At 46.5% G+C, this 60,948-nt stretch overlaps 2 protein-coding genes across 2 annotated transcripts; both read right to left on the reverse strand.

Moving 5' to 3' along the window:
* Window positions 1–39,760: 39,760 nt before the first annotated feature.
* On the reverse strand, window positions 39,761–41,488 carry LOC135829231 (uncharacterized). Its single transcript, XM_065341635.1, has one exon. It carries the CDS (start codon window positions 41,486–41,488, stop codon window positions 39,761–39,763), a length of 1,728 nt encoding a protein of 575 aa, XP_065197707.1.
* Window positions 41,488–43,084, reverse strand: LOC135829232 (uncharacterized). Its single transcript, XM_065341637.1, has 2 exons — window positions 42,817–43,084; window positions 41,488–42,329 (listed from the first exon to the last, which is right to left on the reverse strand). Exons 1-2 carry the CDS (start codon window positions 43,082–43,084, stop codon window positions 41,488–41,490), a joined length of 1,110 nt encoding a protein of 369 aa, XP_065197709.1.
* Between the last annotated feature and the right edge of the window lie 17,864 nt (window positions 43,085–60,948).

Consider the following 60,948-nt stretch of genomic DNA (forward strand, 5'->3'; position numbering starts at 1 on the left):
TGCGGGTTGTACTCCCATCCGCTAAGGGCCCGTCATTCCCCACTCTCCGCGGCACACCCCAAGGTGACTCGTTGTCTCCTGTTCTTTTCATTGTGTACCTTGAGGGTGCGCTGCGTGATGTCCGGCCTCTTCTTCTACCACGTCCCCCTGCCGATATCTCCCTGGGGTTACCAACTGAAACTGCCTACGCCGACGATGTGGATTTCGTGACTACTGATGGTGAGAGGCTGAGGACCCTCCTTCCAACCATATCCAACAAGCTCCTCGAATGGGATTTGAAAGTGAATGAGATCAAAACAGAGCACACACACATCGAACGGCACACTGATCGCATCGAGGAGGAGTGGCGAACCACCAAGAAACTCGGGTCCCTATTAGGTGATGCCGAGGATATGCTACGGCGACAGCAACTGGCAACTGTTGCCTTTGGTAAACTCTGGACGCTGTGGATCCGTAGGTCGCTAGTTTCGGAGGATCTCCGCATCCGGCTCTATAATGCCTTTGTACTCCCTGTACTCTGCTACAATTGTGCAACATGGGCACCAACGAAACAGCAGCTGAGCCGTATTGAGGCCTTCCACCGAAAACAGCTGCGGGCGCTAATCGGCATTGTGTTCCCGAATCGGATTAGGAACGAGAGGCTCTATGAGCGTACCGGCGCGGTTCCTCTCGGCATTATCATCTTGAGAGCTAGGTGGAGGCTCTTTGGGCACGTCCTCCGGCTCCCGGCTGACTCCCCACCATCACTGGTCATGGGAGCGTACTTCGCAGAGCCTCGCCCAGCGGGCTGGAGGGGACGACCAAGACACACACTACCAACGCTACTACAAGATGATGCCAAGCGGATTGGACTTTCCTTGTCAAGCAAAGTCGATCTGGAGGCGTTCCGTGCCCTTGCTGCTGACCGAAGCGGTTGGGTGGGCATCTGTGCCCGAGTGGTGTCGGCACCCTAGTTTTTGTCTTCTTTTCGCATATTTCTTCTTTTTCTGAAACTGTTATGGTCTTTTGTATCTATTCGAAGTGGCTTATGCGAACATTTTTGGCTGGTTTGCATGATTTGCATGCCCATTAATGCAGCTGCAGGCCATGCTGATGTCTACGCGAACAAGCACATAATAATACTTGTATAATAATAATAATAATTAACCGGTATACAGTAGATCAGGGACTTGACTAACATTACTAAAACGTATACGAAATTGCGGTTCACAACCATAAACAATATGAAACGGCATGCGAACAAATGTGACCTGGGAAAAATAACAATCAGACAGTTACTTAGAACGTGTTAATGGGAACAATCCTACTTGAACAATGTTGTTTGTGTTGTATGTTTTTTGAAACTCCCCCGCGCGAGTTTTCAGGGGAGAGAGATGTCCATCATAATTATGGTTATTGATTTACATATTTCCAATTACTTTAGGAAGATGTCCGCGAAAGTATTTGACATTCGGAGTCAGACTCTTCAGAAGTATCCTCTTCATCTCCATCGAGATCTTCCACTCTTTGGTCTTCTGAATCTTGCGATTTGCTGGTGCCACGTTCACTGCCAAGTTGAGTTCGGGGTGCTCTTCCAATATTCTTCTTAGACCGTTCATAGATAAACCAATTCCGTATGGTTTTTGTCATTACGGCAAAACTGTTAGCCAACTCGGTTAACGTTTGTGTAGATGGCCAATAATCTTGAGCAAACTCATCCGTCAGAACAGCATACTGATCCTCTGAAAGTTGCTTGCAGGCTCGGCCACTTCGCCATTTGGTAGTACTTGTATATCGTGGGGCACTAGCGTTCCTGTCTACGTCATCTAGCCATGCTTTGAATATAGGGTACAACGAATTCATTGTAGCGTCACCATATGAACGACTTCTAAACCTTTTGATAGAGTGCTTAGTGTTTGAAAATTTGGCACCATAGGATATGCAGAGTATGGATGCGAGTCTTTTTTGTGAAATGTTTGCACGTTCTCTTGCTGTTTTGACCAATTCGCAGAACGCCTTATGATCATGACTCAATAAATGTGCCTTAGCCGCAGGAGAAGAGTGATCCATTGTACTTGGTAGTGGGAGATTTGGGGATGATCCGTAATCGCTTGTTGTCTGCCCATGGGAAGCGTTCTCGCTGTTTTGCTGGTGTGATGTACTCAAGGCTAAAGAAGAAGCAATCCCAGGTAAACTAGAAGGTGAATCTCTTTGTGTTGTCAATAATCTTCTATAGGCTGGTGGGGGATATGCAGATGCTGCATGGCACCTTGTGCTCTCCGTGTGAGAAACATGCTCACGGTTTTGCTGTTGCGAGTTACTGACGGCCGAAGAAGAAGCATATCCCTGTGAAGCAGATGGTGTATCGTGCTGCGCTGAACTGCGGGCATTTGATCTACTTCTATGGTCTTGGGAGCCAGATGCGGATGCTGTGTTATGCCTTGTTCTCGGAACAACGGAAACGTTCTCTGGGTAATGCTGCGCCTGGTGATGCTCCTGCTGTGGATTGAGAGAGGAATTATACGAGATGCCTTCTAGTCGCTCTTTTGCTCCATGATGCTGAGTAGGAGTGCTAGAAGCAACAGCAGGCTGTGCAAGGTAAGAGCCACTGCAAGAACTGGCATATGTCACTCGCTGCGAGCCAGACGAACGCGATACTGATATGGACCCACTTGCAGATGATAACTCTGAACCAATAGTTACATCGGGTTCGACGGGTCTGGAAGTGAAGCACTTTGTTTCCGTGTGAGTTCGCCGGGGTCCATTCAGCAAACCGGCAATTTGTAGATCGTCGTTTACAACTCGCTTCCAATCCTCTGCGATTTCTTCAGCAACATCTAGCCCTTTGTCTGTGGAGTATTGTCGTGTGTCGATCCTTTCCAGCACGGGCGTAATGTCATTTCGCAGGGCATACGAGTCCACGGGACGTAGATCATAGTTAGGATCCAGCTCTTGGCTAAGCCTTCGTGCACTATTCGATGACGTTGGTATCGCCATAGATGTGCTTGATGGATGATTGAAGTGTGATGGGGCATTGGTTACGATCTCACTGCTGGCCGACGATGTCCTGCTCTTTGCTGTTGCAGTTGAAGACTTGATGCAAGGAGAGACACCAGTCTCAGTTCGTGGTGGTTGGTCAGCTATATGAACGTCCTGAAAGATATCCGTTATTTGTTCTCTGCACCCGCAACACAATACAAATAGATGGCAAATTGTGCAGTGGGAGAAAAATTTAGAATTTGGTTTTCGAAGAGAACCAACGACAACGGATTGAAAGACAGTTGATAAACTAAGGGCTTGGAAGTTTTCTGCGGGCATTGAAGACTGCATCCTGGACTAACGCGTTTTGAGCTACCTCAGGAGGGAATATTTCACAACTTCTGTCGCCAAAGTTAGGGCTGAAAAAACGAGAGAGCTTGGAAGCTCAGGGCCCTACGCTATGCTTTTATGCTTTTTTTGCCTAGCTCATCGTACATGTTATAAGAACTGAGGCAAAAGTATTTGCAGAATTTATTGCGGATTGTTATTTTCTCTAATAATCATCTACTTTTGGTTTGCTCCTTCTTTTCTTTTTATCTCCTTATACTGTAAATCAACAAATTTTGGCCGATGAGAAATAGAAACCTCTAAACCTCTCTATTAGAGAGGTTAATATGCACGTTATTTCCGACGTGACGCACAATTTCACGTCAAATTTGAAATCGATCGGTATTTTTGCTCTCACATGCATCCATTGCTCAATCATGCATCATTTGCCTATATGACAAACTTTGGCCTGCGATTTACTTTTGCCGGTTGGCACCAAGCGGCGAAATCAGCGAAATTAAATCGCCAGCGAAAATTAGTTGATTTTAATACAGTAATCGGATTCTCTGGCCTTTTTGTAGTAAAACATGTACATTGACCTGTTGAGGCAATGACGACGCCGAATGCATGGTTGCCTGTGGAGCACATTACATAACTTAGCAGTCTCCTAAAATACGTATCCTGTCCGACGGCAAAAGAGTCTGCAGATTTAGTTTTTCTGCGCGTCGACTGGATGTCTGCGACGCGAAAGTTCAGCTCGCGTTATTTGGCTCGCACGTCGAAAAATCAACGTGAGTGACCTGCTGCTCACGTGGAAATTTGGACATTACATAACTTTACAGTCTCCTATAATACGAATCCTGTCCGACGGCAAAAGAGGCTGCAGATTTAGTTAATATGCACGTTATTTCCGACGTGACGCACAATTTCACGTCAAATTTGAAATCGATCGGTATTTTTGCTCTCACATGCATCCATTGCTCAATCATGCATCATTTGCCTATATGACAAACTTTGGCCTGCGATTTACTTTTGCCGGTTGGCACCAAGCGGCGAAATCAGCGAAATTAAATCGCCAGCGAAAATTAGTTGATTTTAATACAGTAATCGGATTTTCTGGCCTTTTTGTAGTAAAAACTGTACATTGACCTGTTGAGGCAATGACGACGCCGAATGCATGGTTGCCTGTGGAGCACATTACATAACTTAGCAGTCTCCTAAAATACGTATCCTGTCCGACGGCAAAAGAGTCTGCAGATTTAGTTTTTCTGCGCGTCGACTGGATGTCTGCGACGCGAAAGTTCAGCTCGCGTTATTTGGCTCGAACGTCGAAAAATCAACGTGAGTGACCTGCTGCTAACGTGGAAATTTGGACATTACATAACTTTACAGTCTCCTATAATACGAATCCTGTCCGACGGCAAAAGAGGCTGCAGATTTAGTTTTTCTGCGCGTCGACGGGATGTCTGTCCTGACGTTCACTGGGACCGGCTTAGACTCTGCCGATCACGCTTGGACTCTGCCGATCACGGGCGTTCTGGACTCGACGGTATGTCTGTCCTGACGTTTCCTGGGACCGGCTTAGACTCTGCCGATCACGGGCGTTCTGGACTCAACGGGATGTCTGTCCTGACGTTGCCTGGGACCAGCGGACTCTGCCGATCACGGGGGTTCTGGAGTCGACGGGTTCTCTCTTCCGACGTTTCCTGTGACCGGCGCTGAATCGCTCGTTCACGCTTATTTTGGAGACGACGGGATCTGTCTTCCAAAGTACATGTATGTTTATGCTGACGCATCCTATCACCTATTTGGCGCCTATTCTAATTTAATTTCCTCCTCGTCTCCCTATTTCTTTCCAAATCTCCCTCTACATCAGGGAGTCGTATACATAATACGACATATATTGGTACGGTACGGGACAGATACAGGAGCCCGCAAATATTGTGGACAGCTGTTATGTACAATCCTGTAGAGCCTTTGTAGTCACAGATACGGGACATATACGGGACAGATACGGGAAAGCTCCAGCCGTGACACAAACAAACAAACAAACAAAAAAACACACAAACAACAAATTAAAGCTGTGTGGACCCTGGCTAGCGCCAGACGTTACTGAAGTAACTTCTTCTGCATAGCTACGGGAACGAGAGAGCTTGGAAGCTCAGGGCCCTACGCTATGCTTTTTTGCCTTGATGACCTAGACAAAAAAAAAGCATAGGGATGTTATAAATTCTTTAAAAAAAATCCTTTTTTTAAGACAACCTGGGATTCGAACCTGCACTATCGCGCGCCCTGCATGCATCCCCCGATACACTTCGCATACACACTAATTCTTCCAAGTTGTTTCACATTGTGATCTTGCATTTGAAAGCCCTATTTGAATATGCTGTATGTGGCCAGCCGTCCTTGATGGCACGGTACGGTAGGGGATAGGTACGGGACAGGTACGATCGAGGGTAATACGACACCGTCTCCCGTACCGTACCATCAAACACAGCTGGCCACATGCAGCCGCCCGCAATATTCAAATAGGGCTTTCAAACGCAAGATAATAACGTGAAGCAACTTGGAAGAATGGGTATGAATGCGAAGTGTATGGGGGAATGCATGTAGGGCGATAGTGCGGGTTCGAATCCCAGGATATTGTTTGTTTGTTTGTTTGTTTCTTTTATTTGAATTCGTTTAGAGCACAGGCAATTCTGCCTTCTCACCAGAGGAAAAACCTCCGGTTTCTGCTAAGAACGAATATAATATTATGAGAGAAGGAAATATTAAAAAGAATCATAACATGATAATTCCAAAGCACAAAGTTTGTATATAATTCAAATGGGTGTGTGTATGTGTAAGCATGCAGTGAAGAAAACACCGAGAAAACATGCAGTAATGTGTAGGGATGCCGAGCAAGGTGGTTACAAATTAATTCGGTTCAGAGCCAGTTTAAAGGCAACCGCCGCACTGTGGAGGCGAATATCGCTGGGAAGGGCATTCCAAAGAGTGCTTCCCACAAATGTCAATGACTGACGACCGGAAGGTCCAGGAAGGAAAGGCACTTGCAGTAGCCGCTGCTCCTGTCCTCGAGTAATTCGGCGATCATCCCGGGATGCTTGGCCTGTGTTAGCCATCAACTGAAAGTAGGTGCAGAAAAGAGGACTTGCAAGATCATGTAGGCAACGGAAAACAAAAAACAAAACCTTGTAGTTAAAAATGTGAGTTAGGGATCGAATAGATAAGCGCACGAGGAGGGGGGCTGTGGATGCACGGCTGGAGAGTCGGAAAATTGCACGAATTCCGGATTTGCTGGATTTGATTAAACGACTCTGCAGCTGCTGTGTCAGCGACGGGAAGAATGCATTGGATGCGTACGTTAGTCGTGCTTGCACAATGCCAATGTACCAAAGTCTGCGGGCTCTTATGGGCAGAGATCGCCCATTGCGCCATAGCTGGCTGATGGCGACTGACGCCTTCTGCACAACACTGGAGACATGTGGCTGCCAGGATAGCTGGTCATCAATGGTTACGCCAAGGTATTTGGCAGTGGAGGTAACAGTTAAGGCTTGATCCTTACATTTCACGACTGGTATGTCGCCAGTGAGTCCCCGAGGTTGAATTACCATGACTTGGGTTTTGCCGGTATTCAGCAGAAGCCCAATTTCGGAGAGCCAGTCAGACAGACGTGTCACAGCCGTAGTCAACGTCTTGCAAACAGTGTCTAGATCTGAATCAGAATAATCTAGGATGATGTCGTCCGCGAACTCCTGATGAACAACAATGCAAGGTATAACGTCGGAAATGTCACTCGTGTAAAGGACAAAGAGAAGCGGCCCAAGAACACTGCCTTGGGGCACACCTCTTGAGCATGGGACTGCATCAGAAAGAGCCTCACACACCTTGACACGCTGAGTACGACCAGACAGATAGCTAGCCAACCATAACAATACTCTGCCATTGACTCCCAGGGTGAATAGTTTATCAATCAGACGTTGATGTTGGACACGGTCAAACGCTTTTGACATGTCAACCATCACAATACCTGTGTATTTTCGCTCTTGTTTGGCCAACAGCCAACGGTTGGCGGCTAGAACTAATGCATCTTCGGTAGAGTGCATTTTCCTGTAGGCAAACTGACTGCTAGGTAATATGCTATGTTGCGTGAGGTATGCTGTGAGTTGCTTCTTTACAAAGAACTCCAAAACCCGGGACAGAATAGGGAGCAATGACACTGGTCTATAGTTAGTAGGGGATGTTGCATCGCCACTCTTGAACAGTGGACTAATGTGTGATGTTTTAAAACACACTGGCACAGTACCTAATGTCAAGGATGCATTGACTAGGGTGGTAAATGGAGGTGCCAGGACATCTGAACACTGCTGCAGTACAATTCCAGGAATGTTGTCACTCCCAGATGCTTTGTGAGGACTCACAGTTTGCAAGCATTGTGCAACATCAGACACGCTTACCGGCTGAAATGTTGAGAAGCTAGATGCAGAGGCTGGACCATGTGGTATATGCAGCTCAGGTGGCCGCATAGGGTCATGCACAATGTCTCCAAACAATTTACTGAGTGACTCAAGCGGCGCTTCAGGTTCTTTCCGTGTCTTCTGTCGGCCTGTGACATCGTTCATGACAGCCCAAAGTTGCCGTTGATCTGATGTATCACATCTCTTAGTGAAGTACAAGTTGCGCAGACTCCTGTCCAACTTCCGTGCTTTGGAGCGAGCTGATCGGTGTGCTTCTTGAAGGTTCTGATCGGTTTTGTCTCGGAGCCAGAGACGATGCGCCCGGTTCCGTTCACGAACACTTGCCACTAACTCATCTGTAATCCAGGGGCAAGGACGTCGAGATTTGCGGCGCCGTTCCCGAAGTGGAGCATGTTTGTCTAGAGTGGTCTGGATTCCCGCAGTGAGTGACGACGCAAGCACATCCACACAGACAGAGTCACAGGTAGTTAGCGTCTTCTCCAGGTCACATGTAAACATATTCCAATCCACTTTGTGCAAACAGCGAGTCTTGCGCAGATGCTGTCCCTTCAAGTGGTGACTTGCTGAAATTGGCAGCCTGGCAAGTATTGCAGAGTGGTCACTGATATCCAAATGTATGGTCTCGCAAACACCCTGGATCGGGGTGGTAGACAAGAATAGATCCAGTAGTGTGGCAGTACTGCTGGTTACTCGGGTAGGAGATGTGACGTGGTTGCGAAGGTTAAACTGGTTGAGTACATGATGCAAAGGAGTCACAGCATGGGCATCATTAAAGTTTACGTTGAAGTCTCCAACTAGCACAGTTGTGGTCTGCGGTCCACTGCAGGCAGTCTCTAGGTTTGACTCCAGCCCATCCCAGTAGCCCGCAGATTCACTAGGTGGTCGATAGCAGCAGCCCAGTAAGACCGTCTCATTGCCTGGTCGACCTGGGGCTAGAATCTCCAGCCACAGCATCTCCAGCTCACACTCGAGGTCACGTCTTCGACGGACTTGCAAGGACGTATGACAGTAGAAGGCAACACCGCCTCCTTGCCTGCCTTCCCGATCTTTGCGGAACACACTGAAATGAGGAATGTTTACTTCTCCGTCTGTTACATCGGCTGACAGCCAAGTTTCCGCAACGCCTAGGATGTGTACTCCACGGGTTGAGATAAAGTCTTCAATTTCTGCTACTTTTCTCCTAAGGCTACAGACATTTAAGAAAGCTACACTGGTCATGATCTAATAGGATATGGTGAGTTCGCCAACTGTCATATGCCGGTCGTTGCTCTCGTTGTTACCCATGACCATGTCCTCCTGTTCCATGTCGGAGTCGGTCAGTAGCTCATTTCCTGAAAAGTCAGCAAGTTTTTTTGGCACTCTGAAGGTTTTCCGTCCCTTGGCCACCATAAAGCCTCCCTTGTCATCTGGAGGGCAGTGAGCAGTTCCCAGCTCCTTGTTAAGCTGGTCTGGTTTGGCTGATTCCTGACTAGGTGAAGAAACTTGAGGTGTCCCAGTTTCAGGTGCTGAAGCTGTACTGCTTGCTGACTGGCTTGTACTCACTGTTGGTTCTGAATTTGCACCCACTGTGTCATCCAGTGTCCCCTGGGCCTGGCCCTGAGTACATGTACCCTTCAGCGCGCTGGCTGCTGCATCAGCGTACGGACTGGGCCTCCTGGCCTGGTGGGTGCAGAGTTTGGCGATATGAGTACTGGAGCCACACTTGTAGCACGTGGGAACTTGACCCCTGTGCCAAACGCGCAGTTTCTGACGGGACTCAGACAACATGATGGTGGAGGGTACGATAGCTGTGGGTACTAAGTTTACGAATGTAGTACCAGTTGTGAAGGTGCAGCCTTCCACAGCCTTTGTTTCCCGCTTCGGAACACCAATGACGGATCCAAATTTCTCCATCGCGGACGTAATGGCGGACAGTGGGGTGTCGTCCGCCACACCAAATATATGCACGGACACAACTGCTCCATCACCAACTACTAATACTAGTTGTTTTCCTTCAAATTCTAACCCTCTGGACAACACCTCGTCCCTAACGGCAGTGCAGGAAAACGAAACTCTACAGAATCCGCGCCTTCCACTCAGATCCACCTGCTTGATATCATCAGGTCTTACACCACCTGACAGAAGAAGTCTGATGAAAAAGGCATGATCCTTCGAGGACCACCCTTCATTCTGCTGAATGGAACAGATTCTAGACATCTTTATAACAATTCTACACGCACTCTAGCCAGTTTCTGCAGAAAAATATATCACTATCGGAGCTCAAAAGTTTGCTTCCACTCCCCACGCGTACGGGCAAAACAGGATATGCCTGAAAAAAAAAGGAGAATTCAAAAATTTACAACATCCTATGCTTTTTTGCCGTCAGATACGGATAGCGCCAGGCGTGACACAAACAAACACACAAACAAACACCAAACGAGAGAGCTTGGAAGCTCAGGGCCCTGCGCTATGCTTTGTTGCCTAGCTCATCGTGCATGTTGTTAGAACTGATGGAAATGCTTTTTCCTTTGATTAGCTACATCATTGTATTGCAAAAACGTTTCAATGAGATACTGAAGTACAAGTAACGCCTTCTGCATAGCTATGGGACCGGCGCTGACTCTGCCGATCACGGGCGTTCTGGAGTCAACGGGATGTCTGTCCTGACGTTTTTTGGGACCGGCGCTGACTCTGCCGATCACGGGCGTTCTTCTTCTTATTATTATTATACTGACGGCAACTAACATCCATTCTGATTGTATTTACTCGTCTCCCTACTTCGTATTTCTTTCCATACAGCAGGGAGTCGTTTACATAATAATTATGACTCCCTGCTATACATCTAATAATAATAATAATACCACAGCACGCGTAATAATATAATTATGTGGGTATAATTATACGTTCCGCTTCTGTCCTATCTCCTATGATCAAATTCCATTATCAAGGTAATTATTAACACGGCGCACTGATGACCTGTGACGCCAGATCATGGATTGTCGGCCAGATTTCTCCATGTAAGCTTGTCCAGAGCGATGGCCCTCACATTCCCCAGCTGACTGCTGCGCTTCAAGTCGATGTTCCTCCTCTGTAAGTCGCTTGTGATACGCGTCGCAATGGATGTCCTTGGACGTCCACGCCCAGCCTTGGCATCTCCCGCAAAATAGCCCGTCAGCGCGATCCATGGCGGCGCATCCCTGTCCATACGGAGAATATGGCCGGTTAGCTGCCATCTTCTCCTGTCCACGATGTCAGATAGTGGTTCCGTGTTGCACCTCTCATACAGCTCAGTATTTGACATCCTGGCTGGGTAGACTATGCCAATGAGCCGTCGGAGCTGCTTCCGGTGGAAAACGTTAAGCGATTCTGCTTGTGCTGCCGTGAGCCCCCATGCGCCGCAGTTATACAAAAGAACGGGCAGAACCAGGGCATTATACAGGCGGATGCGCCTCTGCTCACTGACCTTCCCACGCCTCAGCCAGAGGCAATACATCCTGCCGTATGCACTCGAAGCGAGGTCTTTCCTCCGCTCCAGGTCCTCACTGTCGCCAATGAGGGACCCTAGCTGCCTGCTGGACCGCCAGGAGTCTGAAGTTGATGTCAGATGCAAGAATTCGGTCTTGGTCTCGTTTACTGTAAGGGACCAATCCCCGAGTTCTGCGCTAATGATGGGGAGGCTTCGCTTCAGCCACTCCTCACTGGTTGAGTACAATGTCACATCATCGGCGTAACCTGTTTCTCCGGGTATGTGACGGTCGGCGAAAGGGCGTTCGGGAAGCTATACATCTACATGACTGTATATACGTTATAATTATTATGCTATCGGCCTACATGCGATTCCCGGGCTGGTCGACAGGCGGCCCAGCCAGCCTGCTAGTGGGATCTCGGCCTCGCACACAAATCCACACAAAATGTTACTGCACTGAATGCATTCCCCCGATACACTCCGCATATATACTCATTCTCTTGTTGGTACCGTACCCTTGATGGTCCGGGACAGGTACGGGATAGCGCCAGGCATTTCGATGGCACAAACAAACAAAAATATCGGGGCCAGCTGTCTTTGCTAGTACGGTACAGTACGGGACAGATACGGGATAGCACCAGGCGTGACACAAACAAACAAACAAACAAACAAACAAATAAACAAACAAACAAACAAACACCAAATTAAAGCTGTGTGGACCCTGGCTAGCGCCAGACGTTACTGAAGTAACGTCTTCTGCATAGCTACGGGAATTAAAGCTGTGTGGACCCTGGCTAGCGCCAGACGTTACTGAAGTAACGTCTTCTGCATAGCTACGGGAATAAATTACAAGTGAAAGATGTTCCCTGTTAGTAACACTTGGAATGAAAGAATCACAGCTACAATGTGATAAGATTTCTCACTGAATCACCTTGGCCTTGGAATTTCAGCTACTTGTGCATGCTGAAACGCGTCAGTACGTTCAAGTGATCGTTGTTCTCACATGTGCGTATCGCAAAATCATTTAATCGTCTCAAACTGTTCATATTTGCACCACTCAGCCTTCCCTTTGTAATTACAGCATTCGAATTCACACTTGTCCAGCTTGACACACCGTCAGCTTTCGTTACTTCTGTGTACTTTTTACCTACTATAGTCGATATACTTCATATATTATACGTTTTAGGTTTCTCAAGTCTGGCACCTTTATTCACTTCTATGTGTACGAGGTCACCAACTGCCCAAGCTGTTTCAGGCCGCATATCTGAGCGTTATTGGTATCACATTCATTTCCGAGGGCCCTCAAAGTCTTTTCTCACCTTCCAGGAGCAACGCTGACTCATTCTGCACTCTGGTGTTTCACGAGGGGTTTATTGCGCTGAAAACGAAGGAGAGGGAGTGTCACAATATAACAAAAATACCTAATGCTGCAGACTCAGAGGGTAAAGTGGAGAGACAAAGAGCAACGACGATAAAGACCCACGGCTAGAGCAGTGTCTTACGACCATGAGGCGGGCGGAGTGAATGCCCCACGGGCCTCCCAAGTGTCCGCAAGCGTGGCGGTAACGTGTTTGATTTCCAACACCATACCATAACAGTAGAATAAATATAACACGGAGACAACTGCAGTGGGACGTCCGGCCAGTTTGCTTGTGAGTGAGTTCACGGAGTGAATGCCCCCAGAGGCCTCTCGCTTGACTACTTGCAGTATTGTGTCGGAGGGCTAAGTCTGAACTGTCACCCTTTTTTCCAGTACATCGCCATGTATACTCCATACCTGAAAAAACTTCCGTTGTAGAAATGTATTATGCGAAGAGCATAATATGCGAAGTTTTTGAGCATATTTGTGTCCTCCCTAGTCGTAACAAATAAAATCCCCAAAGCTATAGGCTGATAAATTGGCCGAAAACGGGACGAATCAAAACATCGCTAAGCTTTTCGCCGATTATGGAGGGTTTCTTTGAGAATCGCCGAAAATTGACCAAATCTTGCCGTAGCTCACCTATTTCGAAGCCAATATGTCAACCATTCCTTTCGCCGATTATTCAACATACCTTTACTCTAATTTTGCAGCCGATTTTTGAACTGTCAGATGATTTTTCAGCCGAATCTGATGTATTTTTGAGCTCAGCGAAAAGCCGAAAAGCCGAATTTGGGGAAAGCCTTCGCCGTGGCCCGAGGTACCCGTACACAGAAAACCAGTGAATACCGCGTACTTGCTCGTCTAGAGCCCTTTCTCGAATAGTGCCCCAGTCTCAGAAACCCAGTGAAAATAAAGCCCATATCTTGAATAGTGCCCCCCCCCCGGCCCCCGAGACTTGTAATCAAGCGGATGTGCAAGTTTGGTGTTCTTTTGCTAATGTACTTGTCCATCTCAATCCACTGGTGATTACAGGATCAATATCACCGTTATTGAATTTGTTGCCGTTTCTGTAGAGTGATAGTTTACAGTACACAATAGGCGTGGTTTTACTTAGCCTTCTTTGTATTTATGCTGGATGACGTAAAGGTACCAGCGTTGAAAACAGACTGCCCTCTCTCTTAACAAGTCCTCTCTTCCTTGAATAGTGCCCCATCTGTGACGAACCTTGAAAATGTATTGCCCCAGGGGCAATATTCGGGCGACTACGGTAATCACTTGGTAAGATAATTTCCAGCACGGAAGGTGATGAAGGTTATGATTGTGGTGATGATAAGTGTAATGATGAAAAGAACGAAAGAAAAAAATTTCGCCCATACACCATAACTTTCCTTCTTTGCGAACGGGTTTACTCACAAAGCTAATCGAGTGAAAGCCGAAAGTAATACCCGTAGCAATATTTGTCTTTCTCGTGAGTACTGTTCTACCTACATGTACATGCAGTTGTTTCACATACTTGAAGACGGTTGAAGTACAAGTACTTTCATTTAAGGTGGCTCGCGCCTATTTCTAAACTCGTTTTCTGCGCAGGTTCTCGCGCATCCTACGTTCGAGAAAAGTGCATGCGGATTTGGCGTAGCGAGCTTGTAGCGCACTCCAGTTTCGAAGGGTCCAGCTCGAGCAGATGGCCTGAGTACGAAACTCTCGTACTCGAGTCTAGGGTGTGAGCTTTTTTCTTCTTTTTTTCACTCCTTCACTTGGCTACTTTTTTTTAGGTGCATTTTTTACTTGTGGAAATTGTCACCTGTCAGAGAAGTGTTGGGATGTCCCTTCCAGCAGGCACTGCCCATGACCATGGTCGGCTTCGGAAAAAGAGTAGAAGAAAAGCGTTGGAGTCTATGTGGATGTCTTAGAAGGAATGGGGGACGGCACAGACGGGTACGTGAATGTGTAAAACCTGAGTATTTTGTATTTTCGTTGAATTGGTTCAAGTGACTTGGCGAGTCCCTTCCACAGTAGAACACCATCCTTCGCAAAATTTGTCTGACTATTTTGTCAAGAATGGCCGTTCTATAATGATCAATCGTCTCTGAAGCCAGTGAATTGTGGAGGTCGCGCTTGAATATAAATTGAAATGGTCACGAATGTACGAAAGTATTTTTGATTCGAACATGTACTGGACAACGTGGTTGCATTGTGTCAGTAGAGGGTACTACTGTAGTGTCTCACCATTTCTTTATGGTGATCGCTGTCCACCAAGAACTCTACTATAGTTATTGCCACGGCTTGATCACAGCGGTACACTGATTTTTTGTTGAGAAATTCCTTCAATTTATGGTCTTATCACTCTGACTAGACTCAGTGCTTGAGCGTTTTATTTAGGATGCATTTTTTAGAGATTGATATTTACCAGTATGTGTTTAACATCACTCCTGACGAGAATAAGCATTTGAAAGCAACACTGGCTGACAGCAATCATGCTCCCCAGGCTCGTGTGTGTGTGTGTGTTACAAGGGTGTGCATGGCAATTTGGTAGAGTATGTGTGAACACAAAGTCCACTATTATATTCACAAACTCAAGTACATCGCAAAATTGTGCCTTCGTATCGTATATTGTGCCTTCATAATTTTGACTAGCCCTAACCTGCTGTCTGACAGGTGTGTCATTGGTGAATGTACATGTACACTGTCTCCCTTCATAACTACGTGCATGTAACACAATATTTACAGTGCACTTGCAGTGTATATAGCTAGATCAATGCACAGTAATCAGTAAATTGTGGCTGCCTCTGTCACATTGTCATATTCACGCGACGTACATTCTAAATCATCGAAAATGCCCAAACCTATTTCTACGTGTGCAGAAGAAGATTGAACACATTCTTTCCTTGCATCTGCGCCATGATCCTTGAAGGATGATGGCGTTCCTACGAATGCGGAAAACTCGGCCTCTAGCCGAGTCTGACACGAACCAGGAATTTTTTTCCTTGACATTGTTTGATGGCATCAGTCACATCTAAGAGTGACACTCTACCTCAAACATATTTACGCAAAGAAGTAGTAATCTTATCTTCATTGGAGCGATGGTCTGCAGGCGTGCGATCATGTGTGTGCCTTGTGTGTGTGTGTGTGTGTGTGTGTGTTTAGTCACTGTTTACACGCACGTTTGTGCGTGTGTAGTGTGTGTGTGTGTCTGGCCGGGTATGAGGTTGCTCAGGATAGGTCTGCCTGGCGGGTGGACTGTCTTATCTGCCATCGGTCATTTCGCCAGCCAGGTGACAAACAAGGCACAAATGTGGCGCAGAGCAAAGTCTCCCCATCCAGGATCAGGGTGGTGCTGTGCAGTGTGGTACATGCAGAAGGTGGTTTCACTCTCGTGGTGGCCTGCGTGTGCATCATTGTTTGCCCCTGGAACCATTGAAAGTGTCCGCGCCGGCATCATCTATTCCGCTCAGCGTCCATGCTTCTCTCTTGTGTTTGACATGCAATCGGCAATTCAAGTCAGTGCCTGGTTTCAAACGTCACATGTGCGACCGTGGCCATCGGGCAACCAAGTCTGACAGAGCGTCATATTGTGTCCGCTGTTCTCGCTGCAGCCGTCAGTTCCGTCGACATAGTGGCCTGAGTCGTCATCTCCGTTTCTGCTCCTGATAATGACTCCGGCTTCTTTCGGAATGGTGTGGCCCTTGGGCAACCATGCTACAGTAGCAGTAGTAGTAGTAGTAGTAGTAGTAGTGTGTGTGTGTGTGTGTGTGTGTGTGTGTGTGTGTGTGTGTGTGTGTGTGTGTGTGTGTGTGTGTGTGTGTGTGTGTGTGTGTTCTGCCTCGCCTAATAGCTATCATCGCCTTTGGCGATGGGCTTTCCAAAGGTCCAAAGGTGTGTGTGTGTGTGTGTGTGTGTGTGTGTGTGTGTGTGTGTGTGTGTGTGTGTGTGTGTGTGTGTGTGTGTGTGCGTGTGTGTCTGGAGCGCCACCGGGTGGCGTGCTCTTTCTCTCTCTCTGCTTCCCCTCCGGGGCCCACGTGACCTTAGTGGTAGTGGCTCGACAGGACAGGTGTGTGTATGTGTGTGTGTTTGCATGTATGCGTGTGTGTGTTTGCATGTATGCGTGTGTGTGTGTGTGTTTGTGTGTGTACACTTGTGTAAATGTGTATTGCAGGGTTGGGTGGGCTAGTAGAGAAGGGTAGATGTATATGGACATGTACATGGGATATGTAGGTGTGCATGTACATGCACCAAAGCAAACTTATCAAAAAGGCATTCTGCGCCTATATGGCGAAATTGAGCATTGAAGCATATGTTTTTTATTTTCTCATTGGCATGTACATAGTTAGTCCATTCAAAAACCAAAAAATGAGGAAGATTGTAAATCAGGTTCTTGATGAAATACCCGTCCGCTATACATCATAAATCCTGTACAAATTTGACAATTTAGTGAAATTGTCATCGCCTATATCTCAAAAGTTAGCATTGAGACCCCGTTTTTTTAACTCGCCATTTGCATACACTACCTAAGAGCAACCGCCCACCAAATTTTCAGAGCAATCGTTAATTTTTTTGAAATAGGCGTGAGCCACCTTAAACGAAGAAAAATGGACCAATCAACTACGAGTTAGGCTATAATGGTCGGCGTGTGCGCGAGGGATAGGAATATCCTCAAAACCTTGGCTTTCTCTTCTAGCGCGGCAAGTTTCTTCCAAGCACCGACACAACAACCGTCCATCTCGAGTGCGCTTGACCTGTCGGTACAAGTGGCCACCAAGGCTGAATACTTGTTTTCCACAAGTTGTGAAAGTATTGAATTTCATGATTCCAAGATTTGATTCCAAGATTCAGAGCTTCGAACTCACGATAACCTCTTGGTGTCTATGACAAGTATTTTATGCTTATTTCTACTTTCCGCTGAGTTATCCACCCCTAACCACAACTCGCGTTGAGATATGCAGCACTAACCGTTCTTAGCGCTGCATTGGCAAAGGCATATACTTTGCGGTGCTGGATAAAGATAAGCTGTCACAAAATAGGCGGAGAATCTCGGCGCAACAAACCCGTTCGCGCCTAACATATATGCTGATATAGTGGGTGCTGCGGCGAGTGTGCTATGATGCGGAGTGCGGTTTTGGGTGGCTGAAGCGTATGTTAAGCTAATTTCCACTAACACCACCAGTTACTTGACAGTCAGCTCATGCGATAAAATAATCATTTCACGAATGTAACCAGACACATCTAATTGTTAACTAAAACTAACAACACAAATTCACGGTTCGCGTCAGACTCGGCCAAAGGCGTATTTTTCCGCATCCACAGAAACGCCAACAACCTCTTGGATGGAGTCGCAGATGCAGCTCCTAAACGGTTGTAGGTGAGTAGATCAGACCCACCACAAAGTGGTCAAAGACCGAATATCCCATTCACTGCATCCATGTTTCTCTCGTGCCAGGCCACGAGTTCCAAAATAACTGTGGGTCGTAGCACGTCTGGAAAGATCTTTCCGTTCCTAAGCAGGACTTGAACCTGGTACCCTCTGTTTCCCAATCATGGTCTTAGGCAATACCACTATGCCTGCCTGCCTAAAACTAACAAGACACACACAAAGAAGGAAAAGTAAGAAAACAACAGGAAACCACAGGAAACAATGTAAAGATACATACGAGCACGTGCCAACAAAAAGAGTTTTAACTCTGAGTTTCACGCAATAAGTTGTGAGCTCAAGACATACCTTGCACATTGTAAACTGGCGTTGGACTTATGCGAGTGAGATAACTCGATGAGTGAAACTTGAAAATTGCTTGGTTGAATGAGAGCAGAGTGTGTAGTGAATATCAAATATAGCACCGGCAGATAACCAAGTGCGCAAAACAATGCAGGTCATATCATGCGCATTTACCAGTATACATTAGACCAGGGACTTGACCAACATGACTCAAACGTAGACGAAATTGCGGTTCACAACCATAAACAACATGAATAGGCATTTGAACAAATATGACCAGGGACAAATAACAATCAGACAGTTACTTAGAATGAGATTATGGGAACAATCCTACTTGAACAATGTTGTTTGTGTTGTATGTTTTTTTAAACTCCGCCCATGAGTTTTCAGGCGATAGAGATGTCCATAATGATAATTAGAGTTATTGAATTACTAATTTCCAATAACTTCAGGATAAGGTCTGCCCAAGTATTCGTTATTCGGCTTCAGACTGTTCTGAAGTATCCTCTTCATCTTTACGAGATATTCCACTCTTTGGTCTCATGAATCTTGCGATTTGCTCATGCTTTATTTACTGCCCGGTTGAGTTTGGGGTGCTTTTCTAATATTCTTCTTGGACCGTCCCCATGTTGAACCCTCTTGTACGATCGAAGATGTCGCCTCAGCCTTCCACAAGGTGGTTACTGATGACTGTCGACCGCAAACGTTGTCTGCTCCCCTCGGGCCTCCACCCCGCACTTCCCTCCCCAAGTTCTCACACGTCAGTATCGGTGCTGTTGAACGGCTACTCCAGCAAGTTAATCCCGCGAAGGCAACAGGCAGCGATGGCGTACCAGGGGCAGTCCTCAAACTCTGCTCTGACGTCTTGGCGCCGTCTGTCACTAGCCTGTTCAATGCCTCGCTGTCGTGCGGACATGTGCCCTCGGCGTTCAAGCTAGCTAATGTCATTCCACTGCATAAATCTGGTGATCCATCGCTGCCAACTAACTTCCGCCCTGTATCCCTTCTACCCATACTCTCCAAGCTGCTAGAGAAGTTGGTTCAGAAGGAGCTCATCACCTTCCTGGACATAACAGCATCGTTACCAACAACCCAGTTTGCGTTCAGCCGTGTCCACTCTACCGAAGACGCATTAGTCCTTATGTCAAACCGCATCCTGACAGCCAAGGATCAGGGCCTATTCACAGGTGTATGCCTGTTAGACATGTCCAAAGCCTTCGATAAAGTCCAACATGACAAGCTATTGCAGGATCTCCACAGTGTTGGGGTGTCCGGTACTGCCTTGGACTGGTTCGCCAGCTACCTATCCGGTCGCACTCAACGTGTCTGTCTGGGGTCGCGGACTAGCTCTATATCAGCTTGCACGAGTGGTGTCCCCCAAGGTTCGGTGCTGGGCCCCATTCTGTTCAGCCTTTACACCCGCGAGGTCCCCGCTGTAGTTGGCCAGTCCGAGTCAGTTCAATTCGCGGACGACATTGCGCTCGCGTGCAGCCGGCGAACAGCACAGGAGGTATCCGATGTCTTATCTGCTTCTGTTTCAATCCTTGCAGACTGGCTGAAGGATCGAGGCCTGATCCTCAATGCTGGCAAGAGCCAAGTCGTGCCAATTCCTGCCGGCCGTCAGCACACAGCGGATCTACAGGTCGTCTGCCATGACACTTCACTGCCTAGTGTGCCAAGTGCTCGTTATCTTGGCGCCACAATCGATTCCGGCATGTCCTGGCACGCCCACATTGCCAAATGTTCTGCACGCGTGTCGCAGAAGATCGGAGCACTCTGGCGAATGCGCCACTGCCTGAATCACCAGTCACGCATGACCTACTTTAGATCGCTGATCATGTCTGACCTGCTGTATGCCTCAAACGCGTACTCTAGCTCACTGCAAAGAAGGTACCTCGACCGTCTACAGGTCCTGCAGAACAGCGGGGCTCGTGCTGTCTTTGGCCGCCCTCCATGGTCGTCTGCCCGCGACCTGCTGGAGCGCATTGCATTGTTCCGTGTGGCAGAAGTCTTCAATCAGAAGCTAGCATACCTGGTGTGGCGCTGTCGTTATGCACTGGCAAGTCCAGAGTTGCAAGCCCTGCTAACCCCCGCTGCACCCGGCCCTACTAGGCTCCAATCTGCCATGGGCCTGTGCGTGCCAGTTTCTCGTTCGGTTGCGGGGCGGGGGCGCTTTGCTTGCAAGGGTGCTGTATTATGGAATGCCCTCCCCAGCGACATCCGTGCCATCCATCACGCTCGGCAGTTTCGCACGCAGGTAATCCCCTATACCTGCGCCCTGTAGATGTCGACAAGCGAAATCTGATTTTTTCTGTTCTCTTTCTGTTGTACCCGATCTCCCTCTGATGTACCGCTGACTCTACGTTGAAGATCAAAGTATTTGAATTCTCATTCTCATTATGATTTTCATATTCGCTTTCATGTTATTGGGTTCTATGCCCGTTTGAACTTGCGAATCAAAATAAATACAAACAAACAAACAAACAAACTGTTGATAGTCTAACCAATTCCGTATGGTTTTTGTCCTTACGGCAAAATTGTTAGCCAACTCGGCTACCTTTTGTGTAGATGGCCAATGATCTTGAGCAAATTCATACGTCAGAACAGCATACTGATCCTCTGAAAATTACTTGCGTGCTCGGCCACTTCGCAATTAGGTAGTACTTGTATCTCTTGTGGCACTAGCGTTCCTGGCTTCGTCATCTAGCCATGCTTTGAAAATTGGGTGCAACGAATTCATTGTAGCGTCACAATATATACGTCCTCTAAAATTTCTGATGGAGTGCTCACTGTTTGGAAATTTGGCCCCATAGGATATGCAGAGTATGGATGCGAGTCTTTTTTGTGAAATGTTTGCCCGTTCTCTTGCTGTTTTGATCAATTCGCAGAACGCCTTATGATCATAACTCAATAAATCTGCCTTTGCCGCAGGAGAAGAGTGATCCATTGTACTTGGTAGTGGGAGATTTGGGGATGATCTGTAATCGCTTTTTGTCTGCCCAAGCGAAGCGTTCTCGCTGTTTTGCTGTTGTAATGTACTCAAGGCTAAAGAAGAAGCAATCCCAGGTAAACTAAAAGGCGTATCTCTTTGTGTTGTCAATAATCCTCTGTATGCTTGTGGCGGATATGGGGATGCTGCATCGCGCCTTGAGCTCTCCGTATGAGAAATATACTCACGGTTTTGCTGTTGCGAGTTACTGACGGCCGAAGAAGAAGCATATCCCTGTAAAGCAGATGGTGTATCGTGCTGCGCTGAACTGCGGGCACTCGATATACTTCTATGGTGTTGGGAACCAGATGTGGATGGTGTGTAATTCCTTGTTCTCGGAACAAGGGAAACGGTCTCTGAGTAATGCTGCCACTGGTGATGCTCCTGCTGTGGATTGAGGGAGGAATTATACGAGATGCCTTCTAGTCGCTCTTTTGCTCCATGATGCTGAGTAGGAGTGCTAGAAGCAATAGCAGGCTGTGTAAGGTAAGAGCCACTGCTAGAACTGGCATATGCCACTTGCTGCAAGCCAGACGAACGAGATACAGATACGGACCCACTTGTAGATGATAGCTCCGAACCAATGGTCACATCGGGTGCGACGGGTCTGGAAGTGAAGTAGTTTGTTTCGGTTTGAGCTGGCCGGGGCCCATTCAGCCAACGGGCAATTTCTTGATCGTCGTTGGCAACTTGCTTCCAATCCAATGCAATTTCCTCATCAAAATCTAGCGGTTTGTCTTTGGAGTATTGTCGTGTCTCGATCTTTTCCAGCACGGCAGTAAGCTCATTTCGCAGGGGATACGAATCCCAGGGACGTTGATCACAGTTGTGCTCCAGTTCCACACTAAATCTTGTTAGACTATTCGATGACGTTGGTATGGCCATAGAGGTGCTTGATAGATGACTGAAGTGTGATGGGGCATTAGTTTCGATCGCAGTGCTGGCCGACGATGTTCTGTTCTTTGCTGTTGCAGTTGAAGTCTTGAAGCAAGAGGAGACACTGGTCTCAGTTCGTGGTGGTTGGTCAGCCATATGAACGTCCTGAAGGATACACGTTATTTTTACTCTTCACCCGCAACACAATACAATAGAATAATGACAAATTCTGCAGCGAGAGAAAATTTTAGAATTTGGTGTTCGAAGAGAACCAACTACAACGGATAGAAAGACAGTTGATAAGCAAAGGGCTTGTAAGTTGTCTACGGGCATTGAAGACTGTATCCTGGTCTACAGCGTTTTGAACTTCCTCGGGAGAGAATATTACCCAGCTTCTGTTGCTAAAGTTAGGGCTGAAAAAATTAACCACAAGTGTTCGCTGTTAGTAACACTTGGTAGAAAAGAATCACAACTGGAATGTGATAAGATTTCCCACTGAATCATCTCGTCCTTGGAAATTCAGCTATTTGAAAAAATGCTGAAACGCGTCTGTAAGTTCAAGTGATCGTTGTTCTCACGTGTGCGTATGGCTAAACCATATAATTGTCTAAAACTGTTCATATTTGCACCACTCAGCCTTTCTTTAGTAGTTATAGCATTCGTATTCACACTTGTCCAGCTTGGTACACCGTCAGCTATCGTTCGTTCTGTGTACTTGTTACCTATTATAGTCGGTATAATTATTAAAATTAAAAGTTCACGGTTCGCGTGAGATTTGGCTGGAAGCCGAGTTTTCTACATCCGCCGTGGGAATGCCACCACCCTCTGGGATCAAAAGCGTAGATGCAGCCGTCGGTATACTTCATATATTATACGTTTAAGGTTTCTCAAGTCTGGCACCTTCATTCACTTCTATGTGTACGAGGTCACCAGTTGCCCAAGCTGTTTTAGGCTGCCTATCTTTGCGCTATTGGTATCACATTCATTTCCGAGGGCCCTCAAAATCTGTTCTCACCTTCCAAGAGCACCGCTCACTCATTCTGCACTCTGGTGTTTCACGAGGTGTTTGTCACGCTGAAAACGGAGGAGAAGAGTGTTACAACTAATATGCCTACAGTCCATTTCACACAAAGATGGGCCGTGGCTCTGGCGAGCTCCCGTATTAGGCGTTTTTCAAGATTTTATCGTACACAGTGCAGTGCTCTGAAAATTTGAAATTTGAAAAATGGTCCAAAAAGTGGTACCCGAACTGGGGTTCGAACCGTTAAATGCACTGTTGCAGGCAGGGTCAAACGGCCTGGATTTTGATGGGTTTTCCCAATTCAGTCTTGGGGCAAAACCTGGCCGAACTTCTATTCTTGCTATGGCTTGCTGTTTGGAGAAATAGACTTCAGAAACATAGTTGGAAGAGGATTCCACAGGGGATTGCAGAAAATATTCTAAAAACACTCAACATTTGACCTATTTATGGGCAAAAGCTAGAAGTCCATCTTTTTCTGAATGGACTGTAATGCAACCGACTCAGAGGGTAAAGAGGAGAGACGAAGAGCAACGACGATGAAGAGCCAAGGCTAGAACAGTATCTAATGGTGTACTAGCTGTGCTAGTACTTCCGAAGTACTTGTTAGCAACAATCCGAACTAGCGCACACACTGCACTGCATTGCTTTGTACTGCATTCAAGACTGACGTCATGCGCTTTGTTTTGCTGCGTAATCACAAATGGCCCCAGCCCATTTTGCGGAAAAGAAGAACAAATCTTGCTTGCCCTGTTGTGCTCTTCCAGACAACGGATCGTGCTTCAGCAGTGTTTCTTTTCCCACCATCCCTCCCTATCCAACTTATTCACACCATCATAATTATCGTACCCACTAATCGGGTCCACTCTCACAACTGGTGTTATCTAGCTATTTGCTGCGGCTCTGCCTTGCGCTATATTACATCCATTTAGCATTGCAGCTCTACGTTGAGCTAACAGCAGCTCTACTTTGAGCTAACAGCAGCTCTACTTTGAGCTAACAGCAGCTCTACTTTGAGCTAACCGCAGCTCTACTTTGAGCTAACAGCAGCTCTACTTTGAGCTAACAGCAGCTCTACCTTGAGCTTACAGCAGCTCTACTTTGAGCTAACAGCAGCTCTACTTTGAGCTAACAGCAGCTCTACTTTGAGCTAACCGCAGCTCTACTTTGAGCTAACAGCAGCTCTACTTTGAGCTAACAGCAGCTCTGCTCTGAGCTTACAGCAGCTCTGCTCTGAGCTAACAGCAGCTCTGCCCTGAGCTAACACCAGCTCTACTTTGAGCTTCGAACCAGTTGTTTCGAAACCAGCACTCCTCAATCCAAAGATGCCTCTTTGTTGACTTGTTTGTGTGAGGGATGGGGCTAACGACCATGCGGCGGGCAGAGTGAATGCCCCGCGGTCCTCCCAAGTGTCCCAAAGCGTGGCCGTAATGCGTGTGTTTTCCAACACCATACCATAACTGTACCATGGAGACAAAAACAGTGGGGCGCCTGGCCAGTTTGGTGCGGAGTGAGTTCACGGAGTAAATGCCCCAGGGGCCTCTCGCGTGACTACTTGCAGTACTGTGTTGGAGGGCTAAGTCTGAACTGGCACCCTTATTTCCAGTACATCTACATGTATACTACATATTTGATAAATCTTGTGTTGTAGAATTCCACATAATAAGTATCTAATATTGACTGAGTACGAGGTCAATATAGGAAATAAAAGCCGAGTAAAAGACCGAGGCGAAGCCGAGGTCTTTAACGAGGTTTTATTTCCTATACTGACCAAGTCCGAAGTCAATATTAGATTTATCACGACAAACAGACCATATTTCAAATTCCAGAACGATAACCTCATGAATCCCGGTTTTATGATTACACAACCATTGCACCACCGCCTACTCATGCAGTGACAATGCTGCACTAGGCACCGTTCAACTGCGCAACCCCTAAGCAGTCAAATATAAGCAGTCAATATAGCCCTAAGGAGTGAAATATGCAGGAATATTTGACTGCTTAGGTATGGCAAAAATCTATGTGAGTCAATACTAAGGGAGTGATAATTATGGGTATACTGCTCTGTACTTTTGTGGATGAGCACTCTCCCTTGAGCTGCCTTCACCGGCCTTGTCTATAATTATATTTTACTCAATCTGTGGACAGAGTTATGACAGTCGTGTACTCTTGCCTCTTGGACTAGTTTCTCTTCCATAATCCAGTGTGTCATTACTATGATAGCTTTCATGTCTGAGGTTGTTGGTATGTCTGTGGGCTCTGTGTTCCCAGTACACAATAGCGGAGGCTGGTTGGCAAAGTAACTCCAATTTCACTTCAAGGTACCAGTGCATCTAGTGTCTGCTTCTATCAAGGCAGCGTGCTGTCTATACTGGTTACCCCAGCAAGTGTAGGGTGTGCATAGATGCATAGAACTGTCTTGGCCGTTTTATACCGATGTACTCCGTGTGGTGTAGACCAAGTGTGCATTGGTGGTCGACTCATATGGCCTCGCCAATTTTGTGGATTAGACAGTTATCTTGCGCAAGTCTTGATCTGTCTCATTCAGATCTCTTTCGCTATCGTTGATATAACAGAAAATCTGTGGGTGCACAAACAGTTTATTTGTTGCAGATTTATGTGCTTCTCTTGCGACGGGCGTATACATGTTACACGAACATGTATATGTGCTGGAAATAAGGGTGACAGTTCAGACTTAGCGCTCTAACACATTACTGCAAGTAATCACGTGAGAGTTCCCTGGGGCATTCACTCCGTGAACTCACTCACCACCAAACTGGCCGGGCGTCCCACTGCTGTTGTCTCCATGGTATATTCATTCTACAGTTATGGTATGGTGTTGGAAAACACACACGTAAAAACCATGCTTGCGGACACTTGAGAGGCCCGTGGGGCATTCGCTCCGCCCGCCGCATATTCAATAGATACTGTTTGTCTACTCTGGTTTATCTACCCTTGATATTATTAATCCGTGTGAGACTCGTATGTTAGAGGGTTAGACCAGTAAGACTCGTAGCAATACGTGTCTTGCTAGTGATGAATGTTCCACCTACATGTAGTTGTTTCACATACTTGAAGATGGTTGAAGTACAAGTACATGTATTAAGAGGAAGAACAATGGACCAATGAACTATGCCTTAGGCTATAATTTCCACTAACACCACCAGTTACTTGACAGTCAGCTAATTCGATAACATAATCATTGCACGAATGAGACCAGACACATCTAATACTAACGAACAAATCACGGTTCGCGTGAGACTTGGCCAAAGGCCCAGTTTTCCGCATCCGCAGGAACGCCACCACCCCTTGAACCAAAGCGCAGATGCAGGTCCTATACGGTAGGAGATGAGTAGATCAGAGCCACCACAAAGTGGTCAAAGACCGAAAATCCCATTCACAGCATCCATGTTTCCCTCATGAAAGGCCACGAGTTCCCAATTAACTGTGGGTCGCAGCATGGCTGGAAAAATCCTTCCGCTTCCAAGCAGTTCTTGAACCTGGGACCCTCTGTTTCTCAATCATGGTCTTAGACCATACCACTACGCCTGCCTGCCCAAAACTGACATGACACACACAAAGACTACCGGGAACCTCCTTTTGAAGTTGAACCGGTGTAGCCTTGTCAACAGGTGACGTAAGCAGGGACAATCCCGGCCGTTGACCCACGTATCACGCTCTGAGCGCAAATTTCCCGGGACCAACATTACGAGTGCTATAACTCAAGAACCGGTCTTTCCATCGCTTTGAAAATTGTTCGAGGTGACAGCTGAGAGTTTTCTCTTCAATCTACATATTTCGATCTCTCCAAAAGAGATTTGACCAAGTAACGATAATTTCAAAATGCCTACCCCATTGATCATCGGTGTTCGATCAATGTATGGGCCAGCCAATAAAGAGTTAACTCAGAGTTTCAAGCATTACATTTTACGAGTAAGTTCATGTTTTTGACATTTTAGTCTAGCATTTTGGGATATGGTAGGGATACTGATGGTTAATTAAAGGTGGTTAAACATCAAGTTGTTTTCTACATACCTAGCACATTGTAGTCTGGCGTTGGACTTAGGAGAGTGCGATCGCTCGATGAGTGCAACTTTAAAGTTGCTTAGATGAATGAGAGCAGAGTGTGTTTTGGATATCAAATATGGCACCGGCGGGCCAATGGCCAAGACCTCAAAACAATGCAGGTCATATCTTGCCCTTTTTTGAGGTATACATTAGATCAGGGGCTTGACTAACATGACTCAACGAAATTACGGTTCACAACCATAAACAACATGAAACGACATGCGCACAAATGCGAGGTGGGACAAATAACAATAAGAATAATGATAGTTACTTAGAACGGGATTATGGGAACAATCCTACTTGAACAATGTTGTTTGTGTGGTATGTTTTTTTAAACTTCCCCGCGTGAGTTTTCAGGCGATAGAGATGTCCATCATAATAATATTAGAAACTCGGGTATTGAGCCATTAATAAATGTAGAAAAGAAAAAGAACATATGGAAACGAGTTACGAATGTGTTACTACTCTGTGAGTTTTGTGCCTAGTTGTTGCACTTTCTGACTGTATTATAGTATCTAGTTACAGTGGTGTAGAGTTACTCTTAACTCATTTCCATACGTTCTTTTTCTTTTCTACATTAACAATATTAGGTTTTGATTTACAAATTTTCAAATCTTTCAGGAAAATGTCCACCCAGGTTTTCGTTATTCGGACTTAGAATTTACAGAAATATCCTCTTCATTTTCATCCCGATCTTCCTCTCTTTTGTCTTGCGAATCTTTGGAGTTGCTGGTTCTACATTCACCGCGCGGTTGAGTGCGGGGTGCTTTTCTAGAATTATCTTTGGACCGTTGATAGCAACGCCAATTCCGTATGGTTTTTGTCCTTACGGCAAAACTGTTTGCGAATTCGGCTACATTTTGTGTAGATGGCCAATGACCTTGAGCAAATTCATCCGTCAGAACAGCATGTCGCACCAACTTCTTCTTCACATGTTACCCGAAGCGTTCAAGTCATTTATTTAACCCATAGACCATACGTTTCATTCTTTGCGAATGGGTTTACTCACAAAGCTTATCGAGTGAAATGAGAAAGTAATACCCGTAGCAATATTTAAGACAAATTTTGTCTTGCTCGTGAGTACTGTTCAACCTACATGTACATGCAGTTGTTTCACATACTTGAAGACGGTTGAAGTACAAATACATTCATTTAAAGGAAGGAAAATGGACCAATCAACTACGAATTAGGCTATAACGGTCGGCGCGTCCGCGAGGATAAGAATATCCTCAAAACCTTCGCTTTCTCTTCTAACGCAGCAAGTTTCTTCCAAGCACCGACACAACAACCGTCCATCTCGAGTGCGCTTGTCCTGTCGGTACAAGTAGCCACCAAGGCTGAATACTTGTTTTCCACGACAAGTTGTGAAAGTATTGAATTTCATGATTCCAAGATTCAGATATTCGAACTCACGATAACCTCTTGGTGTCTATGACAACTATTTTATGCTTATTTCTACTTGCCGCTGAGGTATCCAGCCATAAACACAACTCGCATTGAGATATGCAGCACTAACCGTTCTTAGCGCTGCATTGGCAAAGGCTTATACTTTGCGGCGCTGGATAAAGATAAGCTGTCACAAAATAGGCGGAGAATCTCGGCGCAACAAACCCGTGCGCGCCTAACATTGATGCTGATATAGTGGGTGCTGCGGCGAGTGTGCTATGATGCGGAGTGCGGTTTTCGGTGGCTGAAGCGTATGTTAACCTAATTTCCACTTACACCACCAGTTACTTGACAGTCAGCTCATGCGATGACATAATCATTTCACGAATATAACCAGACACATCTAAAAGTTTATTAAAACTAACAAAACAAATTCCCGGTTCGCGTCAGACTCGGCCAAAGGCGTATTTTTCCGCATCCACAGAAACGCCAACAAACTTTTGGATGGAGGCGCAGATGCAGCTCCTAAACGGTGGTAGGTGAGTAGAGCAGTCCCACCACAAAGTGGTCAAAGACCGAATATCCCATTCACTGCATCCATGTTTCCCTCGTGCCAGGCCACGAGTTCAAAAATAACTGTGGGTCGTAGCACGTCTGGAAAAAATCTTTCCGTTCCTAAGCAGGACTTGAACCTGGTACCCTCTGTTTCTCAATCATGGTCTTAGACCATCCCACTATGCCTGCCTGCCTAAAACTAACAAGACACAAACAAAGAAGGAAAAGCAAGAAAACAACAGGAAACCACAGGAAACAATAGGGAAGTTTCGCTCTACGGAATTACGTATGAAAATAACGTATGAACTGCACGGAAATCAGAGCTGTTGGGTTTCGCTTTATGTGATTTCTCCACCACTGCTAAACATGCGTTGTTGCTTCGGAGACGCATCGGCTGCATGCGCCCACCGTATGCACCATGAACCGAAACCGCGTTTTCTATGATAATATAATTATTATGCACTTGGTGTACGGTGTGTGTACCTTGTGATTCCTTGTGATTCACGCGGCTTGAATGTTGCCATGGACAAATGCGCAAAATGCGAAAAAAAATATTTCAAAAAGTCCTACGGAGGACCCAACGTAGGAAAGAGCTTTCCTACGGAAATCAGTAGAGAGATTTACGTATGAAAGTTGCCCTGGCTCCCCGGCCCGTACGACATACGGATTTTCATACGTAATTACGTAGAGCGAAACCTCCCTAATGTAAAGATAAATACGAGCACGTGCGAACAAAAAGAGTTTTACGCAACCAGTTGTGAGCTCAAGACATAACTTGCACATTGTAGTCTGGCGTTGGACTTGTGCGAGTGAGATCGCTCGATGAGTGAAACTTGAAAATTGCTTGGTTGAATGAGAGCAGAGTGTGTAGTGAATGTCAAATATGGCACCGGCCGATAGCCCAGTGCGCAAAACAATGCAGGTCATATCATGCGAATTTACAAGTATACACTAGACCAGGGACTTGACTAACATAACTCAAACGCAGACGAAATTGCCGTTCACAACCATAAACAACATGAAACGGCATTCGAACAAATATGACCTGGGACAAATAACAATCAGACAGTTACTTAGAACGGGATTATGGGAAAAATCCTACTTGATTAATTTTGTTTGTGATGTAGGTTTTTGTAAACTCCCCCATGAGGTTTCAGACGATAGAGATGTCCATAATGATAATAATTATTATAGTTATTGGATTACTAATTTCCAATAACTCCAGGATAATGTCCGCCCAAGTATTCGTTATTCGGACTCAGACTCTTCTGAAGTATCCTCTTCATCTTCATCGAGATCTTCCACTCTTTGGTCTTGTGAATCTTGCGATTTGCTGGTGCAAAATGCACTGCCTCGTTGAGTTCGTGGTGCTCTTCTAATATTCTCCTTGGACCGGTGATGGCTAAACCACTTCCGTATTGTTTCTCTCCTTAACGCTAAACTGTTAGCCAATTCGCCTAACTTTTGTGTAGATGGCCAATGATCTTGAGCAAACTCATGCGTCAGAACAGCATACTGATCCTCTGAAAGTGCCTTACGGGCTCGGCCACTTCCCAATATGGTAGTACTTGTATCTCGTGGGGGATTAACGTTCCTGTCTACGTCATCTAGCCATGCTTTGAATATACGGTACAACGAATTCATTTTAGCGTCAGCAAATAAACGTCTTCTAAAATTTTTAATAGAGTGCTCATTGTTTGGAAATTTGGCACCATAGGATATGCAGAGTATGGATGCGAGTCTTTTTTGTGTAATGTTTGCCCGTTCTCTTGCTGTTTTGACCAATTCGCAGAACGCCTTATGATCATAACTCAATAAATCTGCCTCAGCCGCAGGAGAAGAGTGATCCATTGTACTTGGTAGTGAGCGATTTGGGGATGATCCGTAATTGCTTGTTGTCTGCCCAAGCGAAGCATTCTCGCTGTTTTGCTGTTGTGATGTACTCAAGGTTAAAGAGGAAGCAATCACTGGTAAACTAAAACGTGTATCTGTTTGTGTTGCTAATAATCTTCTATAGGCTGTCGGGGAGTATGGGGATGCTGCATAGCGCCTTCTACTCTCCCTATGAGAAATACACTCACGGTTTTGCTGTTGCGAGTTACTGACGGCCGAAGAAGAAGCATATCCCCGTAAAGAAGATGTATCGTGCTGCGCTGAACTGCGAGCATTCGATCTACTTCTATGGTCTTGGGAGCCAGATGGGGATGCTGTGATATTAATTGTTCTCGGAACACGGGAAACGTTCTCTGGGTAATGCTGCGACGTATACTGGTGATGGTCCTGCTGTGGATTGATGGAGGAATTATACGAGATGCCTTCTAGTCGCTCTTTTGCTCCATAATGCTGAGTAGGAGTGCTAAAAGCAATAGCCGGCTGTGCAAGGTAAGAGCCACTGCTAGCACTGGCATATGTCACTTGCTGCAAGCCAGACGAACGCGCTACTGATAAGGACCCACTTGCAGTTGATAGCTCCGAACCAATAGTCACATTGGGTTCGACGGGTCTGGAAGTGAAGTATTTTGTTTCGGTTAGAGCTGGTCGGGGCCCATTCAGCCAACGGGCAATATCTTGATCGTCGTTGGCAACTTGCTTCCAATCCAATGCGATTTGCTCAGCCAAATCTAGCTGTTTGTCTTTGGAAAATTGTCGTGTCTCGATCTTTTCCAGCACGGCAGTAAGCTCCTTTCGCAGGGGATACGAGGCCCAGGGACGTTGATCACAGTTAAGCTCCAGTTCCAGGCTAAGCTTTGATGGACAATTCGATGACGTTGGTATTGGTATAGATGTGCTTGATGGGCGAATGAAGAGTGATGGGGCATTAGTTACGATCTCACTGCTGGCCGACGATGTCCTGATCTTTGCTGTTGTAGTTGAAGGCTTGATGCAAGAAGAGACACCGGTCGCAGTTCGATTCGGTTGGTCGGCCATATAAACGTCCTGAAAGATATCGGTTATTAGTTCTCTGCACCCGGAACACAATTCCGATAGAAGACAATATGTGCAGTGAGAGAGAATATGAGAATTTGGTGTTCGAAGAGAACCAACGACAACGGAAAGACAGTTGATAGCCTACGGGCTTGGAAGTTGTCTACGGGCATTGAAGACTGGGTCCTGAACTACATCGTTTTGAACTTCCACAGGAGAGAATATTTCAGAGCTTCCTTTGCCAAAGTTAGGGCTGAAGAAATGTAATTACAAGTGTTAACTGTTAGTAACACTTGGTCGAAAAGAATCACAACAGCAATGTGATTAGATTTCGTACTTAATCACCTCTCCCTTTGAATTTCAGCTAAATGAGCGTCCTGAAACGCGTCAGTATGGTCAAAGGATCGTTCTTCTCACATGTGCGTATCCTTCAATCATTAAAATTTTCTAAAGCTGTTCATATTTGCACGACTCAGCCGTATCCTAATTACAGCATTCGCACTCACACCTTTCCAGTTTGATACATCGTCAGCTACCGTTACTTTTGTGCATTTGTTTCCTACTGCAGTCGGTTTACTTCGATAACCTTTTAGGTTTCTCAAGTCTGGCACATTTTTATCGCTTCTTCTACGTGTACGAGGTCACTGGTTGGCCCTGCGTGTTTATGCACCTCTATGCGCTATTGGTCACACATTCATTTCTGATGGTCCTCAATTTCTGGTCTCACATGCATTAATATTCCAGGAGCAACACTGACTCATTCTGCACTCTGGTGTTTCACAAGGTGTTTGTCACGCTGGAAATGGAGGAAAGGGAGTGTCACAACAGAGATCCTTACGAGAACGCTAACTTTTACGGTACTCACTCCCAGGCGTGACAAAAGATGTATCGGGTAACGGAAAAACGCTACAGAACTCAAAATAACAGGCCTACGTTCGTTATGGTAATTCTGCAAAAAATGCAAAAACTCGCATTGTTTTTTTAACTGGCGGGAGATAAAAAGCACGTGCAGATCGAGATCAGAGTCGAGATTGCTTCCTCTTGTGACATTTAGCTCTTTTTGGCGAGTTTTGCCTTTCAGTTGACAATTTTTAGCGTGATCCGCTTCGTTGCTGTCACCATCTATCCCATCTGAAAATCAAAAGGGACCGGTTCCGCGGCACTCCTGAGAAAGAAATTCATCGGCCTCTTCCAGACGTGCTGGAGGTGGAGAACCCTTACAATAGTCGGTGCTGCGTTTAGGAATGGTTCCCAAGGACCTGGGAACAACCAAAACTCATTTCGCCGTGCCTTTGCCATTCCACAGTGTAAGACCTCGCCAAAGGTATTCGTTTGGAACGACAGCAAACTAATCCCTGGTTCAAAATCTTGACCCCAGGGAACCGTTGAACCACTATTTTCCAGAAAAATTCATATCGCAATGGTTGTCACGACTACTTCGTCTGAACTATGACGTGCATTGTGCTACGGGAAAAGCCAGCTTGAACGATCCGACGTACGGCAAGGTTTGCGTTTACGTTAGCGTTTTTTCGCTATAAGGCCCTAAGGGCGCGCTCACACTGCGACCAAAACCAGCGTCCATGCGGACATGCGGCCAAGTTGCATGGCAACGGCATGAACTTGACCAAAACGTCGCGGCCACGTTTCAAATCGTGACCGCGACCTCCGGAGGGGGGTGCCACGACTTGGCGGCAACATGATCGTAGACGTGAAGCGTATTTGTGTACAACCTGGCCTGAAGTATGTTCAATTTCTCAAAATCCGGCGTGTTGATTCATGAAACTCGGCGGTTGTCGATCCTCGACATTTGCACATTTATGAAATTTTGTAGTTGTGGTCCTGCACGCACGCACCGCCATACATGCATTCGTTGCCCTTTTTGGACGATGTCAATTTTGGTGTTGTTTTTGTAGTTGCTTGATCGGGTCAGTGACCAATTTCTACAGTGTACTCGTTCAATACGATGGCAGCTTGGCCTGGCTTTTCGGTTTGGGGAATCATCTTTCTCTACTTTTCTGCGATGATGGAATGCCATACCTCAAGACATTTCAGTTACATATCATCGGAAAATACAGTTCTCATCTCGGCAACAGACGAAAGAAACGACTACCGGAATTTCCACTGCACTGGCACTTGCTCTGACCACGAGGTCAGGAAAGCGAAAGCGCTTGGATGTCAGCGGCAGTCTCTCAAGAGTCCAAACCTACCCGATTGTATGAATTATTTTCGTCGAATTCAACAGTACGAGCCACGAGGCACTTCCTCCAAAATGCAACATGCGAAAAATTACATCCAAAACGGGCCACAACTTTATTAGGAAACGCACGAACTCTTTTGGATACGAACTGCAATTCGTAAAGTTTGTATGACAACTTCACGTCTACGCGTGTACGAGGCCTAGTGTGAGCATGACTGCCACGTTTCTGCGTTTTGCTGACGCATGGACGCGTGCTTATGGTCGCAGCGTGAGCGCGCCCTTATCACACTGCGTTCATAAGTCGCGTTTGCGTCTGCGTTTTCTTCGGTTTTTGACGGTCGCCTAGGAAATGCCATCACGTGACGGTATCGCGAGCCCAGACGAACAGCCGCAGACGCAGACGCACAGCCGCAGATGCAGACGCAAACCTGGGGGGGAGGGGGGGGGGGAGGGGGGGGGGCGGTCAAAACCGAATCCCGCAAACGCAGATTGGACTTTCTTTATCGCAGCACTTCCTGTATTGTTTTTGAGTGTTTTCAAGTGATTCTCAAGTGTGCTTTTCAAATCTTCATTTCCATCTAGTTGCTGCGTATCAGTGTTTCCTATCATTGTTGCTCGGCCTGACCTGGGTGACCGGAGTGCTTACTGCTCTCATTGATCACATATCTTTGCAGTACATCTTCGCCGGACTGAACACGATGCAGGGTGTCTTCATCGTCGTGCACACCATCACGTCACAGGATTTGCGCAAGGAATGGAGCGATCACAGCTCGCGGCGATCGCGCTCTGCACGCGACACAATGTCGAGTTCCTTCAGATTCAGCCAAATCACCCTGCGCCAATTGTCCAGCCATGGGGAAGGCACGCTGGACAGACCCCGCTCCATGTACCGTCGAAGCACATACCGGCGTGATTCTCTGGGCGAGCCAGACAATTACTTGTCCGGTACGAGCTCATTCAGACGTCCTAGCAGGGAATCTTGTGTTCCAGCGGGTCTCTCGTCCAACACTCTCACCTCTTCCGCTCACGGGTTTCCATTTTCGTCTACTATCCCCATCTCTGATCACACCAGTACTAGCCACATCAGGGTGAAAAAAAACTCCAGTTTGCCTGATGAAGATACCACCTTACCTGTGTTCATGCCCTCGTCCAAGCCTATCCAGGAGGAAGAGTCACACGAAGCATCCACGGAAATGTAGACCCTCAGATTTGGCCACTTTCAAAGATGTCCTGGTACCTGTGGTGGGGCTTGATCGATTTGCTCCAAACATGGTGGGTGACATCCGACCAGACTCCCAACGTTGCATAACTGGCGCACCAGATTTCCACGGAGCTTCCTGCCCTGGCAGTGGTACAAATGCTGCTGGACGTTCACTTGTGTTCCTATAAAAATAATGGATACGCATCCAAGGTGCAAGCGTTTCCATAGGGTCGGATTCCAAGGAGCACAACTATACCACACAGACATGTTGAATTGCCTATTTTCGTTTCAAGGCTTAAAGCCCACAAATAACAACCAGGAAATGTTTTCTTTTCTATGAGCGACCGTTATGTTTTAAGTTGTCTCTATTATACTTCACCATATACACAGGCATTGCTGCCTTCTTGCTGTAGTCTTGAATGATGCCATGACTCCTAGGCTATGATGATCATTAAATTGTTGCTCTTTTTCTTGTTGATATCTAAAGAGATATATTCGGAAGTAAAATCATTTCTGTGTCTTCAGTTTTCCTAAATTGTTCCTATCTAAACAATTTTGGACCACGACCTGGTCAGAACATTATGGACTCCCATTGTGCGTCCTTCAGTTCATTTACCCTCATTGGGCTTGTAATAATAACAAAAAATAAGGCAACTGATAAACATGTCTACATCAATCGTACATACCTTACTCAGGCAAATCTGATTCCCTTGTTCTTCATAGAATAGCGAAGTTAGGACTTTGTTCTTTACACAGTATAAGTATATCAATGCAGATTAATGACAAATCCATTGGTATGATGTCTGCACCCCTATTGCATGCCCATACCGGGTGGGTGGCAGGTCCGTTCAAACCACTGTTCTTAGTCACACGTGTTGTCACTGTGAAAGAAGATCCACAGTATCGTCTCGACATGCATGAACATCCGCCGATGTCCTTCACAGCTGATACTTTCAGCTCGTGCTTATATTGCTTGCGCTCACCTTCCCCTCCTTATGTTATTTCTATAACCTAGAACCTTCCAAGTTGGAAGCCAGTTGGAGTTCGCATCCAAGATGTGCTAGAGCGGTTAGCCAGTTAGTTGTAGAACGTCAGTACCGTCGGTCAGTGTCGTGCCATGTTATCGCATGACCTGATTGTTTAGTAACTGGTGGTGTTAGTTGACAGTATAGCGTAACTTGTAGTTCCTCGGTCTTTCTCTTTTATATAAATTAAACCTTGGCTCTCCATCTGAATAGTATCATTCCGGAAACATAATCGCTCTTCCCCCCTCCTTGAGGACAGTTCTGCCCCGGTACTCGTGTCCTTGCTTTTTTCTAGGAGCGGCAGAGTAGACATTGGGCGCTTTCGATTACACGCATTTCGGTCAATTCTAGAATTAGTTATTGTTGATGCACAGTTCGATTACACAAAAAGTGACAAATTCCGTCGTTAGAATTGATTTTATCCAATTCCGTCGAATCCGTCAATTCTGAAGAGAGGGCCGAATTTCTCTAATTCTGGCGCCAGAATTGCACAGTCTGTGTGGTACCATGGTTACCGCGGTGTGGTCATGACTGCGAAGGCCTAAAGGGACCGTCACTTAATTTTTGCCGACTACCCGCCAAAAAAATCTTTTCGTTTCACGTGTCAGACACGTCCGCGAGCGCGTGCGACTCGCGAGCGCCCGCGCTACCTTACACGTCAGGCAATCTGTTCACGCCACATGGCTGGATAGCGCGTACATGCAAACATGATTGAAGACTTGCAAAATCAATTTTTTCCAAGTCCAGGCGCTAGGCCTAGGCAGTACTAATGCCTAATGCCCAGGCAGCTGACTTTATTTTCGGAGACTACTCATTGTAGTAAAAAGTAACAATGAATAGCGATATCATCTAGGAAGGATCGCTACCCTAACGCGAAGGAAAGGCCTTGCGCGGCTGCTCTACGAAGTGTTGAAGAAAGACTCATCAAAGTTAGTTGGTGGACGAACAACTCGCTGGCGCCGGAAAACTTGGCCCCCAACAATGGTGTTTGGTGAATCATCAAGCATAATGTCTTGTAGCAGTGTTCACCGAGGAAGGAGAACGCTCTAGTCGCTGCTGTTGTCCGTTTCATCCACGTTGGGCGTTAGCTGCACCGCGCCTATTGTGTTTTAGTATTCCATGGACACACATTAGCATTCAGAGCGATTGTGGAGCCACAATTTACTTCACACAGCGTTGTATTGTCCACGAGCGCAAACTTCATTATCAGCAGTAACTGTTACTCTTCATCCTACATGTAGACTTGGAGTATACACGGCCTTGTCACGACAGCGACAGCTCTACAGAGTGTTCAAGTGAGGAACATTAATTTCTATTGTTGGTGGACGAATAAATGGCTGGTTCCGAAAAAACACGGCCTGCACCGATGGTGTTTGGTGGATCATCAAACAGGGTGACCAGCAGTGTTCACCGAGGAAGGAGAATGCACTCGCCACCACTCCGATTCATCCAAGTGGGCGTTAGCTGCGCCGCGCCTATTGTGTTTTAGTATTCCATGGACGCACACTAGCGTTCTCAGCGATTGTGGAGCCACAACATATCTTCATGCCGCGTTGCACTGTCCAAGAGCAGAAACGCCAGCGAGTTGTTCGTCCACCAACTAACTTTGATGAGTCTTTCTTCAACACTTCGTAGAGCAGCCGCGCAAGGCCTTTCCTTCGCGTTAGGGTAGCGATCCTTCCTAGATGATATCGCTATTCATTGTTACTTTTTACTACAATGAGTAGTGTTTCTCCGAAAACAAAGTCAGCTGCCTGGGCATGTTGTTGTTGTTGTTGTTGATTTTTATTTTGCTTCGCAAGGCCAAACGGGCAATGGTGCCCAATTCTATGGAAGCGAATTTCAAAAGGGAGAGAGCTACGGGGAGAGAGAGAGAGAAAGAGAGAGAGAGGGGGGAGGGAGGGAGGGAGATGATAAGCAATTTTGTAGCGTCAACAGAGCGATTTTGCAGTGTCAATAGAGCGATTTTGAAGCATCAACAGAGGGAACACAAAGAGTTCATAACTTGAGCGCACAAGCACGCAGAGAAGAGTAAATGACGTGGTGTGTGGACGGGAAAAGTCAGACAGAGCATTCATTGCAAGGTGTAGGGGATGGAGGTAAGCTTAAATTGCTGGGCAGCCTTGATCTCCCTTACACTCCTTGGGAGAGCGTTCCAGGCCAAGGCTGCCTGAAAGGCCAGGCGAGATCTGCCGGCTTCTGACTGTGCCGAGGGGACAGTGAGGCCCCTGGAAACCTGGTGCTGGGTGGTGCTGCCAGCTGATGGTGAGAATAGGTCCTGGAGGACACTGCTGGCTTTCCCATTGACACAGCGCCACACCAGGACGAGCCGCTTCTGGGCGTAGCACTCCCGAACTCTGTACAGGGACATCCGTTCGAGCAGAGGCTGAGCCGAGGTGTGAGGCGGCAAACCGTATACCGCTCTCGCCGCTCGGTTCTGCAGGACCTGAAGGCGATCAAGCTGAGAAACCTTGAGGGAGGAAGAGAAGGCGTTAGACCCATATAGGAGGTCAGGCATGATGACTGACCTCACATACTGGATGCGACTACTGAGGCTCAGACATCTGCGGGACCGCCACAATGCTCCAATCTTCTGCACAACTTTCTTCGCCATCGCGTCAACATGGGGGTCCCACTTCACAGCGGCGTCAAGGGTCACGCCGAGGTACCTTGCTGTTGGGCTCAGGGGAAGCTCTGTCTGGTTGCAGCGGACAGCGACATGCTGGCCCGTATTGCGTTGTGGTACAATTGACAGGACCTGGCTCTTCTTGTCATTTAGTAGCAGATGTCGATGCTTGAGCCAGTCAGCGACGTTGGTGACGGCCCCTGACAGGCAGCCTGATGTGGCTAGGACTGATTTTCTGTGGCAGTGCACTGCAATGTCATCGGCAAATTGCAGAGATGGAGCAGGATGGGCTATGGCAGGGACATCACGGGTGTACATGCTAAACAGGATCGGTCCTAGGACCGAGCCCTGTGGTACACCAGATGAGCACTTAGCAGCAACACTGTAGGTGGGGCCAATGCGCACTTGCTGGGTTCGATCGCTTAAGTAGCTGCAGAACCAGCGAAGGGAGGCATTGTCCAGGCCGAGATCGAATAGGTCCCGGACCAGTTGGCTGTGATTGACCTTGTCAAAGGCTTTTGACATGTCGATTAGGCAGACGCCTGTGGTCAACTTGTCGTCCTGGGCCTTTAAGATGGCATCTGTTGCTACAACTAGGGCGTCCTCTGTGGAGTGCTCACGGCGGAAGGCAAACTGAGTCGGTGGTATGGCACATGATCGCTCCAGATGTGCAACACGTTGCTTCTGGACTATCTTCTCGAGTAGTTGATACGATCGGCAGGAGCGACACAGGACGATAATTTGCAGCTACCGATGGATCGCCAGCTTTGAAGAGAGGGCTTATTACAGCATGTTTGAAAGCCAGAGGGACTTCACCATGCCTCAGCGATGAGCTGAAGAGCACTGAAAGCGATGGAGCCAACAGGTCAGCGCAAGCACGTAGCAGACACCCAGGAATCCCATCACTGCCTGTGGCTTTGCAGGGATTTATCCGTTCCAGGAGGTGCTTGACCTCATCTGGGGTGGTTGACTGGAAGGTCAGCATTGAGCCTTGCGGCTGTGGACCAATGGGAATCTGGAGCTGCGCCGGACGGGACGGATCATGTACAATGCTGTGGAAGGCATCCGAGACTTCTGTGATGTCGCACGTTGGCTGATGATGTTGACGAGAACGGCTAGTGACAGAGTTGATCACGGACCACATCTTCCGCAGGTTGGAGGAGTGATCACGACACTGCTGTTGGAAATGCTGATTGCGTTTTCGCCGGTAAGCATTTGAGGCTTCTGCACGGGCTCGCTTGTACTCCTCATGTAGATGCACGTTAGTCTTATCTTGTAGCCACTTTCGGTGAAGTCTATTCTTGCGCATGTTCAGTTGGAATAGATCACGGTCGGACCATGGCGGGGGAGTCCTCCTGGTGGAGATTCTGACTTCACGCAGGGGAGCGTGACTTTCGAGAACCGACATAAACTTGGCATGCCAGCCATTCCACATCTCGTCTACAGTTGCAGCAGGGGGAAAGGAGTGGAGGCTGCACGAGGCAATATCTTCACGAAATGTTGCAAGGTTAATGGCACGGATCTTGCGGGTGAGGCGCACTGATTTCCGCTGCAGTGGGTGTTGCGAGGAGGGTAGAGACAGACTTGCATGCACAAGGAAGTGATCGCTGATCGTGCAGGGTACAACTTCACAGTGACTTATAGTACCCACGGTGGAGAGCACTAAATCAAGCAGCGTTCCATCCGGACATCGGGGTGTGACTCGTGTGGCAGACTGAACATAGTTGCGGAGCCCATACGATCCGATAAGGTCCCAGAAGCGCTGGTGAGGACGACTGGTCATGCATTGAGCCAGATTGATATTAAAGTCACCCACCAGTGTCATTGATGGCGTGATCGTGGCAGCATTGTGGAGGACTGTGTCCAGGTGGCCCCAGAAATCAGCAGTTGCATTTGGTGGGCGATAGAGGCAGCCAACGAGGTGCTGGTGTTGCCCTCCGCCAATAGCTATCCAGGTAGCCTCCAGGTGGCTATTGTGCAGATCAGAACGATAGGTAACTGGGAGTGATGTCTTGTAATAGAGGCATGTGCCCCCACCCTGGCGATCGGGCCGGTCACAGCGAACAACACTGTAGCCGGGAATACAAATTTCGCCATCCGAGATTGTACTATCCAGCCAGGTCTCAGCAACGCCAACGACGTCCCAGTTGTGCTGGTGGGCAAGGCTGTCCAGTGCATGCAGCTTGTAGCGCAGGCTGCAGATATTCAAAAACCCGATGTTGAGGCTCGTGACGAACAGTTTGAGGTTGTTGCAGTTGGTTGTTCTTTGGGAGCCCCGGGACCTTCGAGGCTGGAAGGGAGTAGCATTGGGGTTTAGCAGGGGTATATGGCTGGCAGCAGACATCACTGTTTGCTGACTGGAGCCACGCGCTTTGCAGCTTGGTCTTCAGCGGGAGAACCACGCTGGTGGGGTCGTGACTTCTGCCCAGGGGTCCGAGTTAACTCAGCGCCAGGTTTGGGAGAACTGTCGCTGCTGCTATTGCGGCGGCTGCTGCTGCCGCTCCTGCCACAGTCGTTTCTGCTGCTGTCGTCGCCACTGCCATCGTCTCTGCTGCTGTGGGCATTGTCGTTGCCGTCGCCACTGCCACCGTCACTGCTGCTGCTGCCGCCACTGCCACAGTCGTTTCCGCTGCTGTCGTCGCCACTGCCACCGTCACTGCTGCTGTGGGCATTGTCGTTGCCGTCGCCACTGCCACCATCACTGCTGCTGTGGGCCTTGTCGTTGCCGCTGCTCTTCTTGGGTGGATTGAATTTCCATGTCCTGCAGTAGAGAGGCCGAGGCCAGAAGTTGGCAGCGGTCACAGTGGCCAGGCAAGCTGCATCGTTGGTGACCCTGGCGGATACTTTGCCGCTAGCTGCCGTGTGTACATTGCATGAGTGGACATCTATGATGTTCCCTGTGGCTGCTACAGACCGGCGGTGCACAAACTCCGTGAGACCCTCCATTGTGCAGGTGCTGCTAAGATTGCCAACAAACACTACTGCTCTCCGGCGTCTTGGTGGGGCTGCAGCGACCAGCTGCCAGCTGTCGTCATTTATGGCATCCACTTCCTCTCGCTCTGTGTTGCCAGTTTCAGGTTCAACACTACCTGCAGCGGTCGGTAGGGTGTCCTGGTTAGGCCCAGCGTTGGCAGCAGTAGCACCGAAAACGGGCTTGACACTGACAGGCAGGAGTCCAGTATCCCCTGCATCAGACCAAGAGTATATAACCCAAGAGTGTGCAACTCCAGCTATGGGGTCTGCGACGGCAGAACTTCACATCACGTGATGAACCCGTGCACTCTAGTGCATGATATATACTGGGTTGTACGCAGCCCAGCTTTGGGTACAACTCTCTTGTGGTCACTTTGCACTGTTTGCCAGCATAACCTTTTGAACCATGTCACGTGATGTGAAGTTCTGCCGTCGCAGCACAGCATAGAGGTTGTGCAGGCAGTTGCACACTCTTGGTTATGTACTCTTGATCAGACTCAGAATACTCCATTTCTGTGTCCCCAGAGGGCACTGTCTTGGTTGCGTGCCAGGGTGTGGCGGCGCTACGGGTACGGGGTTCAGTGTGGGTTCCCACGTGTTTTACCTGCTGGTTTGGCAGTTTTGCACTGTCACTTGCGCGTGGCTTTGACTGTCCAGGACTACTGGTACGGGTACTCTCACTCGTAGTACTACTACTACCTGCACTCTTGATCTCCTTGCCCAGCTCGCTTTTTGAAAATGGTTGCTTGACTGCCATAATGGCGGACTCCTTCAATGACTTCATTTCTTGCCTTAAATCCAAGACCAGGCCGGCGAGCTCGTCTACTCTCCGCTGGAGGCGCACTTCGTTGTTTCTGGCTTCACTGACGAAAGCATTCAAAGTATCTACAAAGCTGACTACGTTGTGATGTATTCCGGGAATGCTACAAAGTAGCTTCACCTGCTCCGCGCTTGAGAGCTCACCCATGGCGCAAAGATTCTCGTTGTGCACAACCTAGCTACCTAACTACACTACTGCAACTGCTGCCACTACTACTACTACTACTACTGCTACAACCTACCTACTTACCTCCAGTCCGGCCTAATGCCGGCTGGGCTGTCCAAAAGGTTTCAAGAACTGGAGCTCAAAAACGCGTACCCACCACGGAGTCTTCGTGTACGTGTTTTGTAGCATTAGGCATTAGTACTGCCTAGGCCTAGCGCCTGGACTTGGAAAAAATTGATTTTGCAAGTCTTCAATCATGTTTGCATGTACGCGCTATCCAGCCATGTGGCGTGAACAGATTGCCTGACGTGTAAGGTAGCGCGGGCGCTCGCGAGTCGCACGCGCTCGCGGACGTGTCTGACACGTGAAACGAAAAGATTTTTTTGGCGGGTAGTCGGCAAAAATTAAGTGACGGTCCCTTTACATGTAGTCCTTCGCGTCATGACTCAAGCGCGCGAAGAGCCTCCCTGGCCGGCGTGTGCGCGATGCTGGGTCCACGTGAGCGCGAGGGCGTACGTGATCTCTTTTTACGATTCATTATTTTGCTTGTGACATGACATGAATAAAATGCGTTGTGAATTCCAGTCTTTCGTTTACAAGGCCGGAATCCGCTCATTCTGGTCATTCCAGAATTTAAAAAACATGCGCGCTACCTTCTGCTGGTTCTCCTCCGTGATGTGCTACTTGCGCCTTTTCTCTCTCTCTGTCCCTCTCCCCACTTCTGCATACTAGGTGACATAATTCGCATCTTTTTTGGCGCTACACTCTGCGTATATACTGCTCTTGTGTGGCTTCCACGTATTCATTGTTATTACCTGACGATGGCCAAGTGCCGAAGCGTTGTAAAAATAACAGAACTGGTTCGGATGTGATGTGCAGCGCTATGGGAATGGGTGTGTCCACCCGAATTCTTTTCACAGATGAAGCTGCAGGAAGCCTCAGCCCTTCTTCAAGCTAAAAAAAAACAGTTCCAGAATTCTGTAAACGTGTACTCGAAAGCGCCCATTAAAATGTTTACATCCTGTTCAACAGTCAAAAAGTTACAGTCCTGAAGTCAAACACTACTGAGCCTCATATGAGGTTTCGAGCTGAATCTGCGAGCGAGAAACGGTTATCGCAGCAGAGACACTTGCACCTGAATGTTGATGCAAGATACCGAAAACAACACAGACTGTTCCTGCAGTCTGTGACATGCCGTGTGATTCACGCCATGGTCGAACCCCCACGCGTTCAACGCCTTTGCTTCACACATCCGTCCGCCCTTTCCATGCCAGCAACCGAGTCTAGCTAGTCATTTCTCCCCAGCGCCTGCCAAAGTAGGATCACGAATCTTGTGCTGTGCCACCTTTCATGTACATGTAGAAGAAAATAGAAATTATTAGTTTTGTAGGTAGCCTACTTCAGTCCCGTTGCTGAAATGTAGTTCTTCGGCCTCTGGCTCCTCACGAAGGGAGCAACAGGGCGCAGTGATTGGAAGACGTGTCCTAGTTTTTTGAGACTTGGCAGTGCACTAAAGGAAGAGCTTCAATTAGGAACTGAAGCACCGCGCTGAAATTTGGCTGCCACCCGGAGAAAGCAGGTAAGGATGGGGAAAAAGATTTTTTCAGTTGTGTGTGCAAGACGTCTGTTTCATTGTCCTGGGCTGCTGAAAACCACGCAGACACATTATACTTCTTTGTTGCTGTGTGTATTCTCAACTATGTTCACCCCTCGCATGCTCCTGCAGCATGAAATGCCAAACGAATTTCTGGGTAAAAGTAGAGGTACGCGTTTTGAATTTTGAATTGTTTCCCGGCCGTCAAGAGGCAAATTTGGACGGTCGTAAATCTAAGAAGCTGAAAATAGATTTTTCTGCATTGTGAATTGTTGAATATTTATTGATGCAATTAAAAGTCTGTGGGATGTCAACCTCTTGGGAAAGGTACACGGAAAACAGCCTTAGAGTCTTTTTGCGACTTCTTCGGCGAGTAGGCATTTCCCAAATCGGTCCGATTTTTCGCATAATCGGCTTTTCGATCGGCTAAGAGAATGTCCAAATTCGGCCATAATATGAGCCCCAAAGTCGGAATTTGGCTCAAAGCGGTACTTGAATTCACCGCTCATAACACAGTGTACATTTACCTGCATGCTTTAGAGACACTAAAACGTCCATTTTCGGCGAATTCAGTGCGAAATTTGCAAAATCGGCACAATTATCGGCGATTTCTTCACAGCCATGGATTTCGTTGTCTTTTCCCGCTGAACGATTTCGGTAATGCCTAAAGTCGCAGTCAATTTTCACAGTGTAATGGTTACCGGGATTGCATTTGCATGCTGTTGAGGCATAAAAACATCGATTTTCGGCGAATTCTGTCCCCAAAATTGCCTATTCGACGAAAAGATCGGTGATATCTTCAAAACCACAGTTTCGGCGAATTTTCCGGCTGGCTGATTTGGGAAATGGCTATCGGCGAGTGACAGAAAACCTTTTGAAATGCGAAAAGCAGAACCGCTGCCCTGACTTTCGATTCTTTTCATTCCCTTCAATTTCCCCTAAAGTTAGAATACTCCGCCGACTCTCAAAACCTAGTATATGTACATGTAGTTTAAAAAATATTCTGAAATTTCATTAAAGGGGAAGTATACCCTAAAATCAAATTTTCACCAGTTGTAGTCGTCGGGGTGCTGAGTCGAATGGTCTTGGTTCAAGGAAGCTGCGACGCTCCCTTCCTACTTGTATCCCAAACGAACTCGCGCACTTCCACCGAAACAGGGTGACTGCGCCCTACTAGATGGGGATTTGTATGCAAAATGTCACTAAAAGCGCCATTTCGTTCTTATAAAAGCACGGATGAGCGCGATTGGCCCATATGTTGTAGTCTTTTGGACGCTGAGTCGACTGGTTTTGGTCCGAAAAGGCTGCGATGCAGCGTTCCTCCTTTATTCCCAATCGAACATGGTTGAACAAGCGGTCACGTGCTCCTGGGTGCCCAAATCACCTGGTCACCGCGCCAGCAGGCGACAACTTTCACACCAACTCGAGTTCAACTCGAGTGACAGGACTGCACCCAAAAAAGGTCAAACAGGCTAGTAAGTCGTACCCTGCAGGCACGGTGACCAGGTGACTGGTGCACGCAGGAGCACGTGACCGCTTGATCAACCATGTTCGATTGGGAATAAAGGAGGAACGCTGCATCGCAGCCTTTTCGGACCAAAACCAGTCGACTCAGCGTCCAAAAGACTACAACAAATGGGCCAATCGCAGTCATCCGTGCTTTTATAATAACGAAACGGCGCTTTTAGTGACATTTTGCATACAAATCCCCATCTAGTAGGACGCAGTCACCCAGTTTCGGTGGAAGTGAGCGAGTTCGATTGGGATTCAAGTAGGAAGGGAGCGTACCAGCTTCCTCGGACCGAGACCATTCGCCTCAGCACCCCGAAGACTACAACTGGTGAAATTTGATTTTAGGGTATACTTCCCCTTTAAAGAACCCCAAACTTTTACTCTACAACCAGGTCAATGCACTTCGTCAAGGCGCAGGGTCAGTTAAAATTCTGAACAAAATCGGACGTATAATTCTTGTTCATGTCTGTCCGCAGATTGAGTAATTCTTGGATAGGTATGGGACCCCTTTTGTTCAATAGTCTCTACGTCCGCTCAATCAATGTGTAGTTAACAGTATGATGTGGTTGGTGAAATCCTAGCCAGACAGCAGGCACCTGCGGATTATGCCGGCATAATTATTGCCATAATTGGGTGGTTGAACATTTGGAGCATAATTTGGCATCCTTTCGCAGGAAGGAGCATAACTACAGTCATGAGTACCACGGTTCTAGTACATGTATGTAGGCTACACAATTGTGTCCATGCACCTGATCAGTGCTGGTGGTTTGCATGGCAAAGGGTTCAGAGGTCATGCAGATAGTGTTTTCAATGGAAAGCAGGGTAGAAATCATGGCAGTACATTATTGTATGCTCGAACTCGTCTTCTTCAAAGTTATTTCTTACACTGATACAGTACATGGACTAGCAGAAGATGCGAGTGAATCAGCCTTTATCAGCTATCCTGGGGCGGACGAGATAGTGACGGGTAGTCCGCAAAACTCCGCGTACACGATTGTACATTATGCATGTGATAAAGTCGGATTTTAGCAGCCAGGACCTGACTGTGCAGGCTATGGATATTGCTCTACTATTTGAAAAAAAAATGGGGTTCAGTTGATGTTTGGTCATGATGGAAGGGGAGCTGGAGCTGCGGGAGAGATGAGCTGGTTATTCGCAGCGTTAGGGTGACATCGGTTGGACGAGTGTGACGATTACGAAGACAGTTGAACATGATCATTTTCAAAGGCAATTCAAACAAATTGTGCAATGAAAAAATCTGTTTACGAAAGAAGTCAATTATGAAATGAATAGAAGAAGTACAGGTTGGAGTACGAGGGTAGTACCGCGGAATCCAGCCCGCGCCGCGATAGCAGCAAGGGCTGGATGAGGAGCGGTACTGACCGAGTATGAGTGACTGGAACGTGTTTCCCGTATGCACTCAAGCCAAGGATCTACCTGTACCTAGCCTAGGAGATAACACACCATCTTTGAGTTTTAATACATCAACCATTCTGTGACTCGAGTCCTGTATGAGGCTGTGAGCTGAGTGAGAGTGACTTGGACAAACAACCGTACAAGGACTACACTAATTGACTTTCGCATGTACTTTCAGACCACAAACGCTTATCATTGAAATGGTAGACTCATGAGTGGATTCTGTCCACTGCCCGTCGTCACTTCACGACGTACAGTGGAACTAGTGCTATCACCATTCAGCAGGCAGAATCGCGCTTTCCAGCCCGAGTATTTGGTCTGTCATTGGTCGACTCCAAGGCGACAGTCATGTGACACATGGGAAGTAATGTTTTCTCTTTCCATGTTGATCGCTAGCATGCATGGCCACCTTGGTATCGGGATATTCGTGTAACATTTTGTTGTACATGTACCATATTTCCTCGATTAATAGACCCTGTCTTTTGTTTTTTGAAGAGGGTTGGACCCCCGGTCTCTTATTTGGGCATGGTCCATTATTTGAGCACGGTCCACTGTATTTTCATCGGCACATCGCTGGAAATGGTGGGTATAAATTCTATATTATGACGTGTTAAAAACCCACCATTTCCAGCGATGTGCCGATGAAAATATAGTGGACCGTGCTCAAATAACGAAAGAAAGCAATAGCCACTACAAAAATTATAGTTGCGCAACCTAAAATCGTGTCCTTTTTTGATCCACCACGTGCTTTCTTTTGTGCGCATGCGCAAAGCGATGAACTCAAATAAAAGACCGGGTCTCTTATTCGGGCATGGTCTACTTTTTTTCCGTGAGGCCTCTAGGAGGGTCTACTATTTGAGCATGGTCTATTATTCGAGCATGGTCCATTAATCGAGGAAATACGGTACATGTACTTATGGCCACTTGTAAATACGAAAAAGGCACAGTTTTCCAAATTTTGAGGCCCCATAAGTACAAGAAAATGAATATGAATCCCCATACCAAGGTGTCCATGCATATGTATCTCCACGTGCCAAAGCATAATTTGAGGATTTTGCGACCATTATGCGACAATCCATGAAAGCATAATTCCATGATTTTGCGAGCATAATCCGCCTGAGACTACAAGACAGTACCGTAGTAGTGTATGTGATTGGATAAACTTTGTATTGTAGAAACACATTTTTAGTTTGACACAGTGTCCCTTACTACAATCATCCAAGGTTGGTAGAGCCCTGGTCTCGCAACCTTCTGAACCGCATGTGTGCTAGACCCGGTTCTGACCCTCATTATACTGAGTGAGTTACTAGAGAGAGTTTACTAACACGGTTATGAACATGCTTTGCCCGACCGTCCACATGGCTAGCCTTTCGCAGTAAGGGTTCTCCCGCATTATAACGAGTCCGGTTAGTACATAAACGCCGCTAGTGGATAGAAATTTGAAATGCCTTTGCAAAACCTGGTCTTTATGACTGTTTTAAAACAGATCCACATTTCTCGCAGTACGAATACTTCACTGTAGCCATCCACTATACCCACACATCTTCACGACACTCTTCAAGCGGTCTCTGGGCTACACCAATCGCTAATAGAAAAGATAAATGAGAACATTATTAAAAGCCTCATCTCCAGCATGCGCCTTTTAATAAGTTTGCGGAAAAATTCCAAAAATTATCTTTTTTTGTGATTGGTGTAGCCCAGAGATCGTTTGGAGAGCGTCATGAAGATGTATGGGTCAACAGATCAGGTTATAATACTTTCAATTCATTTTTGGATGGGGCGGTTTCAAATAGTAACGGTTTGACAGGAAAATTGTGTAGACCCGAACCGATCATGAGTGTGGATTGTTCACTCGAAATATGCTTGTGGAAGGGAACTGGCATGTTGAAGTTTGCTTTGATGCCAGAGTCGATCGAACTCAGCCACTCCCTTGTGTTGGCCCATTGCCTTCAAGTTGGCCCTTATTCATTCCACACAGAGGTGGCTCCAAACCGGAAAGGTTTTTGAGTGCACTTCAAGTTCACTCTGAGTTCTGAAATTAGGTAATTATCACTCCACGATGGCCAAAACAACAAGCCTTGTGTGTGCGTCCAATAGTTTTCAGTGGTATACCATGCTTTATTGGCAAGAGGTGAGCCGCTGTTTACCTGCTTGGTATGGCGCTTCTGGTCATCGGAGAGCCAGGAAAATACTAATTTGGCTCCGAGTAAAACACCTCTTAGTCTCACTGTGACATACGTTTTCTAATCAAAATCACAAGAGAGAAAGTGAATACTGAGCCTTTTCGGTTTGTAACCTACTGCAGTGTTTCCTATTTGAAGCCGTCTCCTCAACATAATTATAAGGCTTATACTACATATGAGGTTTATACTAAAACCGTCAAACGTACGGTTCTAGTGGTAGATGCCTGTATTTCGTGACAACAATATCTGGGCACGCCTTGTACTCCACTGCGGCATATGCTTGGGAAACAAACTAAATTGTCAAATAAATCGTGGTTCGCGCGAGACTTAGCTCTTTCACATCCACAGGAACCCAACCGCCAGAAAATGCGGGTGCGAATGCGGGCGCCCCTGTATTGAAGTGCCGTAGGTGCAAGGGAGACCCTTGCGCAATCTTTATGTTCAATGTGGTAGGATAGTGGTAGTACCAATCAATGGAAATCACGTCATCTATGTTTCATGACAGCAGAGTATGCTTGGTCAGGCTCCACCCGTCCAAGCATACACGAAATGTCTTGTGTTCATGTGTGCATTGATTTGGTTCTATCTTACCTCCAAGGTCATCACGAGGGGAATAATTTCAGGATGCTCGCTAATGATCAAGATATGGACTCGCATGTCGCTGTTCATCCAAGCTGAAGAATACGGGAAAGTATATCTACGCCGGTGTTGACTAGACGAAGCAGATCCAAATCAATCCTAACATGCTTTCCACAAGCTGCTGATATCGCTATGAGAGTAGGACTCCCGCCACACTCCATTATTCACCCCAGTGTCTGGAGATATGTGGACTTTGTAAAAAAAATTATAAAAATATCAATTCTAGAACAGCTCATCATTTGATTCCATTGTGCTGCTTTAGTGGCTGCGTGGATGAGTAACACTCAGTTGCAGAAGCCCATGCACTGAGAGTGCAATACAGTTATGAGGGTGAGTCGTATACGTCACCATTATCTTTAAACCAAATCCATGTCTAATCAAGCATTTATGTGCTGACTACTGACTAGATGCTGTTCTACTTTCAACTAGGTATCATGCACTGTATATCATGCACGACGTAAAGTTAGTGTTTTTAAGTGCACGTTTTCAATTCCCGGCTATGCTTTCGACACTTTTGGGGATAAACCATTGGGCCAATTTTCACTTTAAAGCTTTGCAAGCAATCTCCTTCTACATGTATCTCTGTTGAATTTTCTCTCTATCAATCTCTCTCTCTCTCTCTCTCTCTCTCTCATTGATTTTCTATCCAAAGGAATTTTGCCTTTACTACCCGGTGGTCATTCTGTCCACCATTGGCCTGTTGTTGGATGTTATTGGTGCAGACAGATATTGACCTGGCTGCGCTCGAAAGATGTCAATGCGGCTACTGCTTCATCTTGCGCTTGGAACAAGTCAAAAAATATCAACACTCAAAACAAAATTAGGACATGACACTGAAGCGAGTATAAAACATAATCCTAAATATGCTAGGCCTTGACGGATTATGCTAATATTTTCGTGAAATTATGCTTTTCGCATTGCTGAAAAAATTGCAGAATTATGCTATTTTTATGCTAAAAGTTATCATATTATGCTGCATTATGCTCACATATGCTGCTAATGCATAATGGTTCTGTGCAAAATAACAGGGGAATTTTTTGTAGAGGGCGTTGTACTGTAGTAGCAAAAGTTCAACGGGGTCAACGCACCGTCCGACCTAGCTACGACCATCACTGATTGTAGTGGACTGGACATGTTATCAAGGAAGTCGTAAACCTACAACTTCCTAGTGCATCTACTTGTACTTGTACTTGTAGAACATGTACAACTGTATGGAATTTGATGCGAACAGGCGGATTATTACAATTTTATGCGATTCGTATGCAATTTGCCTCGAATTATGCGATTATTCAATTTTGGTAGGAATTATGCGAAAAATTATGCTAGCATAATCCGTCAAGGCCTAAAATATGCACCATTTGATCCCCTCATGTCATTGCCGTTTCCTCGGCATGAATGCGTGTTGAGGGAAGAGTTACAATGTAGATCAGTGCGAAAATAAGCTCAGAAGAGTGGACTACAGCATCTTGCACATTTCAAACCTGAGAGTTCTGTTTAGTTATAGAGTTTAGTTTAGTGACTTCAACATGACATTTAGCCTTTTCTTGACACTGGATAAATCATCAATTTCAGCGTTGCTTTTATTGCTGGATGAATTATTTTGGTTCAAAATTCAGTGCGGACTTTAGCGGCGAAATAGGAACAAAATTCAGCCAGTTCAGCGATGACTATTAAAAAAAATATTCTTCCCAACAATTTGCCGTAAATTTCAGCGCTTACTTTGGCGCTAAAAAAAGGAAGAAAGTATATTTCACCATTGACGAAATTTGGAAATATCCCCATCGACAAATTCAGCGCTGAAATTAGCGCGAACTTTGGTGCTAAAAAAAGGAAGAAATTACACTTCACCTTTGACAACATTTGGAAATCTCCTCATCGACAAATTCAGCGCTTACTTTAGCGCAAATTTCAGACCTTACTTTAGCGCTAAATAAAGGAAGAAATTACAAAATTTGGAAATATCCCATCCAAAAATTCAGCGCTGAAATTCGCACGAATTCAAATTTCAGCGCTTACTTTAGCGTTAAATATAGGACAAAAATTCGGAAATATCCCCATCGACAAATACAGCACTGAAATTCATAATAATTATCTACATCGACAAGTTTCAGCACTGGATTGCGAATGAATTTCAACATATCTATCTCGTTGGCTCGAAATTGTTAACAGATGCGTTAACCTCATGCTATGAGTGAAATGCGAACTGTCATTATTATTATTATTATTTTGTGCTTAGTTATTGCACTTTCTGACTGTATATAGTATCATGTTACAGTGATGGAGAGTTACTCTTAACTCGTATCCATATGTCCTTTTCTCTTCTACATTATTATTATCCCGTAAAAATATTTAAAAACATGGATTACATTGGATTTCTGTTGGAATTCACAACAGTGTAAAAAAATTGATTAGATATTGCCATTCAGCCGATTCAAGGCTGACTTCAAACATGGATTTGGAGAAATAAGACACTGTAACATATTTATATGCCAAATGATCAATTTCTGCTGAAGAATAGTTTGAGATTTCCAGGGAGTAGTTGGTGATAGGACTGGTAATAGTACTTGCTGGACAAACTAGGGTTCGGCGGATTCTGCCGGCAGAAAAATTGGCAGAATTAGGTACTTTTTCTGGTAAGTTTCATGCATGTTTGGTATGTGGATAAAAAAAATGGAGCAGAATTCGAGGAATTGCCTGCCATAAGGTTTGTATGGCTCTGCCAATTTCACTGCTTTTCGAGAAGAATCCGTCGGTCCCTAGTGTCCGACAAATTAGCCCAAGTCCATCTTCAATAATTAGTACGACGGCTTTTGAGCAGAAAGGTTCAAGAAACACAACACACGCTATTTTACAAAACGTACTGCTGTGGACAAAGAAATCTGATGGAATGAACGTGGCCAGTGGAATGATCGGGACCGCTGCCCTTACTTGCTAAGTTCGTACGCGCAGTGTAACACTGTAAAATATGGACAAGCAGTGCTCACAGCTTCATGGCTCTTCTCGACGACCCCCCACCTCCACACACATATAAAGGTGCCCCCCACACACTTACACACACACACACACACGTGCACACACACACACATAAACATACCCTGCCTGCCCTCCCCCCCCCCCCCCCCAACCAGTCAAATCATTATCTGAAGAACACCAAAACAAGAATGAAGGAGAGAGGTGTGAAAGAGAGAGCGAGAGGAGTGAGACAGAGAAGGGGAGATAGGAGAAATGTAAAGGAGAGGCGAAGACTTCCAGTTCATTCTTTGACAAGGTGGCACATGAATTGTAAAACAACCGGATACGAGAGAGAGGAGAGAAAATCACGAACATCCAACCGAAACATGAGATGGTTTATGCTGTCGTTGTACGGCCACTGCCGCAGCTATCTATGCACACACCTGAGTACTTCCTCGATATAATGCTCTGACGCCTTTCAGCCACATTATAGGCAAAACACATGTAGTCATTATTACCACTGGTGCAATAATCTCTACACACAACTGGGCATTTCCAGGATAAAATAGCTGTGGGGATTTACACCTACATATTAGATATACTAGTACAATAGTGGTACGTGTCGGACCCCTCTGATGCACATCTTACAAAGGGGCGCGCTAGCTGACTGCGTCACAGATATTGTGTGATTCTGAAGAAGATAGAGAGACTTCAGTAGAACAATTCATGCTGCAGGTCAAGTTAACGTGACACATTGTGCAGTTTATCACACAGTTTACCTGTGTGGTGAGTATCGGGTCAAGCACGTCAGCATCTTGTGATGGTTTGCCTTATTCGGCTGTAGATTTGCACCTTGCTGTGGGCCAACGCACAACAATATAGGGCACAGTATGTCTTCCTTTCTGGCACTGGTAATTTGCCTGCTAGTGTAACAGTGCTGAACAAAAATACCACGCAATAGGAACATATTCATCACACCGACACACATACACATATTTCCACATATCCGCAAACACACACCACGGCACACATTCAAATACACATGTCAGCACGTGAAAGCACATGCAAAGACACGGGAAAGAAGATGACAAAAATCCTTTTAGGATATCCATTCTGGAACTAGAATACAGAATCGATCATGAACAACAGATGTCCTAGTACCAGTTCAAATAGTCAGACAAGCACAATGCACAGATACCTGCGTGTTGCCGTCACCGGGATGTAATTTTCCCGGTATAAGCATGCAAAGTCCTACTTACTGCCAAGAGGTGTAGCTTTCAACCAGACGTCAAAACAACTGACCCCAAATCTTCAACCACAAATTCACACAAAATGGCTCTAGTCAGTGTATAACGCGCAGTCAAATCGGGAATATTTGGTTATGAAATTGACCTCGTCAAAGGACGGTGACGGTGAAACTCAAGAATATTTTAATAATAATTTTCCCGGTATAAGCATGCAAAGTCCTACTTACTGCCAAGAGGTGTAGCTTTCAACCAGACGTCACAACAACAGACCCCAAATCTTCAACCACAAATTCACACAAAATGGCTCTAGTCAGTGTATAACGCGCAGTCAAATCGGGAATATTTGGTTATGAAATTGACCTCGTCAAAGGACGGTGAAACTCAAGAATATTTTCCAGTAAGTCAGACTATGACTTTGAAATTAATGGAAGAACGAACTTTGAACATGAAAACAAAGGTGTTTCGTCCAAGGACCAATCAGGATATCTCACTAGCTCAGTACGACACAGGGCTTTACGTGTGGTGCGCACTTGAACTCTTGAACTCTAACACTTTTGTACTAGATTCTCGTATTCCGTGTATAGTGCGCACTGCAGATTTGAGCTTCAAAATTCACTGCTCACGGTGCGCACTATACACCAGCAAATACGGTACCATTAAACAAAATGTCACATTTCACTTGAGACTCAATTTGACTGAATCCTCTGCATCCGTAGGAACGCCATCGATCTGCAAAGATTTAAACCGCAAGTGCAGCACCTAAAGCGGTGGGAGGTGAGTGGATCAGCCCACCAGCAAAGTGGTCAAGGACGGAAGATCCAATTCGCTGCATCCATGTTTCCCACATGCCAGGCCATGAGTTCCCAAAAAATCTCAAAGGGTCAAACGGTCGTAGTCTCCGCACGATGAAGGTTTCCTGAAAATTACTGCTGGGAATGTCTTGATGTAATAGCCCACAAAGGCAGACACTCACGTACAGGCGCTTTCCCAAACATACGCACAGAGGACAAGCATACGCAGAGAGCACAAACATAAACACACGCACATTCCCGCAGACACGCATAAATACACACGCACGCACCCATGGACACATGATTTCCTCACACTGTTGCACCCAATGTAACACAGGTCACATCACTCATCTTGTTGAAAGCTTGTATAGATACGTCACAGTCGTGTGAGCCACCGACACCAACATCCCTCACTAGGTTGTGAAGATAGCCGATGAGGACACGGTCGAGCATGACATCTGGGTTTCGGAAAGCTCCTCTAGATGGTGTAGGCCAGCAGCACACGCATCTTGTGATCGGATATACACAACGTTGGCCGTGCGATGTACATGATGGAATGCGTTTCAGTGTATCGGGTTTAGATACTGTAGTCAATCAGGATCCGCGATCGTTTTCTTGACATTGTGTTCCGTGTAGTAAGTGGTGTTTGCTACCACGGTAACCAGTCTCTGCTACACGTGCTGGAGAGTGATGCTCAAGTTAGCTCCCGTGGGAGAGCATTGGACCACACCACAGAGTATATCGATGGTGGCTGTAGAAGATAAGTGAACAGGGACATTCTGGTAGCCTTCCTCTGCAATGTTTATGCTCGCATAGCAAAGTGGTACACTGCTGGTGTCTGGCACTGTCCCGCTGACTTCTGACACTGTTTTGCTGCGTTCTGACACTGTTTTCTGTGTTCTGACACTATTCCACTGCGTTCTGACAATGTCCCACTGCCTTCAGACACCGCTCTGGATATCAGGTTGTCATAATGGGTGCGCACTGCGCAGCACACGACTCAGACGTAGCGTAGAACGCTAACCACTCTCATCACATGACTGGTAGCAGCTGGCTATGAGTATATGCAGACACTGGTCTTGCAATGGGATTACCTACGGGGCAACAAACACAGCAACATGATCGCACATGCACATCCACATGAACATCCCCGCGCATACATAACGCACACGCATGTAGGCACACACACACACAAACCATATAATACGGAGCTAAGTCAAGATTACGTACTTGATTAATTCGCAGTAATCAACCAGAGTATGTCACTAAGTACTGTCTTCATCAAGAACATCATACAGGACATGGCATGGACTACAATATACCCTACAGAACGCTAGAAGAAGAGCCCTCTCCATTGACAGTTCAACTCGGACTAAGCACCCTTGCTGATTGTGACACTACTACATCGTACAACTGTGCACCCCGTCTGTGCGTCTGATATACACATAATACCTTGTTTAACCAGGTGGTCAGCGACCGGGCACTGCCAGTAACTTTGAAATGTCTGTAACTCCGAATTGCATACACTCTGAAGGGGAAAGGCCATAGATATGGCATGTGACGTCACTATTTCCAGAAAAAGTTACAAAAAGTAGTAATATTTCCACTAAAACTCGGCTAAAGGGTACCCGGTAGATCGAAGTCCTCGTAACTTCGGGGTCCGGAGAACTGAGGTGTGAGTGTAAGTAGTTGCAAGGAATATACAGGTTCAGATTTGTTTTCGTGATGGAAGAATCCCTGTTTTTGCCAAAGCTACATATAAATGTGAACACATTGTACACTTACTTTTAAAAGCATCAAAAGTTCACAGAATGAAGTTGACGAAACCGAATGATAAGTTTAGTCAAACAACCAAAATTTTCATTGGCAAGAACTGTGAGTTCATCATCATAGAACTAACACCAGCAACTGTGTACTGTGCAGAGAGAATTGGCCACCAGTACAGGCTGGGTTAAGTTTAACAAGCACTGAAGAAAATGAAGTACAGGTACGCCTTGCATCCTTCATGGGGTTCTTCAATGGATTAGATGGCGTTGTTTGGGGTCATACAGATGTTATGTTACATTCATTCTACTTCACCATAGGTACAGGCATTGTTGCCTTCTTGCTGTGGATCATGAATGATGCCACAGCTCCTAGGCTATGATGAAACATAACTTTGAAAGTTGTAATAATCAACAACACTATGTGAAGTTCATCTACCGTCTGTAAACGGCTCAACTTGGCGAGGGCAAAAAGCAGAGTACACAGACAGAAGAACGAGCAGTTGCTATTTCAAACCTTTGAGTTTCATAACACTGTGTGAAGTTCATCCACCGTACGTACAGGGCCTTGTTCGCCTATCAACATTCTACTGTTATCTCCATTACTCTCAATATAGTGACAGCGCTATAAGCAAGATAATGATTGTGTTCATTTCTCTGTTTCCACAAAACCTTATGAAGATGCATTATTCTTACATGACACGTGATCGTTGCCGGGGCCATGGCCAATAACCGATCTTCCCGCCGCGGGCATAATCAGGCCATCAGGACCGTTTGACGTCATTTCGCGAGTTTCAGGACCGTTTGACGTCATGTCAGGAATGTTCGGACCGTTTGACGTCATTTCGGGAATAATTTTCGACCTTTCAACCTTTGACCTTCCCTAATAATTATGTTGCTTCGCGATGTAAGAAATCAAATCAAGCACGCTCTGTCTGTCATGATGGCTGAATCTTGCCCTTGCCTGCAGCCCTCGGGCCTACGGCCCTTGGGCTGCAGGCTCGGGCAAGATTCAGCCATCATGACCTCCTGAGCGTGCTTGATTACATACTTATGAATTTTTCACAATCACGTGGCACTAGCCAATGAAAATGGCTTACATAACACTGCCCACGACACATCACTTGAAAGACTGCTGAAGAGCTGGCCTGCCCACAGCCATTGCTTCACGGTACGTTGAAAAAGGAATGTACACGTGCCATAACTCACCTCTTTAAAATCAATGCCATCTCTTGCTTCAACCCACAACAGCTCAGTCTGCAGCTTTAAGTCGCATTTTTCGCCCGACCACGGCCACTGAAAGTGCCCGGAATGCAGGATTTTGCACCCAAATTTCAAAATGTTCACGGGGGAGATGCCTGGACCCCTTCCTGCCGGACCATCTCCAACGGCGTTGCTACGCGCCAGGTGCAGGTGCAGAGAATAATATCAGCACCTTTTCTTGGGCATCCCGGCGAAGCCATATCCGTTCCAGCTGAGTTGGTGGGATGAGTATGCGATCGACAGCCATCCACTTTTGAATAGTTCCCACAACAGCTTGAAATTAGGTCAGTCTCACAGTCCTGTACATAAAAAAATAATATAGACAAGGAACCAGACCACCCAGGAAACCAGACACCCAGGTATTAGTTGTGACTCTTGAATTCATTACATGGACTGCTTAGTTCGCTGTTTCTTACCCCCCCCCCCCTTCCCGTGCGCTTGCCCTTTAGCCTGATAATATCGATTTAGCTGTTCTGTGGCATTGAAGGTGGAAATGTCTATAGAGTAGAACCCGGGTTAAGGGTCACACCGGATTAGGGATCGGGGGGGGGGGTCACTTGGCATGTACATTGTGCGGGTGATCCTTATACCGGGATTTAATTTCCGGCCCAAAGGGGGGGGGGGGTCCCCGTCGGTTTCCGAGGAAGCCGTAATTTTTTTCGCTCCAAACTATTTTTCCGGGGTCCATCTACTCACAAAAAGTCGTTTTGCACACCTTTTTGCCCATCCCTGTACAACTGAGTCCAGTTATGTCCGCGCAGAGTTAGGTGGATCCCTAACCCGGGTTCTACTCTAGTAGCAGAGTCCTTTCTAGAAAGAGAGTCAGGAATAATGACTCCAGTGGAAGCTGAGGATGTTATTGAGAACTCAAGGCCCAATGCAGAACATGGTATTAGCACCACCGATGACTGGCAATCTGAAAATGAATGTTATAGGGGCGAGGCATCCTAAAGCCTCATAACTCAAAGAGAAGTAGGGAGCAAACATTCTGATTCACGGAGCACTGCAAATTCACAAGGCAGTTCACTGCATTATTATAATACAAGCTGTGAACTGAGTTTTGTATACCCAGTGCCCAGGGATAGAGTATGATTGTGTGCTCACCACTTCTCGTTGATCTGAACATGGACAGTGAAATGGAGGAGTAATCTGATGATTCAATGAATGATAATCGTGTCATGGAACTTGCAAGAGTTATGGAGCTAGGCAACTGCCAGGCTAAGTGTGGAGAGGATGATGAAGTTGGTGTCAGTTCTGATGGTAGTGAGTGCGACAGTGAAAACAGTGCCAGCAAACTGGAGCAACGCGCTGGGAAACAATAGACTGCTGTTGATGATAGCCATCCTGAAATGGAACTTGACTGATCCATTGACGATCACCCAGAGATGAGCTGCGGGGTACACCCGCACCCCCCCCATGCTTTTTATAAAATATTAGACGAGTCAGTACCGCACTATACCCGCGAAAAGGCCAAGGACAACATTAGCTCGGAGACCGTGAGTCCTGAAAGTTCCCTTGCAATTCCTTTTCTTAGAACTGATCTTAGAGTGCCAATATTGAAATAGGCTTGAGCCCCAAGTCGTTGTTCTACATCCAGTACAAGATAATTGACAAGTCAGTAAGCAAGTCAGCCAAAAATTCAAGCAAGTATTTACTGTTTACACATCCTCCTCGGCACTATCGTCGCTGAAGGAAGAGCTCAAAACATTCGATCCGGATAGCTGCTGCATGTTTCATAGCTTGTTCCTCTTCTCCACTTCTCGAATCACACACAAAAGACAGTGCGTACCTGTCACCTTGCCGCTCAGAAACCGAGTGAGACTGCCCGCATGTTGGCTGCAAGTAATATCCCTGTCCGTCGCAGTATTGCCTTTGTTTGAGACAAAAAGGCAACGCAACATCAGCAGAGCCCTTTTTTTCAAATCGTCTCTTGCTCTTGTCATACTTGCTGGTCAGCTTCCACGCGAGCCGCTTGTGCTTGTGCATGCGGCGCAGTGATAGCTTACGCTTGATGCAGCACCTGTGCATACTGCACCCAAGTCCTAACGCCTTGCACCAGTATTTTCGGCTAGGTTTCTGAAAGTCTTTTGCACGAGGGTTGCACTCAGGACTTTGTGTTTACTTTGATTAGCTAATTTTCCCAGTTCTCTGTGAGATTCAAAGTGTGTTCGCCGGATCGGTCTCACTTTCTGGAGATATCGACATGAGCTTCAGTTTCTTCGTCAGCGACTTGCTGGTGATAAGTCTTCACTAGGTAGGCGCTGTACTGTGCCAGCACTGAAATTCGGTACGTTGGTGGACAGTTTGTCATAACTCGTAACACTTTGTCCTTCTCCTTTTTTTTATCATAATGAATTTGGCTCACCATTCGAGTTCAACATTACCGCAATGCCTTGACATAATTATCGAGATCAAATTCTACAACATGCTTAAAGGGGAAGTTAAGGCAAAAATTAAAATTTCACCAGTTGTAGTCTTGGGGGTGC

The sequence above is a fragment of the Sycon ciliatum genome, chromosome 13 (genome assembly GCF_964019385.1).
Source record: "Sycon ciliatum chromosome 13, ocSycCili1.1, whole genome shotgun sequence".
Classification (NCBI taxonomy): domain Eukaryota; kingdom Metazoa; phylum Porifera; class Calcarea; order Leucosolenida; family Sycettidae; genus Sycon; species Sycon ciliatum.

What these genes read in the sequence shown, in the direction of transcription:
- LOC135829231 (XM_065341635.1), bottom strand. Translation starts at nt 41,488, where the DNA reads ATGTCTGCTGCCAGCCATATACCCCTGCTAAACCCCAATGCTACTCCC.
- LOC135829232 (XM_065341637.1), bottom strand. Translation starts at nt 43,084, where the DNA reads ATGGGTGAGCTCTCAAGCGCGGAGCAGGTGAAGCTACTTTGTAGCATT. An exon ending in CAAGGAGATCAAGAGTGCAG is followed by an intron (nt 42,330 to 42,816) that starts GTAGTAGTAGTA and finishes GGTCTGATGCAG; the next exon opens with GGGATACTGGACTCCTGCCT.